General features: G+C 42.8%; 2 protein-coding genes across 3 annotated transcripts; both read left to right on the forward strand.

The window, feature by feature from the left end:
* The first annotated feature begins 2,491 nt into the window (after positions 1-2,491).
* Positions 2,492-30,492, forward strand: LOC135522145 (metalloreductase STEAP4-like). 2 transcript variants are annotated; one of them, XM_064948147.1, is made up of 11 exons: positions 2,493-2,785; positions 2,869-3,092; positions 4,693-4,800; positions 5,085-5,155; positions 5,297-5,384; positions 22,103-22,381; positions 22,474-22,568; positions 25,457-25,567; positions 25,743-25,785; positions 26,664-26,828; positions 29,832-30,492. In XM_064948147.1, the coding sequence occupies exons 2-11, from the start codon at positions 2,871-2,873 to the stop codon at positions 30,093-30,095; spliced, it is 1,446 nt and encodes a 481-aa protein (XP_064804219.1). In that variant the 5' UTR covers positions 2,493-2,785; positions 2,869-2,870; the 3' UTR covers positions 30,096-30,492. The 2 variants fall into 2 exon arrangements, with proteins under 2 accessions (XP_064804220.1, XP_064804219.1); XM_064948148.1 differs by lacking the exon at positions 22,103-22,381 and having other exon boundaries at positions 2,492-2,785.
* Positions 30,493-30,612: 120 nt separating this feature from the next.
* LOC135522146 (keratin, type I cytoskeletal 9-like) lies at positions 30,613-39,629 on the forward strand. The gene is made up of 2 exons (XM_064948149.1): positions 30,613-38,899; positions 39,036-39,629. Exon 1 carries the CDS (start codon positions 33,675-33,677, stop codon positions 34,560-34,562), a length of 888 nt encoding a protein of 295 aa, XP_064804221.1. The 5' UTR covers positions 30,613-33,674; the 3' UTR covers positions 34,563-38,899; positions 39,036-39,629.
* The last annotated feature ends 32,460 nt before the right edge of the window (positions 39,630-72,089 follow it).

Genomic DNA, 72,089 nt, shown 5'->3' on the forward strand with positions numbered 1-72,089 from the left:
TGAAATAACTAATAAATACAAAACAACAAAACGGAACGTGAAACCTATTACAGCCTGACTGGTGAACACTAACACAGAGACAGGAACAATCACCCACGAAATACAAAGCGAAACCCAGGCTACCTAAATACGGTTCCCAATCAGAGACAACGAGAATCACCTGACTGATTGAGAACCGCCTCAGGCAGCCAAACCTATTTAACACACACCCCTAATCAGCTACAATCCCAAATACTACAAACCCCAATACAAAAATACAATACATAAACCCATGTCACACCCTGGCCTAACCAAATATATAACGAAAACACAAAATACAATGACCAAGGCGTGACACATATGCACAAACCACTTCTTTTTTTATTTTTTTTTATTTATTGAAACAAGTTATTTTTTTCTATTTCACTATTTCACTATTTTGTGTATGTCCATTACATGAAATCCAAATTAAAATCCATTTAAATTACAGGTTGTAATGCAACAAAATAGGAAAAACACCAAGGGGGATGAATACTTTTGCAAGGCGCTGTAACCGCTGATGATATAAATGAATGAGGAAACTAGTAGAAGATAAGTATTCAGCTCTCTCCCTCACACACACCAACAAGGCACGAGGTAAGATCATGTGTTTTACAAATTTATTTTAAACCTGTTGCAATGCTAATAACAGCACCTTGAATCTAACTAAAATGGTCTGCTTTTTCATCATAGCTATGATAAATTGTATACTACCGTTCTGCTCAGTAGCATAAAGGGCAGATGTTTTTCATATGCATTAAAAAAGTTAATTAATTAAGACAAAATAACAGTTTTTTAATTCTTTCAAGAATGGAGAAATTCCTACTAGTACTTGTGGTGATTACAACATGCTGTGCTGTAACTCAAAGTAAGATAATCACTGTGATAACTCCAATGAAATATGACAGTAAATAGTAGAGAGTAAAACTTATTCTGTTTTGACATGTTTAGCGGTTTTGGTTTTGCTCACTACTATTTCAACTTTTGCTACAGTGCACAATTAGCACCTGTTTATTTTCCGAATTAAATGTAAGCTGAAAAATGCACATAGTCTTTTCTGCTTGTATATAAAGCATCCAACATTGAAAAGAACGCAAGAAAGCATTCCATTATAGAACACAACATGTTGTTAATTTCCTGTTTCAGGATCAGCATTCGTTCAGCGGACGTTTCAACCAGCATTAGTCATTTGTTGGTCTGCTGACAGACGTCCACATTTGGGACTACGTGTTGTTTCCCTGTGAGATCCAGAGGTGCACCAACCAGATGAACTTGACCACCGGCGACATGCTCAACTGGAAGGCCTTGGACAACCATTATCACTCAAACAAATAATAATCAAATGTCTATTATGCTATCTGGTAACTTTCCATAATTGTGTAAATTGAAAAGGCCATATCACGATAGTATACCATAGGAAACTGGCAATGTAAATAAACGGTGTCGGTTGCGTGAATTAGCTGTCAGTGGTTCTTTGTAAGAGCTGCTCTTAGTCGTGAAATTAAACATTAGTGCAAAAGCAGGATGTAAGCCAGTGTGTTTCACCATGTTACTGGTGTTGTTACAACTTAATAACTTAACTCAATATGCTTTGTGGACTTCACCGAACAGAGCTCGCTCTCCGGTTTTTGTGATGAAAAAAATGTGTGGTTGAATTTATTCTGCCACTGTGTCTACATATTGTCTCAGACTTAGGCCTCTATATCAAGGTCCCAAGGCATATGAACTAACAGGTTATAGAGCAAACAACGTAATTATCTCAACATAGGTTGTAATATGGCCATTTTTTACTGACTGCTTCCCCAGTCATTATACCGCTACTGGTTTACTGTAAACTAGGCCCAGTCTAAAGCTTGGGTTCACTAATTATTCTCTGCTCTGATCCACCTCAAGCATTTAGATTGCTCTTGCTGTGATGAAACCAGTGTTTAATGAAACATTGGAACTCAAGGTCACCAACTGCTGTATTTGGGAAACACTGTTCATGGTGATGTGACACAGTTCTTCTGGTATTTCACATTCTGTGATTTTTGGAGTTACAAGCTTATTGTTGCACACAATGGAATGTTGTCACATCTTTGAACAAAAGCCATCTGAGGTAAGGTAGTATTACAACAAACCAAAGTGCATCAGCTGTTGTGTTATTGTCCTGAACTGTGAAAGGACCTGTGCTTGTGTGAACCCAGAAAAACCACAGTGATCTGGCGTCTTTCCAGGTCTGGAATTCCACTATTATGTAACATCCCTGCTTCCCAGAAACCACTGGCCTGTCCTCAGAGACAACACAGAGTTAGTGCCATGGGCTTTCCTGACCACACATACACACACACACACACACACACACACACACACACACACACACACACACACACACACACACACACACACACACACACACACACAAACATGCAAAAACCCTCCTCTAACGGAATTTCCACCTTGGCAGAGAGACTACTCCCTTTCCTCCTCCCTCCAGGAGCACGTCCAGACACAAATAGAGACTCAGTCAGTCGTGTCTGGATAACTCAGAGGAGCTGCTCCAACTCTGAAGACTATTGTTTTGGAACATGTAATGCAGAAAACATTTCATTGCAGGATTTCAGCTACAGTAAGCTGTCCTAGCATTGATTGACAGTGCTCTGTCTGGACAGTACTGTAACTCCATCTAGAGGTGTCTGCTGAAGAACTTAGCGAAGTGAAAGTGACGTTCATCCTGCAAGCTCCATTTATGTGAATGTACTTTTTCTGTGATTGAAACTTCAGGAAGGTATGTTAAACTCTTTGGTCTTTTTGACACTTTCTGTTGATTCTGTCTACGACTCAAGGAGGTCTTTGCCTGTCTCTGTTCAGGCATGACGGGTCAGGAGAGGAGTGAGGAGAAGAGTGAGTGTATGTCCCTGTCTCCAATGATGGAGGCTGTCCCTGCCCCACCTGAGAGTGAGAGGGTGTGTGTGTTTGGGACGGGGGACCTGGGGCGCTCTCTGGGCCTGCGTCTGCTGCAGGTGGGGTACGGTGTGGTGTTCGGCAGCCGACGGCCCCACAGCAACAGCAGCCTCATACCCCACGGAGCACAGGTACAAAATAAAGTAGATCTGTGGTGATGGTTGAATGTGGATATGTGTTTTTACTTGGTTGAAAATGTATTTCAATATATTTCTTTATGTTTGAGGGAGTATATGTTAATATACTGTATTTGTGTTTAACCTGTTGCTTCGCGCAATCCCGGATCCGGGATTCTATTTATAGCCTCAAGCTCATTAGCATAACGCAATGTTAACTATTCATGAAAATCGCAAATGAAATGAAATAAATATATTTGCTCTCAAGCTTAGACTTTTGTTAACAACACTGTCATCTCAGATTTTCAAAATATGCTTTTCAACCATAGCTAAACAAGCATTTGTGTAAGAGCATTGATTGCTAACATAGCTATAAGCCTAGAATTCAGCCAGCAACATTTTCACAAAAACAAGAAAATCATTCAAATAAAATCATTTACCTTTGAAGAACTTCAGATGTTTTCAATGAGGAGACTCTCAGTTAGATAGCAAATGTTCAGTTTAAAAAAAAAATATTATTTGTGTAGGACAAATCGCTCCGTTTTGTTCACGTTTGGCTATGAAAAAAACCTGTATACAGTTATAGCCTCAAGCTCATTAGCATAATGTAACGTTAACGATTTCTGAAAATTGCAAATAAAATGAAAATAATGCGCCTGCTCTCAAGCTTAGCCTTTTCTTAACAACACTGTCATCTCAGATTTTCAAAATATGCTTTTGAACCATAGCTATTCACTAATTTGTGTAAGAGTATGCTAAGCTAGCTTAGCATTTTGAGTAGCATTTAGCACGCAACATTTTCACAAAAACCAGATAACCAAATAAATAAAATCATTTACCTTTGAAGAACTTCGGATGTTTTCAATGAGGAGACTCAGTTACATAGCAAATGTTCAGTTTTTCCTGAAAGAATCTTTGTGTAGGAGAAATTGCTCCGTTTTGTACATCACATTTGGCTACCGAAACAAACCGAAAATTCAGTCACCAACAACGTCAAACTTTTTCCGAATTAACTCCATAATATCGACCGACACATGGCAAACGTTGTTTGGAATCAATCCTCAAGGTGTTTTGTCACATATCTCTTCATTGATATATCGTTCGTGGAAGCCTGCTTTCTTCTCTGAATTCCATGGAAAAATACTTGCAGCTGAGGTTTGCGCACCAATTTCGGCGCAGGACACCGGGCGGACACCTGGTAAATGTGGTCTCTTATGGTCAATCTTCCAATGATATGCCTACAAATACGTCACAATGCTGCAGACACCTTGGGGAAACGACAGAAAGGACAGGCTCATTCCTCTCGCATTCACAGCCATATAAGGAGACAATGGAAAACGGAGCCTCAAAAATCCTGCTGATTTCCTGGATGCCGTTTCATCTTGGTTTTGCCTGTAGCTCACGTTCTAGGGCACGCACAGAGAATATCTTTGCAGTTCTGGAAACGTCAGAGTGTTTTCTTTCCAAAGCTATCAATTATATGCATAGTCGAGCATCTTTTTGTGACAAAATATTGCGCTTAAAACGGGCGCGTCTTTTTATCCAAAAATGATATAGCGCCCCTAGAGTTTCAAGAGGTTAAGTGTGTACCAATATGTTGATGATGTATATGCAGGTCCTGGGTCATGCTGCAGCTGCTCAGTCAGCCCATCTGATCTTCATCGCTGTCCAGAGAGAACACTACGACTTCCTGGTACCACTGGCCAATCAGCTGAAGGGAAAGGTAGCATATATGTTTTATTACTTCTGCTATATGTATGAATATCTGTTTTGTCAGAATGCAACTGTAAAGTTACAGAATATAATGTATGTCCCAGCGTATTTAGCCAATATATTCTATGTTGCAGTGTATTTCAAATCAAATTTTAATGGTCACATACACATGGTTAGCAGATGTTATTGCGAGTGTAGTGAAATGCTTGTGTATTTAGCAAATATATTGTACGTACCATTGCATTCAGCCAATAGAATGTATATTCCAGTGTTTTTGGCAAATATAAATTGCAGGTGTTGGTGGACCTCAGTAACAACCTGAGGAAGAATCAGTACCCAGAGGCTAACGCAGAGTACCTGCAAAGGTGAGAGCTATACAGTATAGGTTGTTATTATGTGTATGTTTTTTTGTTAATGAGGACTTTTTTGTGTATGTTTTGTATAATGTGTATGTATATAATGTGTATGTTGACATAATGTAAATGTGGTTATATGTACCTGAACAGTCTGGTCCCTGGAGCTGAGGTGGTTAAAGGCTTCAACACCTTGTCTGCCTGGAGTCTGCAGAATGGACCTTCAGATGCCAACAGACAGGTACACACCAAGGTTTAAGCCATGCCCATGAAACCAATTGGCTACTTGTTTCAAGTCTATATGCTGTACACTACATGACCAAAAGTATGTGGTAGTATGTTGTCATGTCTCTGACTGATTATATTATATGACATGCTATTTTATTACATTGATTACCTAATGTTTAATTGATTACGTGATTGAATTAAACCATGCAACAATTAAACCATTAATATCCTGGGGTACAACAGAAGCATTCATTATATAGAGCAGTTATCTCCCGAATCCACTCTCTTAAAAATCTGAAGATATTTTATATCAATTGCAGTCAATTATTAATCATCACTTCGATCGGTCTCATTCTGATTGTCGTAAGTACTTGGTTATCTGCACGAACCCTAGCTAATATATTCAGCAATACACAAACTGGCTTAATTTTTATTATTTATTTACTAATGTCGTGTCTTTACTATCACTAACTGAAGACTGATAGTTTTTATCAAAGATTCTTTGTAAATAGTTACTACGCGATCAACTGATTAATCACGGAACTAATTAACTAGGAAGTTGGGGCACCAAGGAAAAATATTCAGATTACAAAGTTATCATTTCCTAAAATAACTTTTCAGATATTTTATCTGATCAATTAGTCTTTGAATTAATGAATTATTTACTTTACCTCTTTAGTCTCTGAAAAGTTTGTCTTTCGTAGAATTGTCCGTCTCTCTCTCTCTCTGTCTTGGTTAGAGGGGATAGTTCAAAGTGACATTCGTTATAGAATGGATGTTTTGGCGGTTGTCGTTCTTCGCGTTCAAAGATACCGAATTCCTAGCTGCAGACTAGTAATTAGCATCAAAGACTTGCTCTTATTCTGTCGGTATCGATAGTCTAAGAGTTTAACAATGTGGTATGGTTAAAAGATTCAGCTATGGTCTACAACCTTTGTCCTCCTATTGGAGAAAAACATGGTCTGCAACATTTAACCATCTCGTAATTGAGGTAAGCTTGGTCTACTGATCAACAACACAAGTGAGTTTTTTATTGGGAATGGCAGAAAAGGCTGTCCCAGGATGTCTGACCCTAACTGGGCTCAGGGGTGGTCCCCTGATTTAGTTCAAATCAAAAGGGAATTGTATTTTTCTTAATTAAACAGTCCAAAATCATATTACACAATTATACAAACAGTATCATACTCACTCATTCATCTTATACAACAATTAGATGCAAACCTCATATGAGGCTATTATATAAACAGCGTTACGCACTTCAGCACTCAGCCGTCCCATTCTTTGAGCTTGTGTGGCCTACCACGTCGCGGCTGAGTTGTTGTAACGCCTAGACATTTCCACTTCACAATAACAGCACTTACTGTTGACCGGGGCAGCTCTAGCTGGGCAGAAATTTGATGAAGTGACTTGTTGGAAAGATGGCATCCTATGACAGTCCCACTTTGAAAGTCACTGAGCTCTTCTGTCTATGGAGATTGCATGGCTGTGTGCTGATTTTATACGCCTGTCAGCATTGATGTGGCTGAATTAGCCGAATCCACTAATTTGAATGAGTGTCCACATACTTTTGTATAAATAGTTTATATACAGTGCCTTCAGAAAGTATTCACACCCCTTTACTTATTCCACATTTTGTTGAGTTACAGCCTGAATTTAATAAAATGGATTACATTTAGATTTTCTCTAACTGGCCTACACACAATACCCCATAATGTCAAAGTTCTACACTGTATCGGCAGGATAGAACAGCAGCCTCGGATGCACGATATCTAAGGAAGTCTTGATGTTTTGCTTACCTGAGGTAAAGCAGGTAGCCTAGTGGTTAGAGCATTGGACTAGTAACCGAAAGTTTGCAAGATCAAATCCCTGAGCTGACAAGGTAAAATTTGTCGTTCTGCCCCTGAACAAGGCAGTTAACCCACTGTTCCTAGGCTGTCATTGAAAATAAGAATTTGATCTTAACTGACTTGCCTAGTAAAATAAAAAAATCTCATGATAAGCTGTAGACCACACTATCTACCTAGAGAGTTTCTGTAATTTTTGTAGCTGTCTATTTACCACCAAAGACTGATGCTGGCACTAAGACCGCACTCAATGAGCTTTAATAAACCGCCATAAGCAAACAGGAAAAAGCTCATCCAGAGGCAGCACTCCTAGTGGCTGGGGACTTTAATGTAGGGAAACTTAAATCAATTTTACATTATTTCTATCAGCATGTTAAATGTGCAACCAGATGAAAAAAAAACTGTAGACCACCTTTACTCCATACACACAGAGGCACATACAAAGCTCTCCCTCACCCTCCATTTGGCAAATCTGACCATAATTCTATCCTACTGATTCCTGCTTACAATCAAATATTAAAGCAGGAAGCACTAGCTAGTTGACTCGGTCAATAAAAAAATAGTCAGATGAAGCAGATGCTAAGCTAAAGGACTGTTTTGCTAGCACTACCTGGAATATGTTCTGGGATTCTTCCAATGGCATTGAGGAGTACACCACATCAGTCAATGGTGCTGTGATGACATCATCTCATAGTGACTGTACGTACACACCCCAACCAGAAGCCATGGATTACAGGCAACATCCACACTGAGCTTCCGCTTTCAAGGAGCGGAATATAAGAAATTATAAGAAATTCTGCTATGCTCTCTGACAAACCATTAAACAGGCAAAGTGACAATACAGGACTAAGATTGAATTGTACTACACCGGCTCTGACACTCGTCGGACATGGCAGGGCTTGTAAACTATTACAGACTACAAAGGGAATCACAGCCGAGAGCTGCCCAGTGACACAAGCCTACCAGACGAGCTAAATTACTTCTATACACGCTTCGAGGCAAGTAACATTGAAATATGCACGAGGGCATCAGCTTTTCCAGACAACTGGGACCACGATGTGAGTAAGACCTTTAAACACATCAACATTCACAAGGCCGCAGGGCCTGACGGAATACCAGGATGTATACTCCGAGCATGCGCTGACAAACTGGCAAGTGTCTTCACTGGCATTTTCAACCTCTCCCTGTCTGAGTCTGTAATACCAACATGTTTCAAGCAGACCACCATAGTCCCTGTGCCCAAGAACACTAAGGTAACCTGCCTAAATGACTACAAACCCGTAGCACTCACGTCTGTAGCCATGAAGTGCTTTTAAAGGCTCATCATGGCTCACATCAACTGCCTTCGACTGCAAGGCACTACAGAGGGTAGTGCGTACGGCCCATTACATCACCGGGGCCAAGCTTCCTGCCATCCAAGACCTCTATACCAGGCGGTGTCAGAAGAAGGCGCTAAAAATTGTCGAAGACTCCAGCCACCCTGTTCTCTCTGCTAAAGCACAGAAAGCAGTACCAGTGCGCCTTGTCTAGGTCCAAGAGGCTTCTAAACAGCTTCTACCACCAAGCCATAAGACTCCTGAACATCTAATCAAATGGCTACCCAGACTATTTGCATTGCCCCCCCCTTTTATGTTGCTGCTACTCTCTGTTATTATCGATACATAGTCAATTTAATAACTACCTACAAGTACATATTACCTCAATTACCTCTACTAACCGGTGCCCTCGCACATTCAAATCAAATCAAATTTATTGATATAGCCCTTCGTACATCAGTTGAAATCTCAAAGTGCTGTACAGAAACCCAGCCTAAATCCCCAAACAGCAAGCAATGCAGGTGTTGAAGCACATTGGCTAGGAAAAACTCCCTAGAAAGGCCAAAACTTAGGAAGAAACCTAGAGAGGAACTAGGCTATGAGGGGTGGCCAGTCCTCTTCTGGCTTTGCCGGGTGGAGATTATAACAGAACATGGCCAAGATGTTCAAATGTTCATAAATGACCAGCATGGTCAAATAATAATATTCACAGTAGTTGTCGAGGGTGCAGCAAGTCAGCACCTCAGGAGTAAATGTCAGTTGGCTTTTCAAAGCCGATCATTGAGAGTATCTCTACCGCTCCTGCTGTCTCTAGAGAGTTGAAAACAGCAGGTCTGGGACAGGTAGCACGTCCGGTGAACAGGTCAGGATTCCAGAGCCGCAGGCAGAACAGTTGAAACTGGAGCAGCAGCACCGCCAGGTGGACTGGGGACAACAAGGAGTCATCATGCCAGGTAGTCCTGAGGCATGGTCCTAGGGCTCAGGTCCTCCGAAAGACAGAGAGAAAGAAAGAGAGAAAGAGTGAATTAGAGAGAGCATATTTAAATTCACACAGGACACCGGATAAGACAGGAGAAGTACTCCAGACATAACAGACTGACCCTAGCTCCCCTACACAAACTACTGCAGCATACTGTAAATACTGGAGGCTGAGACAGGAGGGGTCAGGAGACACTATGGCCCCATCCGATGATACCTCCGGACAGGGCCAAACAGGAGGATATAACCCCACCCACTTTGCCAAAGCACAGCCCACACACCACTATAGGGATATCTTCAACCACCAACTTACCATCCTGAGACGAGGCCGAATAGCCCACAAAGGTCTCTGCCACGGCACAACCCAAGGGGGGGCGCCAACCCAGACAGGAAGATAACATCAGTGACTCAACCCACTCAATTGACGCACCCCTCCTAGGGACGGCATGAAGGAGCACCAGTAAGCCAGTGACTCAGCCACTGTAATAGGGTTAGAGGCAGAGAATCCTAGTGGAAAGAGGGGAACCGGCCAGGCAGAAACAGCAATGGTGGTTCGTTGCTCCAGAGCCTTTCCGTTCACCTTCACACTCCTGGGTTAGACGACACTCAATCATATGACCCACTGAAGAGATGAGTCTTCAGTAAAGACTTAAAGGTTGAGACCGAATTTGCGTCTCTCACATGGGTAGGCAGACCATTCCATAAAAATGGAGCTCTATAGGAGAAAGCCCTGCCTCCAGCTGTTTGCTTAGAAATTCTAGGGACAATTAGGAGGCCTGTGTCTTGTAGCATATGTGTAGGTATGTACGGCAGGACCAAATCAGAGAGATAGGTAGGAGCAAGCCCATGTAATGCTTTGTAGGTTAGCAGTAAAACCTTGAAATCAGCCCTTGCCTTGACAGGAAGCCAGTGTAGGGAGGCTAGCACTGGAGTAATATGATTAAAAAAATGGTTCTCGTCAGGATTCTAGTAGCGTATTTAGCACTAACTGAAGTTTATTTAGTGCTTTATCCGGGTAGCCGGAAAGTAGAGCATTGCAGTGGTCTAACCTAGAAGTAACAAAAGCATGGATAAATTTTTCTGCATCATTTTTGAACAGAACGTTTCTGATATTTGCAATGTCACGTAGATGGAAAAAAGATGTCCTTGAAACAGTCTTGATATGTTCATCAAAAGAGAGATCAGGGTCCAGAGTAACGCCGAGTTTTATTTGAGACGACCGTACAACCATTAAGATTAATTGTCAGATTCAACAGAAGATCTCTGTTTCTTGGGACCTAGAACAAGCATCTCTGTTTTGTCTGAGTTTAACTTCTTGCGTCGAGCAATCCCCGATCCGGGATCCTATTTATAGCCTCAAGCTCATTAGCATAACGCAACGTTAACTATTCATGAAAATCGCAAATGAAATGAAATAAATATATTTGCTCTCAAGCTTAGACTTTTGTTAACAACACTGTCATCTCAGATTTTCAAAATATGCTTTTCAACCATAGCTAAACAAGCATTTGTGTAAGAGTATTGATAGCTAGCATAGCTATAAGCCTAGAATTCAGCCAGCAACATTTTCACAAAAACAAGAAAATCATTCAAATAAAATCATTTACCTTTGAAGAACTTCAGATGTTTTCAATGAGGAGACTCTCAGTTAGATAGCAAATGTTCAGTTTTTCAAAAAATATTATTTGTGTAGGACAAATCGCTCCGTTTTGTTCACGTTTGGCTATGAAAAAAACCTGTATCCAGTTATAGCCTCAAGCTCATTAGCATCACGTAACGTTAACTATTTATGAAAATCGCAAATGAAATGAAATGAATGTGCTAGCTCTCAAGCTTAGCCTTTTCTTAACAACACTGTCATCTCAGATTTTCAAAATATGCCTTTGAACCATAGCAAAACAAGCATTTGTGTAAGAGTATTGATAGCTAGCGTAGCATTTAGCGTAGCATTTAGCGGGCAACATTTGCACAAAAACCAGAAAAGGATTTAAATAAAATCATTTAACTTTGAAGAACTTCGGATGTTTTCAATGAGGAGACTCTCAGTTACATAGCAAATGTTCAGTTTTTCCTGAAAGATTCTTTGTGTAGGAGAAATCGCTCCGTTTTGTACATCACGTTTGGGTACCAAAAAAAAACGAAATTTCAGTCATCAAAACGGTGAACTGTTTTCCAAATTAACTCCATAATATCGACTGAAACACTGCAAACGCTGTTTAGAATCAATCCTCAAGGTGTTTTTCACATATCTCTTCATTGATATATCGTTCGTGGATGTCTACTTTCTCCTCTGAATCGCTTGGAAAAAGACGTGCAGTTGAAGATGACGCACCAATTTCGACGGAGGACACCGGGCGGACACCTGGCAAATGTAGTCTCTTATGGTCAATCTTCCAATGATATGCCTACAAATATGTCACAATGCTGCAGACACCTTGGGTAAACGATAGATCGGGCAGGCTCATTCCTTGTGCATTCACAGCCATATAAGGAGACAATGAAAAACAGAGCCTCAAAAATCCTGCTCATTTCCTGTTTGAAGTTTCATCTTGGTTTCGCCTGTAGCATCAGTTCTGGGGCACTCACAGACAATATCTTTGCAGTTTTGGAAACGTCAGAGTGTTCTCTTTCCAAAGCTGTCAATTATATGCATAGTCGAGCACCTTTTTGTGACAAAATATTGCGCTTAAAACGGGCACGTTTTTTTTATCCAATAATGAAATAGCGCCCCATAGATGTAAGAGGTTAAAAGTAGAAAGTTTGCAGCCATCCACTTCCTTATGTCTGAAAGCAGGCTTCTAGCGAGGGCAATTTTGGGGCTTCACCATGTTTCATTGAAATGTACAGCTGTGTGTGTGATCCGCATAGCAGTGAAAGTTAACATTGATTCCGAATGACATCACCAAGAGGTAAAATATATAGTGAAAACAATAGTGGTCCTAAAATGGAACCTTGAGGAACACTGAAATTTACAGTTGATTTGTCAGAGGACAAACCATTCACAGAGACAAACTGATATCTTTCCAACAGATAAGATCTAAACCAGACCAGAACTTGTCCGTGTAGACCAATTTGGGTTTCCAATCTCCAAAGAATGTGGTGATATCAAAAGCGGCACGAGGACAGATGCAGAGCCTCGGTCTGATGCCATTAAAAGATCATTTACCACCTTCACAAGTGCAGTCTCAGTGCTATGATGGGGTCTAAAACCAGACTGAAGCATTTCGTATACATTGTTTGTCTTCAGGAAGGCAGTGAGTTGCTGCGCAACAGCCTTTTCTAAAATGTTTGAGAGGAATGGATGATTCGATATAGGCCGATAGTTTTTTATATTTTCTGGGTCAAGGTTTGGCTTTTTCAAGAGAGGCTTTATTACTGCCACTTTTAGTGAGTTTGGTACACATCCGGTGGATAGAGAGCAGTTTATTATGTTCAACATAGGAGGGCCAAGCACAGGAAGCAGTAATTTCAGTAGTTTAGGTGGAATAGGGTCCAGTATGCAGCTTGAAGGTTTAGAGGCCATGATTATTTTCATCATTGTGTCAAGAGATATAATACTAAAACACTTGAGTGTCTCCCTTGATCCTAGGTCCTGGCAGAGTTGTGCAGACTCAGGACAATGAGCTTTGAAGGAATACGCAGATTTAAAGAGGAGTCCGTAATTTGCTTTCTAATAATCATGATCTTTTCCTCAAAGAAGTTCATGAATGTATTATTGATGAAGTGAAAGCCATCCTCACTTGGGGAATGCTGCTTTTTAGTTAGCTTTGCGACAGTATCAAAAAGACATTTCGGACTGTTCTTATTTTCCTCAATTAAGTTGGAAAAATAGGATGATCGAGCAGCAGTAAGGGCTCATCGATACTGCATACTTTCCAAGGTAGTCGGAAGACTTCCAGTTTGGTGTGGCGCCATTTCCGTTCCAATTTTCTGGAAGCTTGCTTCAGAGCTCGGGTATATTCTGTATACCAGGGAGCTAGTTTCTTATGAGAAATGTGTTTAGTTTTTGGGGTGCAACTGCATCTAGGGTATTGCGCAAGCTTAAATTGAGTTCCTCAGTCAGGTGGTTAACTCATTTTTGTCCTCTGACATCCTTGGGTAGGCAGAGGGAGTCTGGAAAGGCATCAAGGAATCTTTGTTGTCTGTGAATTTATAGCACGACTTTTGATGCTCCTTGGTTGGGTTCTGAGCAGATTATTTGTTGCAATTAATTATTTTTTATTTGTTGCAAACATTAATATCCACAACATTTATTCCATGGGACAAAACTAGGTCCAGAGTATGACTGTGACAGTGAGTAGGTCCAGAGACATGTTGGACAAAATCCACTGAGTCGATGATGGCTCCGAAAGCCTTTTGGAGTGGGTCTGAGGACATTTCCATGTGAATATTAAAGTCAACAAAAATTGGAATATTATCTGCTATGACTACAAGGTCCGATAGGAATTCAGGGAACTCAATGAGGAACGCTGTATATGGCCCAGGAGGCAGGTAAACAGTAGCTATAAAAAGTGATTGAGTAGGCTGCATAGATTTCATGACGAGAAGCTCAAGACGAAAACATTATTTTTTGTAAATTGAAATTTGCTATCGTAAATGTTAGCAACACCTCCGTCTTTGCGGGATGCACGGGGATATGTCACTAGTGTAACCAGGAGATGAGGCCTCATTTAAAACAGTAAATTCATCATGTTTCAGTCAGGCCAATCACATCAAGATTATGATCAGTGATTAGTTTATGGACTATAATTGCCTTTGAAGTAAGGGATCTAACATTATGTAGACCTATTTTGAGATGTGAGGTATCACGATCTCTTTCAATAATGACAGGAATGGAGGTCTTTATCCTAGTGAGATTGCTAAGGCGAACACCGCCATGTTTAGTTTTGCCCAACCCAGGTCGAGCCACAGACACGGTCTCAATGGGGATAGCTGAGCTGACTACACTGACTGTGCTAGTGGCAGACTCCACTAAGCTGGCAGGCTAGGCTGGCTAACAGCCTGCTGCCTGGCCTGCACCCTATTTCATTGTGGAGCTAGAGGAGTTAGAGCCCTGTCTATGCTGGTAGATAAGATGAGAGCACACCTCCAGCTAGGATGGAGTCCGTCACTCCTCAGCATGCCAGGCTTGGTCCTGTTTGTGGGTGAGTCCCAGAAAGAGGGCCAATTATCTACAAATCTTTTGGGAGGGGCAGAAAACAGTTTTCAACCAGCGATTGAGTTGTGAGACTCTGCTGTAGAGCTCATCACTCCCCCTAACTGGGAGGGGGGCAGAGACAATTACTCGATGCAGACACATCTTTCTAGCTGATTTACACGCTGAAGTTATGTTGCGCTTGGGGACCTCTGACTGTTTCATCCTAACATCGTTGGTGCCAATGTAGATAACAATATCTCTATACTCTACACTCGCCGGTTTTAGCTTTAGCCAGCACCATCTTCAGATTAGCCTTAACGTCGGTAGCCCTGCCCCCTCGTAAACCGTGTATGATCGCTGAATGATTCGTTTTAAGTCTAATACTGCGGTTAATGGAGTTGCCGAGTACAGGGTTTTCAATTTATCAGAGCTAATGGTGGGAAGCTTCGGCGTCTCAGACCCCGTAATGGGAGGAGTAGAGACAAGAGAAGGCTCGGCCTCAGACTCCGACTCGCTGCTTAACCTGTTATGGCTGGAATCCCGATACCGGGATCGATATGACAACTACCAGTGAAAATAGAGGGCGACAAAATTCAAACCAAAGAAATCTCATAATTACAATTCCTAAAACATACATGTGTTTTATATAATTTTAAATCTATTTTCATGGTTAATCCCACCAAAGTGTCCGATTTCAAATAGGCTTTTCAGCGAAAGCACTACAAACGATTATGTTAGGTCTCCACCAAACCACAATAAGCACAGCCATTTTCCAGAGCCTTCACAAAAACCAGAAATAAATTAACCTGTTGATGCTCTGGGGCGCAATTTCATTTTTGGATGAAAACGTTCCCGTTTTAAACAAGATATTTTGTCACAAAAAGATGCTCGACTATGCATATAATTGCTACCGTTCGAAAGAAAACACTCTGACGTGTCCAGAAATACAAAGATCTTCTCTGTGCGTGCCCTAAAACGTGAGCTTCAGGCAAAACCAAGATGAGATGGCATCCAGGAAATGACAAGGATTTTGAGGCTCTGTTTTTCAAGATCTCCTTATATGGCTGTGAACGCAAGAGGAATTAGTCAGCCCTTTCTGTCGTTTCCCCAAGGTGTCTGCAGCATTGTGACGTATTTGTGGGCAGATCATTGGAAGATTGACCATAACAGACCACATCTACCACGTGTCCGCCCGGTGTCCTGCGCCGAAATTGGTGCGCAAAAGTCACCTGCCAGTATTTTCCATGGGACACAGAGGAAAGCAAGCTTCCACGAACTGCATGTCAATGAAGAGATATGTGAAAAAACACCTTGAGGATTGATTCCAAACAACGTTTGCCATGTTTCGGTCGATATTATGTAGTTAATCCGGAAAAAGTTTCACGTTGTAGGTGACTGCATTTTCGGTTCGTTTCGGTAGCCAGACGCAATGTAGAAAACGGAACGATTTCTCCTACACACAGACGCTTTCAGGAAACACTGCGCATTTGGTATGTGACTGAGACTCTCCTCATTGAAAACATCAGAAGCTCTTCAAAGGTAAATGATTTTATTTATTTGGTTATCTGGTTTTTGTGAAAATGTTGCGTGCTACATGCTACACAAAATGCTAAGCTAGCTTTGCATACTCTTACACAAATTAGTCAATTTCTATGGTTCAAAAGCATATTTTGAAAATCTGAGATGACAGTGTTGTTAAGAAAAGGCTAAGCTTGAGAGCAAACGCATTATTTTAATTTTATTTGCGATTTTCAGAAATCGTTAACGTTGCGTTATGCTAATGAGCCTGAGGCTTTAGTCACAAACCCGGATCCGGGATGGGGAGTTTCAAGAAGTTAACACTAACCTTGAATTATCTTCATCAGATGACACTCATAGGACTTCATGTTACACAATACATGCATGTTTTGTTTGATAAAGTTCGTATTTGTATAAAATAAATCGGAGTTTACATTGGCGCGTTAGATTCACTAGTTCCAAAAACATCAAGTGATTTTGCATAGCCACATCATTCAACAGAAATACTCATCATAAATGTAGATGATAATATACACATGGAATTATAGATATACCTCTCCTTAATGCAACCGCTGTGTCAGATTTTTTTTTTACTTTACGGAAAAAGAAATGCATACAATAATCTGAGTCGGCGCTCAATTTAAAAACACCACAGCCGCAAAGATGGCGTCAACATAAACAAGAAATTACATGATAAATATTCCCTTACTTTTGATGATCTACATCAGAAAGCACTCCAGGAATCCCAGGTCCACATTAAATGTTTGTTTTGTTCGAAAATGTCCGTTATTTATGTCCAAATACCTTCTTTTGTTAGAGCGTTTGGTATACATATCCAAAAGCTAATTCCGGTCAGCGTTATATCGGACAAAAACTTCGAAAAATGATATTACCGGTCAAAGAAACATTTCAAACTAAGTACAGAATCAATCATTAGGATGTTTTTTTAACATATAGCTTCAATAAAGTTCCAACCGGAGTATTCTTTCTTGTCTTCATGAGCAATGGAACGCAAGTGACTACCATGAGGAAAAAGTGGGATCACATAATGGCTGCTTGATGGACAGCTGATATATTCTGCTCTCATTCACTCCCACAACAACATAGGAGCCTCATTATAATTTCTATTGATGGTTGACATCTAGTGGATCTCCTAGGCAGTGCAACATCATTCATATCTCAAGGGGATTTCATTGGGGACTCTGGTGAATACATACAAGCTCAGATTTCTGACTTCCTGTTTTGATTTCAACTCAGGATTTTGCCTGCCAATATGAGTTCTGTTATACTCAAAGACATCATTCAAACAGTTTTAGAAACTTCAGAGTGTTTTATATCCAATACTACTAATAACATGCAAATATTAGCAACTATGACTGAGGAGCAGGCCGTTTGATACAGGCACCTTTTCATCCAAGCTACTCAATACTGCCCCTGCAGCCATAAAAAGTTCATGGGGAAAACCGGTTGAAAGTTTCTGTCGGCTGAATGAGCGACATTGGTTGAGCAGTCCTACAGCATTTCCCTCCAGAAACCATGAGAAAGTTGTCCGGCTGCGGGGACCGTGCGAGTGGATTTATACTAACGTTACTATCTGTACTTACTGGTGGCACAGACGCTGTTTCATCCTTTCCTACACTGAAATGACCCTTGCCTAAAGCTTGCGTTTGAAGCTGGGCTTGCAGCACAGCTATCGTTGCCGTAAAGCGATCGTTCTCCTGTATATTATGAGTACAGCGACTACAATTAGAAGGCATCATGTTTATGTTACTACTTAGCTTCGGCTGTTGGAGGTCCTGACGAACCACGTCCAGATAAAGCGTCCGAAGTGAAAAAGTTGAATGAAAAAAAGATGAGTGAGGGAAAAAACAAAAATATAAACGGTAATTAAAGAGTAAAAACCGTAAAGTTGTCAGGTAGCAAAGTAAGGTTGGCAACAAAATGCACAGCAATGTGTAAACAAGTCTGCAAGTTGACTCTGTACCGGTACCCCATGTGTACCGGTACCCCCTGCCTCGCTACTGTTATTTTACTGCTGCTCTTTCATTATTTGTTACTTTTATTTCATACTTTTTTTGTTGTATTTGTCTTAAAGCTGCATTGATGGTTAAGGTCTTGTAAGTAAGTATTTCACTGTAAGGCCTACACCTGTTGCATTCGGCGCATGTGACAAATAAAATGTCATTTGATTTCCAATAATATTTCCAATAAAAAAGCCAACATTGAATATCCCTTTGATCATGGTTAAGTTATTCATTACACTTTATATGGTGTGTCAATACACACAGTCAATACAAAGATACAGGCGTCTGTACAGCTTTTAATGGCTATGATATGAGAAAATTGAGGATGGATGAACACCACTGTAGTTGAGGGAAAAGAAGGAAGCCTGTACAGAATAAAAAATATTCCAAAACGTGCATCCTGTTTGCATCAAGACACTAAAGTAATTATGCAAGAATGTGGCAAAGCAATTAACTTTTTTATCCTGAATAGAAAGTGTTATATTTTGGGGGCAAATCCAATGCAACACATTACTGACTACCACTCTCCCTATTTTCAAGCATAGTAGTGGCTTCATCATGTTATGAATATGCATGTAATCGTTACGGACTGGGATGTTTTTCAGGATAAATAATTAATGGAATAGAGCTCAGCATAAGAAAAATCCTACAGGAAAACCTGGTTCAGTCTGCTTTCCACCAGCCACTGGTAGATGAATTCACCTTTCAGCAGGACAATAACCTAAAACAGAAGACCTAGTCTACACTAGTGCTTTTCACCATGAAGACAGTGAATGGTCCTGAGTGGCTGAATTATAGTTTTGACTTAATTCTTGAAACTCCCCATCCCGGATCCGGGTTTGTGACTAAAGCCTCAGGCTCATTAGCATAACGCAACGTTAACGATTTCTGAAAATCGCAAATAAAATTAAAATAATGCGTTTGCTCTCAAGCTTAGCCTTTTCGTAACAACACTGTCATCTCAGATTTTCAAAATATGCTTTTGAACCATAGAAATTGACTAATTTGTGTAAGAGTATGCAAAGCTAGCAATGCATTTTGAATAACATGTAGCACGCAACATTTTCACAAAAACCAGATAACCAAATAAATTAAATCATTTACCTTTGAAGAGCTTCTGATGTTTTCAATGAGGAGACTCTCAGTTACACACCAAATGCGCAGTGTTTCCTGAAAGCGTCTGTGTAGGGAGAAATCGTTCCGTTTTCTACATTGCGCCTGGCTACTGAAACGAACCGAAAATGCAGTCACCTACAACGTAAAACTTTTTCCGGATTAACTACATAATATCGGCCGAAACATGGCAAACGTTGTTTGGAATCAGTCCTCAAGGTGTTTTTTCACATATCTCTTCATTGACATGCAGTTCGTGGAAGCTTGCTTTACTCTCTGTATTGTTTGGAAAAATACTGGCAGGTGACTTTTGCGCACCAATTTCGGCGCAGGACACCGGGCAGACACGTGGTAAATGTGGTCTCTTATGGTCAATCTTCCAATGATCTGCCTACAAATACGTCACAATGCTGCAGACACCTTGGGGAAACGACAGAAAGGGCAGACTCATTCCTCTTGCGTTCACAGCCATATAAGGAGATCATGACAAACAGAGCCTCAAAAATCCTTGTCATTTCCTGGATGCCATCTCATCTTGGTTTTGCCTGAAGCTCACGTTAAAGGGCAAGCACAGAGAAGATCTTTGTATTTCTGGACACGTCAGAGTGTTTTCTTTCGAACAGTAGCAATTATATGCATAGTCAAGCATCTTTTTGTGACAAAATATCTTGTTTAAAACGGGAACGTTTTTCATCCAAAAATGAAATTGCGCCCCTAGAGTTCCAACAGGTTAAATCTGCTTGAAAATGTATGGCAAGACCTGAAAATGGGTGTCTAGCAATGATCAACAACCAATTTCACAGAGCATAATGTTCAAATGTTGCACTATCCAGGTGTGGAAAGCTCTTAGAGACTTACCCAGAAAGTTTTGAAAGTACTTACTCAAGGGCGTGAATATTTATGTAAATTAGATATTTAGATATGCCATGGTTGCCCTTAGTTTTAAGATGTAATCCAGAGACAGGTGTCTTATACAACAGCCTTCTGCGTGTTCTCTTGCATATTTGCATATTTGCATATTTGCAGTCAAACGGCAGAATTTTCTCCATCTCCTTAGCTATCATAATCTAATTCCACTGGTTTCAAAACTTGGTCCCCCAGAAAGTGGTGAACAACACTTTTGCAGTTCTACATGTACTACGTGATATCTTTTTTTTAACTTGTTAGAAAGGATTACCTACACAAACTGACCAGCTCATGTTATAGACAGTGCTACATGGCAATCAATCCAAATATTATATGGGCATGTCTAGCTCATCCATTATCTCAGCCAATCATGGCGAGCGGGAAGGTTCCTTTCTTTTTTCCGTAGATAAATCAACTAGGCAATTCTATTCATTTTTACAGATGGCATACAAGTTTGTTATTAACCAGTTGCGACGAGCAAACCCCTATCCGGGAGCGTAATCATAGCCTCAAATGCATTAGCATAACGCAACGGACATAAATGCCCCTAGAAACTTTTCCTATTCATGAAAATCGCAAATGAAATTAAATAAATATATTCAAACACAAGCTTAGCCTTTTGTTAACAACACTGTCATCTCAGATTTTCAAAATATGCGTTACAGCCAACGCTAGACAAGCATTTCTGTAAGTTTATCATGGCATAATGTTATGCTAGGCTCTGCTGGCAGCAGGCAACATTTTCACGAAAATAAGAAAACCAAATTAAATAATTTACCTTTGAAGAACTTCGGATGCTTTCACTCAGGAGACTCCCAGTTAGATAGCAAAATATTATTTTTGTTGGCGAAAAAGCTCCCGTTTCTTCACCATGCTTGGCTGAGAAATTGACCGAAAAATGCTGCAACTATAACGCCAAACGTTTTACAAAATTAGCTACATAATATCGACAGAAACACGGCAAACGTTGTTTAGGATCCATCCTCAAGGTGTTTTTAACAAATATATTCGATAATATATCCATCGAGGCAGTTGGTTTCTCATAAGAAGCGATTGAAAAATGGCTACCTCAGTATTTTCACAAGGTTTTCTGCGGGAGACACCATGTGACCACATGCCATATATGGTCCCTTACAGCCATTCTTCAAGGGAAATGCCTAAAAAGACGTCACAATGCTGTAGACACCTTGGGGAAAACGTGGAAAATGTAAGCTCATTTGTAGCTCATTCACAGCCATATAAGGAGTCATTGGCATGAGGCGGTTTCAAAAAATACGGCACTTCCTAGTTGGATTTTTCTCTGGGTTTCGCCTGTAACATCAGTTCTGTGGCACTCACAGACAATATCTTTGCAGTTTTGGAAACATCAGAGTGTTTTCTTTCCAAAGCTGTCAATTATATCCATAGTCAAGCATCTTTTCGTGACAAAATATCTTGTTTAAAACGGGAACGTTTTTCATCCAAAAATTAAAATAGCGCCCCCTATATCCAAGAAGTTAAGGCACATGTTCCAGGAGGCATTTCTGCCAAAAAAACGCATTTTGCTAAAAAAAAAGATGATGTTGAAATGGCTCTCGTGTGAAGTAGTAACCCGCGACATACACCTAGTTTCCTGAAACGGGTATATTTCAGAAAAAGGCTCAGTGTTGTTATCCTCACAAAGTGGGGTATTGAAAACAGTGGTGTCAATACCTTTCTAAGATTTGTTTTATTACTTGTTAAACATATATTTCACTGAGCACTTATTGGTAGAAAATAATATAATTTTCCGCATTTTTGGAGCACACAATGTAGCTGAGTATTTGAATGATTTATTTTATGCAGGCATTTTTGCTCATATTTATCAAGGGTGTCAATTTCAGGACCTCCACTGTATGTGTATAAATATATGTCAGGTGTATATCTGCGGGGAAAGTGTGGAAGCCAAGCAGGCAGTGATAGCGGTAGCCATCAAGCTGGGTTTCAGTGCCCTGGACCGGGGATTTCTCTCAGTGGCCCGGGAGCTGGAGGACTTCCCCCTACAGCTGTTCCCCCAGTGGAGGCTCCCCCTGCGCATCGCCATTGGCCTCAGTGCTGCCTTCTTCTTCTACCTGCTGATCAGAGACATCATCTATGCATACGTCACCCAGAGCAAAGACATCTCCTTCAGAATCATGGTCTCACTGGCCAACAAGGTACTGGCCACAGGCCCTCTGAGTGGTTGTGTTTGTGTTTCTCTGTGTGTTACCAGCTGTTCAAGGTGTGTACGTGTGTGTGTTCTCCCCAGGTGTGTCCCATCGTGTCTCTGATCATGCTGTCTCTCTGTTACCTGCCTGGTGTCCTGGCTTCCTTCCTGCAGCTCTACAGAGGCACCAAGTACAGGTCAGACCTTTGTGTGTATGTGAGTGTGGTTGCATACATGTATGTTTAATCAATGTTGTGTACTTACAGTTGAAGTCAGAAGTTTACATGCACTTTGGTTGGAGTCATGAAAACTCGTTTTTCAACCACTCGGGGCAGCTCGGGACTGAGGAAGCTCAGGACAGAGAAGAAGCTCAGGACTGAGAGGAAGCTCAGGCAGGTTGATAAATCGAGCAGATCCTGGCTGGCTGGCGGTTCCGGCAGATCCTGGCTGGCTGGCGGTACCGGAAGCTCCTGGCTGGCTGGCGGTTCCGGCAGATACTGGCTGGCTGGTGGTTCCGGCAGATCCTGTCTCGCTGGCGGTTCCGGCAGATCCTGGCTGGCTGGCGGTTCCGGCAGATCCTGGCTGAATGGCGGATCCTGGCTGACTGGCGGATCTGGAAGATCCTGGCTGACTGGTGGATCCTGGCTGACTGGCGGATCCTGGCTGACTGGCAGTTCTGGCAGATCCTGGCTGAATGGCGGATCCTGGCTGACTGGCAGTTCTGGCAGATCCTGGCTGAATGGCGGATCCTGGCTGACTGGCGGATCCTGGCTGACTGGCGGATCCTGGCTGACTGGCAGTTCTGGCGGATCCTGGCTGAATGGTGGATCCTGGCTGACTGGCAGATCCTGGCTGAATGGCAGATCCTGGCTGACGGGCGGTTCCGGCAGATCCTGGCTGAATGGCGGATCCTGGCTGAATGGCGGATCCTGGCTGACTGGCGGATCTGGAAGATCCTGGCTGACTGGTGGATCCTGGCTGACTGGCGGATCCTGGCTGACTGGCAGTTCTGGCAGATCCTGGCTGAATGGTGGATCCTGCCTGAATGGCGGATCCTGGCTGACTGGCGGATCCGGCAGATCCTGGCTGAATGGCGGATTCTGGCTGAATGGCGGATCCTGGCTCCCCCTCCTTAGCGTCCCTTGAGTGGCAACCCTCGCCGCTAACCTTGGCCTAGGAACCCTAACAACGGGCCACACTGGACTGAGGGGCAGCTCCGGACTGAGGGGCAACTCGGGACCGAGGAAGCTCAGGACTGAGAAGAAGCTCAGGACTGAGAAGAAGCTCAGGACTGAGAGGAAGCTCAGGCAGGTTGATAAATCGAGCAAATCCTGGCTGGCTGGTGGTTCCAGCAGACCCTGGCTGACTGGCGGTTCCGGCAGACCCTGGCTGACTGGCGGTTCCGGCAGACCCTGGCTGAATGGCAGATCCTGTCTGAATGGCGGATCTGGCGGCACTGGGCAGACTGGCGGCACTGGCGGCGCTGGGCAGACTGGCGGCACTGGCAGCGCTGGGCAGACTGGTGGCGCTGGGCAGACTGGCGGCACTGGACAGACTGGCGGCGCTAGGCAGACTGGTGGCAATGGGCAGACTGGCGGCACTGGGCAGACTGGCGGCACTGACGGCGCTGGACAGACTGGCGACGCTGCGCAGACGGGTAGCTCAGGCGGCGCTGGGCAGACGGGTAGCTCAGGCGGCGCTGGGCAGACAGGTGGCTCAGGCGGCACTGGGCAGACTGGCGGCACTGGCGGCGCTGGGCAGACTGGCGGCACTGGCGGCGCTGGGCAGACTGGCGGCACTGACGGCGCTGGACAGACTGGCGGCGCTAGGCAGACTGGTGGCAATGGGCAGACCGGCGGCGCTGGGGAGACTGGCGGCGCTGGGCAGACTGGCGGCGCTGGGCAGACTGGTGGCACTGGGTAGACTGGCCGCGCTGGGTAGACTGGCGGCACTGACGGCGCTGGGCAGACTGGTGGCGCTGGGCAGACTGGCGGCGCTGGGCAGACTGGCGGTGCTGGGCAGACTGGCGGCGCTGGGCAGAGACGGGTAGCTCAGGCGGCGCTGGGCAGATTGGTAGCTCAGGCGGCGCTGGGCAGACTGGTGGTTCAGGCGGCGCTGGGCAGACTGGCGGTGCTGGCAGTGCTGGGCCGACTGGCGGCGCTGGGCAGACGGGTGGCTCAGGCGGCGCTGGGCAGACGGGTGGCTCAGGCGGCGCTGGGCAGACTGGCAGCACTGCCGGCGCTGGGCAGATTGGCGGCACTGGCGGCGCTGGGCAGACTGGCGGCACTGGCGGCGCTGGGCAGACTGACGGCGCTGGGCAGACTGGCGGCACTGACGGCGCTGGGCAGACGGGTAGCTCAGGCGGCGCTGGGCAGACAGGTGGCTCAGGCGGTGCTGGGCAGACTGGCGGCACTGGCGGCGCTGGGCAGACTGGTGGCACTGGGTAGACTGACGGCACTGGGCAGACTGGCGGCGCTGGCGGCGCTGGGCAGACTGGCGGCGCTGGCGGCGCTGGGCAGACGGGTAGCTCAGGCGGAGCTGGACAGAGAAGCTCTGGCGCCTCTGGACTGAGGGGCTCATATTTTGAAAATCTGAGATGACAGTGTTGTTAAGAAAAGGCTAAGCTTGAGAGCAGGCGCATTATTTTCATTTTATTTGCGATTTTCAGAAATCGTTAACGTTGCGTTATGCTAATGAGCCTGAGGCTTTAGTCACGATCCCGGATCCGGGATGGGGAGATTCAAGAGGTTATTAAGAATGAAAGAAATTCCACAAATTAACTTTGAATAAGGCACAACTGTTAATTGAAATGCATTCCAGGTGACTACCTCATGAAGCTGGTTGAGAAATGTCAACTGTGCAAAGCTGTCATCAAGGCTAAGGGTGGTTATTTGAAAATGTATTGAACACTTTTTTGGTTATGACATGAATCCATATGTGTTATTTGATAGTTTTGATGTCTTCACTATTATTCTACAATGTAGAAAATAGTAATAATGAAAAACCCTTGAATGAGTGTACTTTTATATATATATATGCACTGTATTTATGTTGATTATTAGTGTTTATGTATGTTTAACATCAGGCGCTTCCCTGATTGGCTGGACCGCTGGATGCTGTGCAGGAAACAGCTGGGTCTTCTGGCACTGGGGTTCGCCTTTCTGCACGTGCTCTATACACTGATCATACCCATACGGTCAGTGGAACACACACACACACACACACACACACACACACACACACACACACACACACACACACACACACACACACACACACACACACACACACACACACACACACACACACACACACACACAACTGTGTCTTCCATTGGATTTTAGTAAAGAAAGCATTGATTTTCTTCCCAGGTACTATGTGAGGTTCAAGGCCACTGAACGCACTGTCTCTATGGTAAGAACACCTACCTAGCTTTAAGGCCAAATTAAACACTTTCAAAACAGTGAACATTGGATAGACAAAATTGTGTACAGATTTAAGACCTTAATTTAAACACTCTGTTGACGCTGAGAATTTTCCGGCGCTGCAGCATTTATATAACCATGTATTAGTGTGAGTTTATTTTAAAGAGATTCTCTGGAACTTTTGTATACTTTTTGGCCAGTAGTTCTGAAAGCAACACTCACGAGCCAAAAGTGGTGAAAACGAGTACTACGTGACACCAAGTCCTTGCTTTCTCTGTATCTGCTGTGGCCACTGAGCTGTTGGGCCAGCCCTGCAACCTCATTGGTTAATGCTGGGCGGGCCTCTTGCTAGCTGTCACTCAAATGTGAGGGGCTGAAGCTCTTTTGCTCAAACTCAAATTGCTAAGTGGATGGCCCATATGGGGGAAATGTAGGGATAATGGCGATGCAAAGCTTCAAGAAAACGGTCACTTTTCAAGTATTTCATGAATAATTGAGGTATGAAAGTAATTCTGCTCATAGAATATGAATGTATGAACTACATATTGAGACATCTAGCCTAAAGCAGGAGGTTTAAAAAATATTTTCTTAGTCGCCATGGAACTGGAGCATGTCTTAACAGTGTTGCACTTTTCAGGTAGCCTAATTTTGGCCAGCTAATAGCCTAACCACCAATCAAGTAACATTACATTGGCAGAAAAGTGGGAACGGAGTAAATGTTTGAATGCTGTTGCTGCAGGATTATTTTTCTGAGACAATACTGGTCGTATTAAGATCCTACATCTGTACATTGGACACACACCTACAGTATATAGCAATATTCAGGCACTAGTTTTGATTATAAACACGCCTCTCTCTCTCTCTCAGATCAGAGAGAACAGGACCACTGAGTTTGACACGACGACGGCCTGGCGTGGGGACTCCTACTTATCCCTGGGAATTCTGGGATTTGGCCTGTACGTCCTGTTAGGAATCACATCTCTTCCCTCCGTCAGTAACGCTCTCAGCTGGAGGGAGTTCAGCTTCATACAGGTGGGATCACCAGGACTGGTCACACTGAATGTTTAGGCCAGACACACTTGTGAGGCACTCATTTTCTGCCCATTTTTACTAGCAGTGGGGGAATAAAATCGATACAGTTATACAGTGGGGGAAAAAAGTATTTAGTCAGCCACCAATTGTGCAAGTTCTCCCACTTAAAAAGATGAGAGAGGCCTGTAATTTTCATCATAGGTACACTTCAACTATGACAGACAAAAAAAAATGTAGAAAATCACATTGTAGGATATTTAATGAATTTATTTGCAAATTATGGTAGAAAATAAGTATTTGGTCAACAACAAAAGTTTATCTAAATACTTTGTTATATACCCTTTGTTGGCAATGACAGAGGTCAAACGTTTTCTGTAAGTCTTCACAAGGTTTTCACACACTGTTGCTGGTATTTTGGCCCATTCCTCCATGCAGATCTCCTCTAGAGCAGTGATGTTTTGGGGCTGTTGCTGGGCAACATGGACTTTCAACTCCCTCCAACGATGTTCTATTGGGTTGAGGTCTGGAGACTGGCTAGGCTTCTTCAGGACCTTGAAATGCTTTTTATGAAGCCACTCCTTTGTTGCCCGGGTGGTGTGTTGGGATCATTGTCATGCGGAAAGACCCAGCCACGTTTCATCTTCAATGGCCTTGCTGATGGAAGGAGTATTTCACTCAAAATCTCACGATACATGGCCCCATTCATTCTTTCCTTCAGTCGTCCTGGTCCCTTTGCTGAAAAACAGCCCCAAAGCATGATGTTTCCACCCCCATGCTTCACAGTAGGTAGGGTGTTCTTTGGATGCAACTCAGCATTCTTTGTCCTCCAAACACAACGAGTTGAGTTTTGACCAAAAAGTTCTATTTTGGTTTCATCTGACCATATGACATTCTCCCAATCTTCTTCTGGATCATCCAAATGCTCTCTAGCAAACTTCAGACGGGCCTGGACATGTACTGGCTTAAGCAGGGGGACACGTCTGGCACTGCAGGATTTGAGTCCCTGGCGGCGTAGTGTGTTACTGATGGTAGGCTTTATTACTTTGGTCTCAGCTCTCTGCTGGTCATTCACTAGATCCCCCCGTGTGGTTCTGGGATTTTTGCTCACCGTTCTTGTGGTAATTTTGAGCCCACGGGGTGAGATCTTGCGTGGAGCCCCAGATCGAGGGAGATTATCAGTGGTCTTGTATGTCTTCCATTTCCTAATAATTGGTCCCACAGTTGATTTCTTCAAACCAAGCTGCTTACCTATTGCAGATACAGTTTTCCCAGCCTGGTGCAGGTCTACAATTTTGTTTCTGGTGTCCTTTGACAGCTCTTTGGTCTTGGCAATAGTGGAGTTTGGAGTGTGACTGTTTGAAGTTGTGGACAGGTGTCTTTTATACTGATAACAAGTTCAAACAGGTGCCATTAATACAGGTAAAGAGTGGAGGACAGAGGAGCCTCTTAAAGAAGAAGTTACAGGTCTGTGAGAGCCAGAAATCTTGCTTGTTTGTAGGTGAACAAATACTTATTTTCCACCATAATTTGCAAATACGTTCATAAAAAATCCTACAATGTGATTTTCTGGATTTTTTTTCTCATTTTGTCTGTCATAGTTGAAGTGTACCTATGATGAAAATTACAGGCCTCTCTCATCTTTTTAAGTGGGAGAACTTGCACAATTGGTGGCTGACTAAATACTTTTTCCCCCAATATTTTGGATAATATTATGTTGATACTTTGACTCCAAGTATCGATTTGCCTAGGTAGCGTTAGCTAGCGCTAGTCGGCTGTAACTCTATTATTTTTCATCCTATAGTTTGTTCTCCATCTTCTTTTGAAATAGTGAGACAATGTTTTCTTATTTCCATGACTGATAAAAAAACATTTTTCTCATGCTCGCTCTTGTCTTTCTGCAGCAGACATATAATGAACAACATGTTTGGAACATCAAATCGCAATAAAATCTAAGTACCGAATCACAATAGTTATAAAATTGTGAAAATTGTAATACATACCGTATCGCATCTAAGTATTGTGATAATGTTGTATCGTGAGGTCCCTGGCAATTCCCAGCCCTAATTTGTACACTTACCCCTTTCAGTATTTCCCTTATTAACGTATTCATGCGGGGTGCAGAGCCAACATCCAGGCCAGAATGCAATAAAACTCCAGGAAAGTAATCTAATTTTCAGCAGACAAGCCAGAGGTTATGTGCTGGGGATATGAAGCTGTATTCCCATCACTAGAGGGAACACACACACTCATTCATAATGTAACTGGGTCACGAGAAACTCCGGCTCATTCTCTAATTCATTAATTTCCCTCAAATTGAAGCAATGATTTAAATGTTAAGTTATTCATCAAATGTAATTTAGGAAGAATATATTAGAACAGGCCAGGAGAATTCACGTGTGTGTGCGCTCGCAGGGGCGGCATGCACCCCAAAACATTTGAAAGGGCAGACGATGCATGAGGATAGCTGGGTGACGGCTAGGCCCTGCATCCGGACGTTGGAGCATTTTGCGTTTGTCAAACACCTGAAGCAACTTTTTCCTGTAATCTAGAGCCATAATCATTATGCTTAATTTCAGGGGTCCTCCTGACTGGTGGTTCATTTTTTAAAGAAACAAAATATTATTCTCTGCATCTATGCTAAAATTTGGGTAAAAGCTTGAAAGGAATGTGAGACTTACTCAGTACATTTAGTAATGCTTCCTTTTTTGATGTCTACTAACCTTGCCAGCAGGCATGCCAGCTAAAATAGCTAGCTACTTTAACTTGATTGATAGCCGGAAATGGCTTCTTCGCAGCTAGGGAGGGGAAACTTTCCAAAATGAAAACAATTAGAAATTAGCTAGGTTGATTGGGAATAGACTAAAATGTAAACAAAGTTTAATTTATCATGGGAGGTCAAAAGGGCAGGTGCTCAAGCTCCCTTAGACCTCTATCTGTGCACGTACCTGGCGCATGTGTGTGTGTGTAGTTCACGTGTTTATGTGTTCTTTTCTCCCCCACCAGTCCAAGCTGGGTCACCTGACTCTGCTGTTGTGTACGGCGCACACCTACCTGTACGGCTGGAACAGATTCCTGAGTTCCTCCACCTACAAGTGGTACACCCCACCGGGCTACATGCTGTGTCTGGTGCTTCCCTCTGTGGTGCTGCTACTCAAGCTGCTGCTCATAACCCCCTGTGTGGACCGAACCATCACACGCATACGACAGGGCTGGGAGAGGGGGGCAGATCAGAGGAACCCTAAAGACAGCCAACCACTGATACCTTAAAGGACACACACACAGACACACACACAAAATAACACCCTCGGTGTGATGACAGCTTTGTCTTTGAGGCATGAACTCTAATTTCTTTGCTATTGTACCCTCAGAGGTTGGCTACCATTCAATCATCGTTTGCCATGATTCTGGGATCAAAAACAAACAATAACATTTAATTGATATGCAGTCAAATTTATTTTTATATTACACTGTAAACATTGCAGCATTTTAAAACATATATTTTCAACAGTACACAAACCAGACACTAGTTTTCACTGGTGTAAGCTCTCTCTATCACTCTCTCATATTCTCTCTTACTGTACATCCTCTCTCTTCTTTGACTGATTGTACAGTTATCCCCAGATGAAACACAGGTTTCCGAGACATATAAACGTTTTTAAATGTATATTTTGTGTCTGTCTCATACATCTCCAGGGGCAGGTCAGACACATAAAAACACATCTATCAGTGTGATTCTCTCTGGGGCAGAGTGTTATTATTTCCTCCAGAAAACAGACTCTCTGAAACCCAGCAACAGACTTCCCTTTCATCACTAGATAGACAGAGTGGCCCACAGTGTCTTCTGTTATGGGGAGCACTTCCATTTGTGGTGGATATAGCTGGCTCTTTGTGTACAGTGCCTTGCAAAAGTATTCATCCCCTTTGGCATTTTTCCTATTTGTTGAATTACTACCTGTAATTTCAATAGATTTTTATTTAGATTTCATGTAATTGACATACCCAAAATAGTCCAATTTGGTGAAGTGAAAAAAATTATTTGTTTAAAACTTAGTGCTGAAATCCCGTTAATGGGATCGGTATGACAACAGCCAGTGAAACTGCAGGGCGCCAAATTCAAAACAACAAAAATCTCAAGTATTTTACACCATTTTAAAGCTAAAATTCTTGTTAATCCAGCCACAGTGTATGATTTCAAAAAGGCTTTATAGTGAAAGCACCACAAACAATTATGTTAAGGTCACCACCAAGTCACAGAAAAACACAGCCATTTTTTCAGCCAAATCTAGGAGACACAAAAAGCACAAATAGAGATCAAATGAATCACTAACCTTTGATGATCTTCATCGGATGACACTAATAGGACTTCATGTTACACAATACATGTGTGTTTTGTTTGATAAAGTTAATATTTATATTTAAAAAAATCTGAGTTTCCATTGGCGCATTATGTTCAGTAGTTCCAAAAACATCCAGTGATTTTGCATAGCCACATCAATTTACAGAAATACTCATAAACATTGATAAGAGTTATAAGTGTTATGTGTGGAATTATAGATCCACTTCTCCTTAATGCAACCGCTGTGTCAGATTACAAAAAAGCTTTACGGAAAAAGCAAACCATGCAATAATCTGAGAATGGCGCTCAGAAAACATTTACATATATCCACCATGTTGGAGTCAACAGAAGTTAGAAATAACAATATAAATATTCACTTACCTTTGATGATCTTCATCAGAATGCACTCCCAGGAATCCTAGTTCCACAATAAATGTTTGATTTGTTCAATAATGTCCGTCATTTATGTCCAAATAGCTACTTTTGTTAGCGTGTTTGGTAAACAAATCAAAACTCACGAAGCGCATTCACTAGTTGCAGAGGAAATGTCAAAAAGTTATATTACAGTCCTTTAGAAACAGGTCAAACGATGTATGGAATCAATCTTTAGGATGTTTAACATAAATCATCAATAAGGTTCCAACCGGAGAATTCCTTTGTCTTCAGAAATGCAAAGAAACGCAGCTACTTCTCATGTGAAATGCGCGTGACCAGCCTGTGGCACTCTGCCAGAGACCTGACTCATTCAGCTCTCATTCGGCCCCACCTCACAGTAGAAGCATCAAACAAGTTTCTAAAGACAGTTGACATCTAGTGGAAGCCTTAGGAAGTGCAACTTGACCAACATCCCACTGTGTATTCGATAGGGGCAGAGTTGAAAATCGACCAACCTCAGATTTCCCACTTCCTGTTTGGATTTTTTCTCAGGTTTTTCCCTGCCATCTGAGTTCTGTTATACTCACAGACATCATTCAAACAGTTTGAGAAATGTCAGAGTGTTTTCTATCCAAATGTACTAACAATATGCATACATTAGCAACTGGGACTGAGTTTACTCTGGGCACCTCTGGGCACCTTAATCATCCAAGCTACTCAATACTGCCCCCGGCCATTAGAAGTTTTTTTTAAATGCAACAAAAAAACTAAAAAAACTTTAAAAAACGGAAAGGTGGTGCGTGCATATGTATTCACCCCCTTTGCTATGAAATCCCTAAATAGGATGTGGTGCAACCAATTAGCTTAGGAAGTCACATAATTAGTTAAATAAAGTCCACCTGTGTGCAATCTAAGTGTCACGTGATCTCAGCATATAGACACCTGTTCTGAAAAGCCTCAGAGTCTGCAACACCACTAAGCAAGGAGCACCACCAAGAAAGCAGCACCATGAAGACCAAAGAGCTCTCCAAACAGATCAGGGACAAAGTTGGGGAGAAGTACAGATCAGGGTTGGGTTATAAAAAAATATCTGAAACTTTGAACATCCCACGGAGCACCATTCAAACCATTATTTAAAAAATGGAAAGAATATCGCGCCACAACAAACCTGCCAAAAGAGGGCGGCCCACCAAACTCACAGACCAGGCAAGGAGGGCATTAATCAGAGAGGCAACAAAGAGACCAAAGATAACCGTAAAGGAGCTGCAAAGCTCCACAGCGGAGATTGGAGTATCGGTCCATAGGTGTAACGGTTTTCTTGAGGTGAATCAAATCAAATCAAATCACATGTATTTATATAGCCCTTCGTACATCAGCTGATATCTCAAAGTGCTGTACAGAAACCCAGCCTAAAACCCCAAACAGCAAGCAATGCAGGTGTAGAAGCACGGTGGTTAGGAAAAACTCCCTAGAAAGGCCAAAACCTAGGAAGAAACCTAGAGAGGAACCAGGCTATGTGGGGTGGCCAGTCCTCTTCTGGCTGTGCCGGGTAGAGATTATAACAGAACATGGCCAAGATGTTCAAATGTTCATAAATGGCCAGCATGGTCGAATAATAATAAGGCAGAACAGTTGAAACTGGAGCAGCAGCACAGCCAGGTGGACTGGGGACAGCAAGAAGGAGAGGCGGACCAAAACGCAGCGTGGTGGTTATTCATGGTACTTTAATAAAGACACTATACATGAATAAACTAACAAAACAATACATGTGAGAAAACCTAAACAGCCTATCTGGTGAAAACAAACACAGAGACAGGAACAATCACCCACCAACACACAGTGAAACCCAGGCTACCTAAGTATGATTCTCAATCAGAGACAACTAATGACACCTGCCTCTGATTGAGAACCATACTTGGCCGAAACATAGAAATACCCAAATCATATAAAAACAAACATAGACTGCCCAAACCCTCCCCCCCCCCAAAGGTGCAGACTCCGGCTGCAAAACCTTAACCTATAGGGGAGGGTCTGGGTGGGCGTCTGTCCGCGGTGGCGGCTCTGGCGCAGGACGCGGACCCCACTTCACCAACATCTTAGTCCGCCTTCTTGTCCACTTCCGTGGCCTCCTAACCATGGTGACCCTACTAAATGACCCCACTGGACTGAGAGGCAGCTCGGGACAGAGGGGCGGAAGCTCTGGACAGAGGGGCGGAAGCTCTGGACAGAGGGGCGGAAGCTCTGGACAGAGGGGCGGAAGCTCTGGACAGAGGGGGGGAAGCTCTGGACAGAAGGGCAGGGGCTCTGGGCTGAGGGGCTCTGGCGCCTCTGGGCTGACTGGCGGCACTGGTGGCCCCTGGCTGACTGGCGGCACTGGCGGCCCCTGGCTGACTGGCGGCACTGGCGGCCCCTGGCTGACTGGCGGCACTGGCGGCCCCTGGCTGACTGGCGGCACTGGCGGCCCCTGGCTGACTGGCGGCACTGGCGGCCCCTGGCTGACTGGCTGCACTGGCGGCCCCTGGCTGACTGGCGGCACTGGCGGCTCCTTGCAGACTTGCGGCACTGGCGGCGCTGGGCAGACTGGAGGCACTGGTGGCGCTGGGCAGACAGGTGGCTCAGGCGGCACTGGGCAGACGGGTGGCTCAGATGGCGCTGGGCAGACCGGTAGCTCAGATGGCGCTGGGCAGACTGGCGACTCTGATGGCGCTGGGCAGACGGGAAGCTCTGGCAACGCTGGAGAGGTAGGCTCTGGCAGCGCTGGACTGAGCATCTCTGGCGCCTCTGGAATGAGGGGCTCTAGCGCCTTTGGACTGAGGGGCAGGAGCTCTGGCAGCGCCAAACAGGCGGCAGACTCCGGCAGCGCTGGAGAGGAGGAAGGCTCTAGCAGCGCTGGACTGAGGAGCTCTGGCGCCTCTGGAATGAGGGGCGGGAGCTCTGGCTGCGCTGGAGAGGAGGAAGGCTCTGGCAGCGCTGGACAGGCGGGAGCACCTGTAGGGATGAGATGGAGAGACAGCCTGGTGTGAGGGGGTTGCCACCGGAGGGCTGGTGCGTGGAGGTGGTACCGGATAGACCGGACCGTGCAGGCGCACTGGAGCTCTTGAGCACCGAGCCTGCCCAACCTTACCCGGTTGAATGCTCCTGGTCACCCTGCCAATGCAGCGAGGTGGAATAGCTCGCACTGGGCTGTGCAGGCGAACCGGGGACACCGTGCGCAAGGCTGGTGCCATGTAAGCCGACCCAAGGGGACTCACTGGGGACCAGATGCGTAGAGCCGGCTTCATGGCACTTGGCTCGATGCTCACTCTAGCCCGGCCGATACGCGGAGCTTCAAGAATATGGTTTCAAGAATATTTCAAACCAATACATGTATGTATATTCGATATTCATCAATGACTGTTATAGGCCTATATTCAATTATAACGTTTCCTGTTCGTAATAAAAATCCCATCTTCATAAAAAAACAGTCTAAACATAAGAAATTGTCTCATCCAACATTGGCTCCTCGTAGTTAAAAAAAACGGAGCCATCTACTAGGCCTGAAGGCCTGTATTCGTCATCCCACTAACCAGAGCTCGGAATCGGTCCGTACCTCACCATCTGTTGCATCATTGACCTCTCCAGAGTCCTGGTGATCAAACCTCTCATACATGGAATCAAACAACATCCACAAAGAACCAAAACACTCATACAGGTGAAAGTTGCCCACAACACAGTGATTATGACATTTTTCCATTTCCAAAACACACTGTCAAACCAATTTGTTAGAGCGTTATCCACCCCAGAGTTCTTTGCTAATTCGTGAGCTAATGTGGTTAAACCAGCCAGGGCCTTGGTCACTGATCCGTCTGGAGCTGTGTTATCATAAAATAAACGTACAGCAATGAACCCCAATCATTCTACCTACCCCGCCCTTTTCTGCCAATTAACATATCGAGAGTCAGTCTATTTTACCAGGTCATGAGGGAGGTGGCAGATAATTGGTCAGAGAACCCCTTTACTGCATCCCCAGTATCATTCACAAATCTCTGTTGATTATAATATAGATGTCATTAATCCAATCCACATTTTTATATATTGTCAACCACCAAAATAATGTAGTGGTAAAGTCTTCACCTTTGATTCATAGCTTTGTATTAATCTGTAACTTCCCTGAGGATGCCAATAGCATCCATCTAGACAAAGTTACTCCCATCCTGGTCAAAACTCCTCCTGTGCCTACTTTAGCCTCCTATAACTGGCCTCTGATGACTAACTCGAACTGATTGGACCAATAACACCGGGGCGCAAGTTCCTAACCACCCTTTTTGGTAGTTTCTGTCGTATACGTCCTTTGCTGGTATGAGCCCACCCTACATCAGATATAGGTGCTGTGAGGTTAACCTCTCTAGGGTATGTGGGACGCTAGCGTCCCATCTGGCCAACATCCAGTGAGTTTGCAGAGCCAAATTCAATTACAGAAATGCTGATTATAAAAATTCTGAAAACAAAACATATTTTACATAGGTTTAAAGATTAACTTCTTGTTAAACCAACCACAGTGTCATATTTATAAAATGCTTTTCGGCAAAAGCATACCTAGCCCAGAACATACCTTGCCCAGAACATAGCCCAGTTGACAAATGAATCCTACAGACGAAGAACCATATATGTGACATAAAAAAAGAGATATACATGAAAAATCATTATTGGACACCATTTTTCTATAGTGAACCGGTTTCACAAGCTTTTCACGTGCTAATTAACAATAATTTTAAATTTAAAGATAGGCTCTCGTGGAATAACCGTTTATGTGCATCACTCATGGAAGGACAAGCGCACAACCTTTCTGTTGCTGATGAAAATCGCAGAAATGTGGGAAAGAAACGTAAAACAAAACTAAAAGAATGGAAAGACAGGCAAAGGAAGATCTTACGGGATGCGGGAAAACCCTATACAAATAGTAAGGGTCAAGACAAAACTGGGAAAAGCTGTCCAAAAGAGGTATGTGGAAAAACCGTATATCAAGCTAGCTAGCTATAGAGTACAGTAACTAAGATGTATGTTCTGGGTTGTCTAATTTGTAACTATAGAGAAAACATATTAGCTAAAGTTCGTTGGCTACTAACTCATACATTATCGTTACAAATGCTATTGCTAGATTATAGAAGAAACATAGCTAGCTACTTTTTGTCCATCCACCGGATGATTCGACATGGCTACAGTAGCTAGCTAGTTACACTGTATCCTGCAGGGAAGAGCATGTTCCACGACGTGCAGAAAGGATTGTGGAAAGTTGACTGATGAACGCAAGCTGCATCTGTTCAACAGTTTCTATACTGTCCCATACGAGAAACAACAAGCGTTGATTCTCTCCGGCTTAGAACAGGTTAGAAATAAGACAAAACGCCTATTATTATAATAGCTACATTGAACACTTGCATAGTTTAACTTTGACAGTAATGATACGTACATTAACGTTAACTCTAAAAGGGCTGTGTTACACAATGGTGCAATACAAACTCATTCTGTGTATAGATTGGGAGTGTGTGAAAGATGGAGGTCCTGATCAAGCAATATCCTGAATGTGCTACAGTATATTAAATTCTGAATTCATCATTGTCAAATTTTATTGCAGCATGAGGTGAAACGGAGACGTAAACCTGAGGATACAAAGGAGAACAAACGACGAACAAACCTTCAAATACCATGTACAGCAAGCAGGCCAGAAATTGAATGTGTGCAATGTTACTTTCATGTCTGTGTTCCAGCTAACCAACAGCCGTCTTCAGGCAAGTGAAAATATGAATTAATGTCTATATGAATATCAACTACAAACATATTGTATTCTCTATACTACTTTTGAATAACCTGCTAATTGAAATGTAATTGTTTTGGTCAGGTTATTCAGGAAAGGTTAGCTGAGGCAGGTGAGGTTGCAGGGTCTCCAGATCAGACTACTGAGGCTAGGTCTCCTTTAGAAGATGGAAGAGGGAAGCATAGCAATAGGTCATGCGCTATGGATTCCAGTCTGGATTATTTCACTATAGCAGTGCTCTAAACAATCTTCTAAACATTAACATAGAGTATCGAATGGATGAATAGCGAATTCTGAAACAAAAATATAAAAATGTTTATTATAAAATGATGGTAACTAAGCTGTCCAACTACCACCTGAGCATTGAGCGATTACCTTCCCCCTCCCACCGGACGGCACTGGCCTAATTCTCGCTGCCCTACAGGACCCCCGGCCACAAACGGCAATGGCGTGACCGGGATTTGTACCCCGGTTATAGCGACACAGTTGCACTCTAAGGCAAGTCCCTAGACCATTGAGAGAATACAAGTTTAACAACACCTTGTTGTCTCCTTACAGGCCACATCGGATACATGCTACAGTGAAAGAGGGCATCAAGGAGCACATTCTATCTTTCCCAAGAACCCAGAACCACTACTCTCGGATGAAGGGGGATGTACACAGAGAATACCTCAGCCCTGATCTGAATTTGTTGCGAATGTACCGACTCTACAAAGAGAAGAATACCACATCATCTGCAAAATTCTGGGTTTATAGGGACATTTTCAAACAGCAGAGTCTCAATTTCGGCCTACCCAGGAGTGACACCTGTGGCAAATGTGACGCATTCTTCACTAAGATGTCAGCAGCAACATCTGAAGAGGAGAAGAGGAAGATTGCAGTTGAAAGTGAGTTGCACCATCGAAAAGCCGAAAAGGCCTACACACAGCTTCAAAGTGACACTGAGTGGGCTAAAGCCAATGCTGACTGCCATGTCATTTCTGTGGATTTACAGAGGGTGATGTACACCCCTAATCTGACCCACTCCAATGTCTACTACCAGCGGCAGCTGTCAAATTTTAACTTTTGCATCCAGGAACTTGGAAAAAAGATCCTGCATACATGTGTGTTTGGCATGAGGGGATTGGACACAGAGGGTCCATTGAGGTGGCAAGCTGCATAATGAAGTGGGTGAAGACAAAATTCACGCCACTCACCAAACCAGAGGTGCGCAAGTTGATCATATTCAGTGACAGATGCTGTGGGCAGAATAACAACTGGCGGATGCTCAATCGGATGTCGATGCTCGTCTCTATGGGTTACTTTACCCAAGTTGAGCAGAAGTTCATGGTCTCTGGTCATTCTTTCTTCCTTGTGATCGATCTTTTGCCACCATCGAGAAGAGGCGCACGGTGTCAGTCCTTCATACACCTGATGATGTTTCAAAGATGATACTTGAAGCACAACCAGCAAAACCATTCAAGGTGATGAGGATGCAATGTGAAGACTTCAGGCACCTCCCAGATTCTGTTCTCAAGCGACCAGCTGGACTACAGATCACCTCAGTGAGGTGGTTAAAAGTCACAGGTATTGCACAGAGAATAGTTTACTAACATCCCATCAACATGCAACATGTTGTTCTAACAATAAAATATCCTAATGCTTGACTGTGAAAGTTGTTTATTGATGTCAGGAATTTAAAATGTTTCTGTTCTAATTTCAGTTGAGGATCCTTGGAATCTGTACGCCAGACAGAGCCACAGTCTATTTGAGGGATAGAAATCGTGGCTGATCTCCAAACCAAAACAAGGAGCTACACCTCAACCTCCCTATTTTGCAAGCCACTACCCTAGAGGATATGAGAGTCCTCTGCCCATCAAAAAAACAAGTACCAAGATCTGATGACCATGCTCAACTACTTGCCAGCTGCTGCACGCTCTTTTTATGAATCACTGCAGAGTGAATAATTTGTTGTTAAACCAAGCTACATAATTAACTGTTTTTTTCTGTGAGTTTATGATCCCCTGAACCTGTATAGTGTGTTGAATCTGAATACATTTCAGAAGACATGTCACCCCTATTGTAGGAAATTAAATGTATAGTAGGTGTTTTCTATGTGAATCAATTTGTGTATGATTTGAACCAGCACAATATATTGAATTAATTTAATTTTAAGATGTTGTTCCTAGTGTAGAAAATGTTATGCACAATGTGTTCTGTTGAGTATTATTTTGTGTGTGATCATTTGAACCTTTTTTAATCTGAATGAATTAAAAACAAATAAGTCGTCACATACAGTATGTGAGTATTCATTTGATCTTGATTCCCTTTTTTTATTCATTACAATATACAGTGTCTCTCTGTTACCACATTTAGCATGAACTCTAAGCAGTTAATACTTATTTACTGCTGTCACCTCAGTACAGAAGGACATTTCTTGCCTTTAGCATGGGTTTAACGCAATTCAAAACTTAATTGCTGATCATAGTGTTAAACACAAAGAGAATGGTTTTCTGAACGTTTTGTAATATTGACCTTAGGGACCTGCATATTGGCACATCACATTGATCCATATTTGATATTTACAAGTTGTGCTTGTTTTGATTGAATTAATTTAATTGTATTCTATTTTTGTAGTTCTATGGTATGTTCACATTGAGGGCTTCATTTTAAATGAGACTAAGATTTCATGACTCAACTTTTAAGAATAGTCATCAGTGCTAAAGTTGATAGACCACCTTTACCTCCATACAAATGAATTAACTGCATATTGCATTTAAGTTATTTAGATGAAGGGCATCTGTACTTGAAAGTACTTAAAACATCATATCAGGTGTTAAAAAAAGACATCTTACAAGAGTCATGCAAAATGTCACATATACTGTTCTTCCACAAACTGAAATCATCACTGGAGATATACTGTTCTTCCACATTCTAAAAATTAAAACGGCAATAAAAAAAGTATTATTTGAAATAACAAAAACATATAAATTGTTGTTGGAAGATATGGGTATGGTGAATTATTTGTCAACCATAAAACACCTAATGTGGTACACACAATTAATAATATAAAAATAACTGATTATCTTAAAATGGAAAAATTGTCACATATATGGTTCTTCGTCTGTAGGATTCAAATGATTACAAACAGTAACCAGCCAAGCAGAAGCGTTACAAAACTCAGAAGTAGAGATCAAATTAATCCCTTACCTTTGATGATCTTCATATGGTGACAATCAGAAGACATTAATTTACTCAATAAACGTTCCTTTTGTTCGATGAAGTCTCTTTATATGCTAAAATCTCCATTTTGTTAACGCGTTTTCTTCAGAAATCCACAGGCTCAAACTCAGTCAAAACAATCAGACAAAAAAATCCAAATTGTATCCGTAAATTTCATAGAAACATGTCAAACGATGTTTATATTCAATCCTCAGGTTGTTTTTTTTAGCCTAAATGATCTATAATATTTCAACCGGACAATAACGTCGTCAATATAAAAGGTAAACAAGAAATGCACATGCGCCTGAAAAAACTCTGCGTCACGTTAGGGTCCACTCGTTCAGATTGGTTTTACTCCTTCATTTCTAAGAATATAAGCCTGAAACGATTTCTAAAGACGGTTGACATCTAGTGGAAGGCATAGGAACTGCAAATGGAGTCCTAAGTCAATGGATACTGTAATGGCATTGAATAGAAAACTACAAAACCAACAACAAAAACTACTTCCTGAATGGATTTTTCTCAGGTTTTCGCCTGCTAAATCAGTTCTGTTATACTCACAGACACTATTTAAGTGTTATACTCACAGACACTATTTAACAGTTTTGGAAACTTTAGAGTGTTTTCTATCCAAATCTATCAGTTATATGCATATCATATCTTCTGGGCCCGAGTGGCAGGCCGTTTAATTTGGGCATGCTTTTCATCCAAAATTCCGAATGCTGCCCCCTACCCTAGAGAGGTTAAGAATTGTCTCCTGTACTTCCAAACCTAATATCTTGACCTAATATTTTAGTTACCATAATCGTGTCCGCCAAGTAAGTTGGGAACGCTTCTACCCATTTGCTATATGTATCAATTATAAAAAATAAAATAAAAAAAGTTGTTCATTATCACATAGGCCACAACTTCTTTCCTAACCTGCAGTGTTTCCTAACCTGCTCTACCATCCTTCCTCTAACCTGCTTTCTGTCTACCCTGGTGCTTATTCTGTGCACAAATATTTCCGTATGCTCCGTATGCTCCAAAGTGTTGTCTAATTACCTGTACCCTCCATCCGGTTGATACCTGGCTCTGCCCATGTATCAATATGCAGCATATCTAAACAATGACAGGTAAGATTAGTAAATTATCCTTATGTCTGACATTATCTAGTAGGATCACCCCTTTCATTTTCCACATGTCCAATTCTCCCTGGGGCGTTCGTTCATGGCTATCCTGTAACAATTCTCTGTCAAGTGTCTTATCTTCTTTGAGATTTATCTGTGCTGCTTTTTATGGTTTTAAATGCCTATGTGCTTGCCTGTGTAAATAGTAACCTTTCTCTTCTTTCTTATTTCGCAGGCACTAGTCAATGCTACAATTTCGGCCTGTTGTGCCGAATAATTTGTAGGCAATGGTTCAGTGTCTAACACCTTATTTCTTGAAACCAACTAAGCTTTCATTCCCCTTTTGTCTCCACTCAGTAACTGTTATCTACCCATTCTGTGTCACTTCTATCTTCTCTCCTCATGCTACTCCCCAACCATCAAGGTCGCAGCAGTGCAGGGAGGGCTTCTCCGTCTGCCCTTCCTTCTATCGGTCTGTCGCTCTTTCTAATAACAGTCAGTATCAAATATGGGTTGGTTCCAAATATTAACTAAATGTCTCACTGTCACCCTGTCTGAACTCATGGATTTTTAGAAAAAAACATCTGTCTATGGTGGCAATCTCTAATGTTATTACATAGTATGATTAAGGTTATCTCAATGCTCTCAATGATCCTGAATCACCACAGATGTCATATATCCCTGTCCTGTTGGCTTGGATTAGGTTATAAATACTTAACACAAGTCTACCATTAATCTAAGGCTATGCCATTTCTTTCTTGTCATCGGGCCAAATTACAAATATGTCAAAGAACTATAAACTCATTCATTCATTATAAATTACACAAATTACCTTAAAATCAGTATCACAAATGACCTTTCAGACCACAAAGGAAAGCCACGATAGATGTCAAAAGTCATACCACCCTTTCACAGTAGTGTTTCTTACTATATAATACAAATTAAAGAAAAACCATCAAACATTTTCTACATGTTGTATCCCAGATTCCCAGAACATTCCCTTTATCAAAATAATTCACGTGTTTAATTAAAACTCAGAAAATAAAACTTCTAATATTCCATATGTGTGTGTACCCCTTTAAGATATCGTGTCTCTAGGAAAAAATGGAAATCTCCTCAAACCAAAAGGCTAAAAACAAACAAAACATTTCCAGGCCTTTTCAATTTGGTAGGAACATGCCTCTATCTAAACTCGCTCCCAGAAAACATTTCCGAAGAGAGACAATGAAGCACTCCTTCTCCCAGAAAAAAACACTTGTTCAGCCTTCATTATACTACCCCGATTCAGAAACCCAAACGTTGACTACAAATAAAACATAATAATAATGATAATTCCATTGTACTCCCTCCAATCATTCGTTTTAAATTTCCTCAATGGTTATATGTACTTAATTGAACACGCGCTACCCTTGGTTACAATACTGTTCTTTAAATCTATGAAATTACACTACTACTTAACTAGTTTAGCCCAAGCTTGCTTTGCAACATTAAAACCCATTCAGTCTGTCTGCAAACAGTTTCTCAAAATGCTTGATAGGAATAACCTGCCATTAGACCCACACAACTGTGATTAATGTGCACTGTAAAATAAAATTAACTCAACCTGCAATCCCCTTTACTGACCTGACGTTTTTCCACGTAATGGAAACAGATTATAATGTTAGAATACCTTAACTTCCTGTTCCAATTCACTGGTGTTACCTAAACAATCAAACCAAAAAAACAATAACCAGAAACTATCACAAAACTTTTATTCGACATCAGTGTCACGTCCTGACCTTAGTTCCTATTTAATGTCTCTATTTTTGGTTTGGTCAGAGCGTGAGTTGGGGTGGGCATTCTATGTTTTTGTTCTATGTTTTGTATTTCTGTGTTTGGCCTGGTATCGTTCCCAATCAGAGGCAGCTGTCTATCGTTGTCTCTGATTGAGAACCATACTTAGGTTGCCTGTTCCCACCTGTGTTTGTGGGTAGTGGTTTTCTGCTTTGTGTGTCTTCACCTTACAGAACTGTTTCGTTTTGTTCACTCTCTCTTTGTTGTTTTTTGGCTATTGCAGTGTTCAGTTTATTTATTAAAATTAACATGGACACTTACCACGCTGGTTTTGGTCTGATCCTTCCTATTCCTCATCCGAGAAGGACGACGATCGTGACAATCGGTCAATCCATAAGAATAAAAAACACATTTCGATGGGCACAACTCTATAGCAATTATCTCTCTGCTATTATTTAGAATTCATTAGATTTAGGTAACTGTCTCTTCTCTGATTCAGTAATTTAAATACGACTCCATTCTCAATAGGTTATTCCAGCAGACCATTTAGGCAAAACACCGTCTTGCATCGAAATTAGCTTCGCTATTATTTTGAATGAATTAGTCTCTCAATTTAACCTAACCAAGCTATTAAAACCTTCAGTTTATATCTTAAATAAACACCAACTGTAACCTTCCAGGCAAAACATATCAATAGTTGTATTACAATCAGAATTAAATTTAGTCTATTGGTGCATAGGCTGGGATTCGAACCCGACCCACGTTGTAGTCAAGAATTCAACCGCTGGACCACCAACACTACTGAAATGGTGGAGACGCAGATAACCCTATTATTATAATTACAATTACAATTCCCAGAAAATAACCCTAATTTAAAGGTCCAAGCGTTTCCCCAGCGAGCATTCACATTAATCTCGCTCTCATGTCTCTACCTCTCTCTTTCTCCCCCGATTGTTGCGCCTGTCCTTTCCCTTATGTTTGCAATTTTGGTGGTTGTGTCCTACTCAGTCACAATGTTTACAGGGAGCCTTACACTCCCAGGCGAAATGTCCTGTCTCATTGCAATTGACAAATGTTCTATCGTCTGATCCTGTACATTTTTCCCTTCTCTCTTAGGTCCCTTCCCCTTAAGGCCTCCTTTATGTTTGTCTTCAATTACCCCGATAGTTACTGTTAGATGCTCTGACTCAACCTGTTCTATCTATTTACAATCTCTGTGATTATGGCCTACTTTATTGCAGTGTTTGAGTGGTGCCTCACAATCTCTAGAAAAATGACCCGGTTTGTGACAGTTAATGTATCATATAGTGTGTGTGGCAGGTTTACAATGATGGCAAAAAATAACATTTGAGAGTGCGCTGACCCTGGAGGTACGCAGCTGGAGGTTGAATGTTTGAAGGGGGTACGAGACTATAAAACATTTGGGATCCACTGTTCTACTATATCAAACTGCTATTGTTCACCTGTTTATATTGTTCTTATATGTTCTTCAAGACATATATACAGTATTAATGAAAACCCTGATGTGAAATTCCCAGTTTAGGAATAATTTCTTGATGAAATCAACAACAAAAAATTAAGATATGTTCTAATTGTCTATTATGCTGATGTTTCCTCTTGTGTGACTGAGTCGATATTTCTATGAGTAAGGGAACTGGTGAATAATAATACCTGTTTAGGTCAATAATGCCTGTCGTGTTTGCATAATAAACCTGTTTCCTTTTTGTGTCATAACTGCTTATGATAGAAATTAATGAGGAAACTAGTAGAAGACAAGTATTCAGCTCTCTCCCTCACACACAACAACAAGGCATTGCCCTGTGTAGCGTGCCGTCTTTTGGATTGAACGTCAAACGTGTGTCCAGACTCTCTGTGGTCACTAAAGATCCCATGGCACTTATCGTAAAAGTAAGGGTGTTAACCCTGGTGTCCTGGCTAAATTCCCAATCCAGCCCTCATACCATCATAGCCACCTAATCATCCCCAGCTTCCAATTGACTCATTCATCCCCTCTCTTTCCCCCTGTAACTATTCCCCAGGTCAGTGCTGTACATGAGAATGTGTTCTCAGTCAACTTCAAAAAACATATTTTTAGTTGTGCTGACAGTATACCATAAGAAACGGGCAATGTAAATAAACAGTGAGCATACAGTACGTACTGTTTCGGTTGCGTGAATTAGCTGTCAGTGGTTCTATCATGCTAGGATAAATATAACCTTGCTACGGATGCCAGGGCTGCTCTTCTACGTGAAATTAAACATTAGTGCAAAGGCAGGATGTAAGCCAGTGTGTTTCACAATGTTACTGATGTTGTTACAACTTAATACCGTCCTGAAGATATGCACTGTGATATCTAATTTTGTAGATCAGTGTTCACCCATGCCCTACACACACACACACAACCTGCTGCACCCTACAGCAAAAAATAACAATCTAAAATTAACACCAGCAATCTGATAACATGAGAATAACACACACACATGCGCGCGCAATATGGTAATATGAGAGTGAAAACTGTTGCCCAAAGCAGAACGTTTCACAGGAGGCATCCTATTACCCAGCATCTAACAGCATTATTTACACACTATCTGCAATCTCAGACAACGTGTGTGTGTGTGTGTGTGTGTGTGTGTGTGTGTGTGTGTGTGTGTGTGTGTGTGTGTGTGTGTGTGTGTGTGTGTGTGTGTGTGTGTGTGTGTGTGTGTGTGTGTGTGTGTGTGTGTGTGTGTGTGTGTGTGTGTGTGTGTGTGTGTGTGTGGATAGGATTGATTTGCAACATCTGAGACCATACTAAGATCATTTTCATTGCCAAACATTCTTGTCTGAGAAGAAGCCATGTAAAACCATAGCTATAACCATAGATATAACTGATCCTATGTAGACCTCTGGAAGGTTTAACAGTAGAAAAACAACAACCACAGGTCATATATCCCAATACTCACATTTTATTCCCAGATGTTGATACAGAAACACCACTGAGGATTTTAATACTACACACGAAGTTTAGAGAACATTCATCCCTCGTCATTTTCTTATTAAATCCTAAACTGTGTTTTCTGCCCATTAAATTGCAGTTATTCTTGTTCTGTCTGGCTGGAGTGAAGATGGTGGGTGTACTCATACCCTCACCTTAATCCACTCCCTGCTCAGGATTTTTGCTCCACCTCATCCCCATCTGCAAAGAAGGCCAGCCCTCATGGCCCATGTACGATCTTAGGAGCATAATCGAGAGCATACTGTCAGGCTGCATTACAGCCTGGCACGGCAACTCCATCGCCGCCGACCGCAAGGCTCTTCAGTGGGTGAAACGTGCAGCCGAACGCACCACTGGGTGCACACTGCCTGCCCCACAGGACAACTACAACAGCAGGTGTCGCAGGAATGCCAAGATGATCATCAGGGACCCCAGCCACCCAAGCCATGCCATGTTCTCCCTACTTCAAACACTCAGACGTGGGCAGTATAGGAGAATCATGGCAAAAACTGAAAGACTGGCCAATAGTGTCTACCCTCAGACCATCAGGCTGCTGAATAGCCACCACTAGTCAGCTATCTGCTCCGCCTCCCCCATGCTACTCTTCTTATGGGCTCCCCCCACACCCTCAAAATCTCTCTTACCTTACCTGCTGCTTCTGTCACACCCTGATCTGTTTCACCTGTCCTTGTGATGCACGTCTTCCGGTTCCATGGACTCCCAGTGGATTTGGTTTCCAACCGGAGTCCTCAATGCTCATCTCAGTTTTGGAAGGCGTTCTGCACCCTTATTGGGGCGTCGGCCAGCCTATCCTCCGGATTCCATCCCCAATCGAACTGTCAGTCGGAGAAAGCTAACTAGGACCTGGAGATCACCCTAAGATGCCTCATCTCTGGTACAAGGCTATTCTTGATGGTCATCAGAAGATGGGGCAGGGGAAAAGGAAGTGGGAGTTCTACTCCATCATGAAGGAGGTCCTCTCTGGTGATCCCCGCAGTCATTATATCATCTTTTCCCACACACGACACTCACACTGTTACCCACAACACTCACATCCCACAGCAACCCCAACATCACTACACACACAACATACAGCACACAATACTAATTACACTGTCACTCAACACAGCACGTCTGCAAACACCCCACACACAGCACACTACAGTAACACTTGATGCACTCTCACCCTCTCCCTCTGCTACAGTACCTTATAACTCTCATGCCAACACCACTCCCCACTCTCAACCCAAAAAGGAGACCAAGGGTGATGCTTGAGGCAAAACTGGACAATATCATCACACTTCAGAAATAGACAGTTCAAGCACAGAGTGAGAGGAACGATATTCTTGTCACGTTCTGACCTTAGTTATTTTGTTATGTTTTTGTTTTAGTATGATCAGGGCGTGAGTTGGGTGGGTTGTCTATGTTCCTTTTTCTATGTTTTGGGATTACTGTGTTTGGCCTGGTATGGTTCTCAATCAGAGGTAGCTGTCATCGTTGTCCCTGATTGAGAACCATACTTAGGTAGCCTGGTTTCACTTTTGAGTGGAGTTATTTTAAGTGTCAGTGTTTTGTTCCACACGGAACTGTTTCGGTTTTGTTTTTTCACGTTGTCGTTTATTGTTTTGTTCAGTGTTCATTATTCTTATTAAACACCAAGATGAACAATTACCACGCTGCGCTTTGGTCCGATCCTTGCTACTCCTCCTCAGAAGAGGAAGAGGAAAGCCGTTACAATTCTTTAACAGATTACCACTGCACTCCAGAATTTCAAATAATAGTAGCCTGAATCTATGTATTTATTTATTGTTTAATTGTACCCTTATAATGAATTATCCTGAGATTTTCCCTGATTGTATGTTTAACTGAAATCGTTAATAACAAATTGTTTTGGAACATGTTTTATTCATTGGAAACGTAAATAACACAAATAACACAAACACATAAATACACGTGTGGTTGGGTATTTGTGTGTGTGTGTGATTGTAGAACAGCTGCCCATTGGGGGTCTGGGGCAGGGGCAAGGTCAATGGGGGTCTCCACTGTATTTCCTCTTTTATCCCTTCATGGATCAGGACCATGTTGTGGAGGACACCTGCACTGGCAGTTCCATGGTACTTTGTTTAGAAGGTGCTTGTCAAAATGTAGGAGTCTCCTCCACTTGAGTATCCCAAACTCCCTCTCAATGTGTCCACGTGTTGAACTGTGGACCTGGTTGAAATGCTTTTGTTCGTCTTCAAGGTGGCCGTTGTTTCTGAATGGGACAATTAAGTCCACGCTCGGGGAGTATGCAGAATCCCAGAGCAGATGGAATTGGGTTGGGCTCCAGTTGGGCCTTGAGGTTGCTGGTCCTGTACACTCTGGCATCGTGCACAGAACCAGCATTCCCTGTGTAGATGTTTATAAAAATGAACTGGCGATCGCACACTGCCTGGAGTTGGAAGCTGGCATGGCTCTTTCTGCTTATGTAGGCATCCCTGTTGTTGGAGGGTCCCCTGATGGCACCCACATTGCCATCTATACACCCAATCACCCTAGGGAATCCCGTCTTTCTCTCAAATGCAGCCACTGGCAGCTGCTCTACAGAAGGCCACTTTACTTCACAGAAGGCCACTTCACTTCACACTTCCACTTCACTTCACTCTACAGGCCTGTTACCTCTTGAAGGAAGTGGTGATGCAATGTTCCTTTACTGAGGTTGAACTGGTCCACCACTCTCCTGAAAGTTTCCTGGTTGGCCATCATCCACAGAGAGGCCAACACCCTATTTTCAATGGGTCCACCTCTATGAGACATTAGAAGAGCCAGGACCTCACACAGTATCTGGAACAAAGAAAAATAGGAATCTGTTAGCTCTGTCTTTCAGCTGAGAACACTACCAATCTTGAGTATGTTATTCATTGGGGTTGATGATTTACTGCACAATTGCAATGCAACATTTGCCAGTAGATGGCATCAGTAGCCTATTGACAGGCAGTTTACCAAGGTTTACAGTGCAGAGGATCTTTAACTTCTTGATGCTACCCATCCTGTTAGCGGGATCATTTTCGTCAGCAACCGCTGAATAGCATAGCGCCACAGTCAAATAATATTACAAAAAAATATTCAGATTCATGAAATCACAATATTACAAAACACAGCTTAGCCTTTTGTTAATCCACCTGTCGTCTCAGATTTTGAAATTGTGCTTTACAGCGAAAGCAATCCAAGTGTTTGTGTAAGTTTATCGATAGCATAACAAAACATTATGTACACTAAGCATTAAGTAGCTAGGTCACAAAAATCAGAAAAGCAATCAAATTAATTAATGGAGTTGATGATCTTCGGATGTTTTCACTCACGTGTTCCTTTTGTTCCATAAAGATCATTTTTATACCAAAATACCTCAGTTTGTTTGTCGCTTTATGTTCAGAAATCCATAGGAAAGAGCGGTCACGACAACGCAGACGTATATTCCAAATAATATCCATAATGTCCACAGAAACATGTCAAACATTTTTTATAATCAATCCTCAGGTTGTTTTTAAAATATATATTCGATAATATATCAACCGGGTGCGTAGGTTTTTTAATTACACCGGGAGAAACAATGGCTGCTTTACTCTGTAGCGCAAAACTCACTCTGAGAGCCCCCACCTATCCACTTACGCAATGTAATCTTTCACGCTCATTTTTCTAAATAAAAGCCTGAAACTATGTCTAAAGACTGTTGACACCTTAGGGAAGCCATAGAAAAGGAATCTGGTTGATATCCCTTTAAGGGGAGGTTAAGCATGCATAGGAACAGAGAGGTTTCAAAATAAGAGGCACTTCCTGATTGGATTTTCCTCAGGTTTTCGCCTGCAATATCAGTTCTGTTATACTCACAGACAATATTTTTACAGTTTTGGAAACTTTAGAGTGTTTTCTATCCTAATCTGACAATTATATGCATTATCTAGTTTCTAGGGCTGAGAAATAGGCAGTTTCAAATGGGTACGTTTTTTAGCCAAAAATTAAAATATTGCCCCCTTCACGCAAAAGGTTAATAGGAGGCTGTCATTTATGAGGAGGGTGTTAATTAATTAATGATTGGTAAATCATTACTTTACTGAAACATCATGTATTTGCCTATGTTTTGATATATTGAAATATATATTTTTCTTCTTCTAATTCAGTTGCATAAGAGGAAATTCTACTGACCAAACACAACGCAAATGGAGACTGCAAAGCTGTGGTTGGCTAGCTAGGTCATTGAGGCTGGGCTTGTTTGTACTATGATTGATGATTTTATTCAGGAAATCAGACAGCGTTCAGACATTAAAGAGGAGTAGGCACATATCATATATAATACATCGGATACAAAATATAATATGCAAATGTACTGCAAATTACCTGGAAGGTCTCCTGACCCATCCGAAAGTGATCCCGAAAGGGGTGGTCTGTATGTCGGGATCGCCTCCTCCACATAATTCACTATTCTAACGGACTCATCTTCAATCCCATATATAGCAACTGCTAGGGTACAAGGTGAGACCCAAATGCAGACACAGGCAGGTCGGGACAGGCGAGAGTTCATAAACCGTAACCCTCCCAATCAACCGGGTACTGGAACCCCTGCCCCATGGTCGAACACCCAGGAGGCTTTTTACCATGTATGCCAGATGACCGTCAATGACACGGGGGGGGGGGGATAGGTCTGGGATCAGAAGGCAAAGAACAGTGAGACACAGGCTAAAATTCTAGACACATGGAAAGTCGGGTTAATACGGAGTAACACAAGGCGGAACTAAGGACCAATGAAACGGGGAGGGGGAGGGCAGTTTGCAGGACCCCACCCAAAGGTGCAGGTCCCGAGTGGAAAGCCATACCCTCCACCCAATGCGGTAGCGGGGACCTGGAGTCCGGCGGCAGTCCGCTTGTCGATAATACCTGGCGCTCTTCTCCAGGTATGTCAACAAGCGACCGACAAACATCTGGGCCGAGAGTACATTGACCTCCTTCTCTTGTTCTGGGAAGAGTGGAGGTTGATACCCCATAGTTCACTCAAAAGGAGAGAGACCCGTGGCTGAACAGGGAAGGGTGTTCTGGGCATACTCCATCCAGACCAGTTGTTGGCTCCAGGTAGTGGGGTTGTTTGAGACCAGGCATCTTAGGGTGGTTTCTAGGTCCTGATAAGCTCGCACCAACTGGCCGTTGGATTGGGGATGGAATCCGGAGGACAGGTGGGCCGACGACCCAATAAGGGTGCAGAATGCCTTCCAGAACTGAGACGAGAACTGAGGATCTCGGTCGGAGACCATGTCCACGGATCTCGAATACGTGCTGAACCATAAGCTGGGCCGTCTCCTTGGCAGAGGGAAGTTTGGGGAGAGGGCTGAAATGGGCAGTCTTGGAGAACCGGTCCACTACCATCAGAATGACGGTGTTGACATCAGACGGAGGGAGCCCAGTGACAAAGTCCAGAGAGCTATGGGAAAGGTTGTGGCTGAAGCAGGCAAGAAGGAGTTTGCCATGGAGTCTTGTTCTGAGCACACACTGTGCACTTGGTGATGAAGGCAGAGACATCAGGAACCATTGTGGGCTACCAAAAATGTGTCGGAGGAAGGCTAGGGTACGGCGGGAACCTGGATGATATGTCAGGAGGAATGGAGGAATGAGCCCATTTCAGGACCCGGGACCGGAGTGAGTTAGGGACAAACAACCGGTTAGCCGGGCCCCCTTCATGTTCAGGCTGGGAAAGTTGTGCCTTGCGGACCAAGGTTTCGATAGCCTAATCCACTGAAGCCGCAAGGCATGAGGTAGGGAGAATCGTTTCGGAGACTGAGGGTGTGGCAGAGGAACTGTATAGGCGGGAGAGGGCGTCAGGCTTCACATTTTTGGACCCTGGTCGGTAGGAAATGGTGAAGTTGAATCCTGTAAACAATAAAGCCAACCGGCCCTGAAGTTAAGGCGCTGGGCTGTACGGAGATATTACAAATTCTTATGGTCGGTCCAGACCAAGAATGGCTGTTTTGATCCTTCCAGCCAGTGCCCCCACTCTTCCAACGCCATCTTGACCGCGAGGAGTTCTCGGTTGCCTACGGCGTAGTTCCTCTCCGCAGGATTGAAAAGATGGGACAGAAAGGCACAGGGTTGGAGCTTCTGGTCCTGGGCAGATCGATGGGACAGGGCCCCCACTCAAACATCAGAAGACTCTGTCGACCGCTGGAGACCATGTGAACAGTACTTTGGGAGATGTGAGTGCCGAGAGGGGGGCCGCCAGGTGCCGTAGCCCCAAATGAAATGGAGGTAGAAGTTAGTGAACCCAGGAAACGTTGTAACTGCACCCTGGATGTAGATTCAGGCCACTACCACTGCTTTCACTTTTTCAGGATCCATTTGGACATTGCCATCAGCGATGACATATCCTAGAAATGAGATTATAGAGCGGTGGAACTCACACTTCTCAGTTTTCACAAACAATTAGTTCTCCAGGAGGCGCTGAAGGACTTGTCTGACATGAAGAATGTGGTCTTGGGCAGACCTGGAAAAAACAGGATGTCGTCAAGGTAGACAAACACAAAACAGTTTAGCATGTCCTGGAGCACATCGTTTACCACAGCCTGGAAGACAGCGGGGGCGTTGGTCCAAATGGCATGACCTGATACTCATAATGTCCACTGGATGAAAAACGTACCCAAATGAAACTGTATATTTCTCAGGCCCAGAATCTAGAATATGCATATAATTGTCAGATTAGGATAGAAAACACTCTAAAGTTTCCAAAACTGTCAAGATATTGCAGGCGAAAGCTAAGGAAACTCCAACCAGGAAGTTCTGTTTTTCCTGAAACCTCTCTGTTCCATTGCATGTCTTCCCTCCATTTAAAGGGATATCAACCAGATTCCTTTTCCTATGGCTTCCACATCGTGGGAACAGTCTTTAGACATAGTTTCAGGCCTTTATTCTGAAAAATGAGCGAGAAACATGGTCATGTAGGCGCCCATTAATCCTAAATTGCCAGGGCGATGAAGGAATCGAGGTCCCGTCGTATTTCCCAAGCTGCAAGCTCATCCTTTGTGCCCTCCGACAGTCTGTGGAAAAAGGTGTCAAACAGAGCCTCCAGATTCGAGGAATTCTCGGCGGCCAATGTGAGAAAATCTACTGCGTAATCTGCCACACTATGGGAGTTCTGATGAACCTGCAGTAGTTTGAGCCGCCTCCCTCCCGGGAACCAGAGAATCAAAATCCTTCTTAACTTCTGTCATGAATTCCTCCAGACTATGGCACACAGGGGATTGCTGCTCCCACACAGCCGTTGCCCAGAAGAGCGCCCTTCCATACATTAGCATGATTAAATACGCCATCGTCGATTGGTCCGACAGGAACGAAGAGTGCTGGATTTCGAAAATGAGGGAGCACTGGGAAAGGAACACCCGGCAGATACCAGGATTGCCTGCATAACGGTCCGGAGGAGGTAAGCGGGGTTTTCGAGGAGCCGGGGTAGGTTGAACAAGTCCACTAGTAGTAGAATAGGTACTGGGTAGTTGGGAGGTCTCAGAGGTGGTGGGCTGCCTATGAGCTAACTCACTGATTTGCTCCATTATAGCCTTGAATCCTTGGCCGTGGCGTTCCGTCAGGGAACGAAGTCCTTCCAAAAGGTCCAGCAGTAGCTCCTTATGCCTCCCAATGGTGGCTCCCTGCAAGGAGACAGCGTGACATAGCTGGTCCCAGTCTGCTGGGTCTGTCAGGGCCGGTTCGTACTATAAGGGCACAAGGCAAGACCCAAATGCAGACACAGGAGGCAGATGGTTGAGCTCCGATATTTATTATACCCAAAGGGGGTAGGCAAATGGCAGATTGGGGACAGGCAAGAGTTCATAAACCAGGTCAGAGTCCAAACAGTACCAGGGGATTGGCAGGCTCGAGGTCAGAACAGGCAGAGTGGTCAGGCAGGTGGATTCGGCGTCAGGACAGGCAAGGGTCAAAACCAGAAGGGCTTGGGGAAAAACAGAAGCTAGGAGAAACGCTGGTTGACTTGGTAAAACAAGACAAACTGGCACAGAGAGACTGGAAACACAGGGAAAAATACACCGGGGACTAATGGGGAAAACAGGACACCTGGAGGTGGGTGGAGAAAATCACAAAAACAGGTGAAACAGGTCAGGCCGTGACAGCTTCAATAGGATCGGGAACAAAATCTAAAAAAATCTTCCACAATTGCTCCAGCAAGCACAGCTGCTCCTCTTGCTACATCCACTTCAGTTTTGCCAACAGAAACTAACAGAAATGTAACATTAAAAACGTTCAACAAACTCTGTTGATAACAAACATAGTTTGCAATGAACGTTCACAAACCAAATCCTTGTTGAACACACCTCTGCTCTCCTCCTTCTACCTCTCTGTTGGCCTCCAAGTCAATACCCAGAACAGAAGACAGAAATAATTGCATCCCCCACTCAAAATGGTATCCCATTTCATCAACCACGGTGGTGCCCTGTCCCCTACATGCTCCCACACTATTTAGGTTAAATGACACATAATGACACCTTCACTGGCTCGGCCACGTGATGTGCATGCCTGGTCACTGGCTCCCCCGCTGTTCTCTAGCGCCAACTCGATGCAGCCAAACGCTCTTCTAGAGGTCAGAAAAAATACTTCAAAGACCACAGCAAGGACCTGCTGAAGCGCTGTGACTTAGATCGCTCCAACCTGGAAACCCTAGCACTGGTCAGGTGCACCTGGCAGTATACCTGTGCCAGAGGGGTTCAGCACCTGGAAGACGCTATCTTACAAAGGAGATGCAACAGACGCACCCAGAGACGCACCTCAATATGCAGCTGGGATAATGCAATCCGACTCCCAACACAGCTAGCATCGGTCTCCACAGCCAGATGAAGTGACATGAGCACCAAAAGGTCAAGCCCAACCCTCCCCCCGTCCCCGTCCCCAAGGGGAGCACCGTCATCATTGTCTTCGATGGACAACCAAGATGGTGTGTGCAGGCATGTGATTGTGTGCGTGTGTTTGTTTATGTGCGCGTGTGTCATACTAATTAAAACATCTATGAATAGTGGGAAGCTACGCAATCGTGCATGGCATATTCTCAGTATGCAAAAATGTTTCACAGTGTGTGGATTTTTTGAAATCAAGTATAGTTTAAATGCCAGGATGTTATACTCATTTCGGGTCTTCATCTAGTAGAATTCGATGCACACTTTTCCGAGGTGGGCTGCGAATGATTGGCCCTAGTTCTCTTCAAGAAACCAAACGATCTAGGCTACATAATTGGGAAGATGACGAAAAGCAAAGCTTCTGCGGTGTTGTTCAAATGTAGGCTAACTAACAAAATATCCTTAAAATGATAACGAGTAGCCTTTTGCGTACATCTTTGAAAACAAAAGTATTTTTTAACCTAAAGTGGATTTCTGTTTTCTCATTGAAAAGTGTGTTTTGTTCTCTTGGTTTTCATCAGAGTTGTTAAACTGAACACTAAACCCTCTTTTGATTTCTGAATGTGTCTGCACCAGGGACTCGGGATGTGGCTGCATTACTGATGTCATGTTAATCAGGCCTTTTGATTTGAACATATGGATTGTTTTAGTTTTGTAGGCTAGGCCAGGGTTTCCCAAACTTGTGGATTTAGCCCCAGCAGTCATTCTGATCTCGTTCCCAGTGTTTTAGTTTATTATGTTGCTCTCCAGCGGTTCTGAATTGACCATGCACCCAAAAGTCCACGATTGTCTGCGCACTAGCCTTTTGATTTTAACATTTGAAAAGTTTTGGTGTGTGTACTAGGATATTATTTAATTTGTATATACACTTTGGTTTCATTAATGAATATGTTGAAATGGGACATAATTATCTGTTTCTCTCTTCAGTCCTTTTTAAATAGGATAAAGGGCTACATGTATATAGACTACAGTATATATTGAATGTGATAGTCTGCCTAAACCAGCCTGAATAGGCCTATAACTCCATTCCTATTCTATTCAGAGGTTAGATGAATGAATCAAATTGTGAACTAGTTATTATCAGGGATAGATGTCTGTTGAACTGCTTTGTTGCGGATATGGCAAACTGCATGCTTTTTACTGAAGGGTGCTTGTTAAATAGTATACGAAGATGAGTACATTGTTAGCAGTTTAAGCATGTAGTATGCTAGTATGGCTATCCGGACACGGAAACTCTCAGGAAACTCTGTCCATGTTTGTCAAAACTATCTATCACACCCGAGTATAGCTGTTAATTTCCTCTGCCTTCAGTGAAACAGGATGAGAGACTGATATAGTGTATGTACCAAATGACACCCTATTCCCTATATAGTGCACTACTTTCACAGCATCAAGTACCCTAGTTTTGCTCCTAATAATTATTATTTGATTATCCGTACACCTCTGAAGACTAGACACTTCCATGGCAGTCAGAAGAACTACCGTCTTTTACAGTCTCTGAACACTCGATTTGAACACCATTCACTTCATCCAGGGAGCACCTGTGTCTGTTATCCACCTACAGAGAAACAATATATCCCCATGTGCAGGATGAAGTGTATCCTAGGCACTGAAGTCAGTTTAGCATTTTTCGCCGTAGTGTTTAAAAAGTTAGGATTTGGGAAGGGTAAACTCATTACAGATATGCACCGGTTCTACGGCAAATAGAAGATTGATAGCGTACAGGGCAGGATATGCAACAGACAAAGGTAATTGATGGAGTTAATAATGAACTTATAGGACTCATCATGGATATAAACCATTTTTGTATGGACATTGTCATCGGAGGCTTCCACCACCAATATTAGCTTGATGCTTTTTTCAAATACAAAAGAAGAAGAACATGTATAACTTTAAAAATGAGATGGCATCAATGGCACTGCCCTTGTTCTCACAGACACCATACTGAAACATACAAAGATGGGTCCTCTAACTAACTCTTATGGACCAGACTTGAACATAACTCTCAACTATCTGCTTTGAACGCATATCCTCTATTACCTCAACGTGCACCAGCTGCTACTCATTGCCAACCAGCCTCCACACCTGTCCTCACTCTCCTTAATCACCACTGTCATTACTACTTATACCTGACCAAACTAATATTCCTCCTCTCTGTTCTGCAGTGCATGACACTGTAATAGAAACAGTTCATTGACATTAATTACAATTATCCTTACCCAATGGAGAAATTCCTACTAGTGCTTGTGGTAAGATAATCACTGATAACAGTAATGAAATGTGACAGTAAATAATACAAACTTATTTTGTAATGTTGGGGCTTTTGTTTGTTATTTGAACTCTTGCTAGAGTAAAACTTTGTCGCAGTTTTTCTTTTGTGTGTGTATGTACATAGACTAAAAGGTGATTAAAAAAATGAAAAATGTTTTGATCAGGAGAAACTTGTTCAGAATCTTTCTTCATAACTCTCAGGTAAAATGTTGACCTTTCCACAAGAGACCAACACAGCTCATGTGAGATGAATGACCTCTAGAGAACTCACACTGAAACCAAACCTAATTTTTTGACTAATGTTCAATGTATTAAAACAAATGGATGGTATGACTTTCTTTTTTTTTACTCAATTGTATGACGCATGAACCATAACCATTTATCACCATGTTTCTCCCTGTCCCTCTACATGTGTCTCCAGGTTTTTCATGGATCTCAGAAGGAACCACATCCTGTTCTCCCTCGTCACACCTACTAAAGATGACGCTTTTGTCATCTTCAAGAGGACAGCGGTAGGCGAGATCAAACAACTTTCCAAGAACAGCGCCGCTATCTTTGATGGCCAGGACTACACCCTCAACACCTGGCACTCTATCTGGGCCTCTGAGACAGGCCTTGGACAGCTGTGGCTGGACGGCAAAACCAGCACCAGGAAATTCCTCCAATCTGAAGCCAATAAAGGGAAAAACCATGGCTGGTTTAAATGAAACACTATTCCCCATACAGTGTTACTTTTGGCCACAAGGTAATGCTCTAATAAAATAAAGCATTAAACACTGAAAATAACACTTATTTTAATGTAACCTTTATTTCACTAGGCAAGTCAGTTAAGAACAAATTCTTATTTACAATGATAGCCAAACCCATGCCCCACCCAATGACAACCAGATGTGATACAGCCTGGATTTGAACCAGGGACACCTCTTAGTGCTGAGATGCAGTGCCTTAGAGTGCTATGCCATTTGGGAGCCCACAAACAAGAAGGCATTCTATTACTGAACACGTTTCAGGAGCAAGCTGAGTTTACTAGGCTTTGCGCCTGGCAGCAGTCGTTCGTTGGCCTGCTGACGGATGACAACATGCTGTCTCCCTGTGAGATCCAGAGGTAGACTAACCAGACAAACTTCCCCTCTGGAAACGTGATCAACTGGGGGGGCCATGGACTTCCCGACTACAGACGAGTACTGCTGGAGAACAAGCAGTCAGGCTGTAACCTTTTAAACATTTAATCAACCAAATAAATCTAATTCCAAACAAGTTAAGCTGTTGGGTAATGTTCTGTAATTGGCCATACCAGTCTTTCAGTTGTGTGGCCAATATACCATACACTGTCATGCACCCTATAGCAGACAAAATTAACACCAGGAAATCTGAGAATAACACATCCACCAGCAATATGTCAATGAGTAATATACAAACTCTTGCCCAACGGAGAACATTAAACCGGAGGCATCCTATTATCCAGCATCTATGGCAATATTTATCTGCAATTTTAGTCAGGTAGAACTGATATTCAACATCTGACCATACTAAGCAAATGGCTGTGTTCGAGCAGCTGCATTTTGTCCCCATAACGCAACATGCTTTGAAAGGTGGTGACCAAAGATGAATGATGAGTTCATGCAAGATGTTTACCATTAGGGGGGAAAATTGTCAGTTCCTGTGTACCTAAAGGGATGGCTCTAAACCCATAAACCCTAATGTGATAGCAGCTGGGTCTGGTCTACTTAGTTAATTTACTTCAATTTAACCAGCAAGTGGGGTGTTTCGCTTCCTCATAATGTAACACTTTTAAAGTGTTTCATTATCGAGACTCTTTAGCCCTATTTTGTAAAAGACCAAGTCCATCTTATGGCCAGAACAGCTCTAATAAGCAAAGACAAACAGTCCATTACTTTAAGACATGAAGGTCAGTCAATCCAGAAAACATCAAGAACTTTGAAAGTTTCTACAAGTGCAGTCGCAAAAACCATCAAGCGCTATGATGAAACTTGCTCTCACGATGACCGCCACAGGAATGGAAGATTCAGATTTACCTCTGCTGCAGAGGATAGGTTCATTAGAGTTAACTGCACATCAGAAATTGCAGGCCAAATAAATTCTTCACAAAGTTCAAAGTTCAAGTAACATCAACTGTTCAGAGGAGCGTGAATCAAGCCAATATTTTTTTAAATTTTATTTAACCTTTATTTAACTGGGCAAGTCAGTTAAGTACAAATTCTTATTTACAATGATGGCCTACCAATTGGCAAAAGGCCTCCTGCGGGGACGGGGCCTGGGATTAAAAAATATAAATATAGGACAAAACACATATCACAACAAGAAAGACAACACAACACTACATAAACATAGACCTAAGACAACAACATAGCAAGGCAACATTATTGGGCACAGACAACAGCACAAAGGGCAGGAAGGTAGAGACAACAATACATCACACAAAACAGCCACAACTGTCAGTAAGAGTGTCCATGATTGAGTCTTTGAATGAAGAGATCGAGATAAAACTGCCCAGTTTGAGTATTTTGTTGCAGTTCGTTCCAGTCGCTAGCTGCAGCGAACTGAACAGATGAGTGGCCTAGGAATGTGTGTGCTTTGGGGACCTTTAACAGAATGTGACTGTCAGAACGGGTGTTGTATGTGGAGGATGAGGGCTACAGTAGATATCTCAGATAGGGGGGAGGGAGGCCTAAGAGGGTTTTATAAATAAGCATCAACCAGTGGGTCTTGCGATGGGTATACAGATATGATCAGTTTACAGAGGAGTAGAGTGTGCAGTGATGTGTCCTATAAGGAGCGTTGGTGGCAAATCTGATGGCCGAATGGTAAAGAACATCTAGCCACTCGAGAGCACCCTTACCTGCCGATCTATAAATGATGTCGCCGTAATCTAGCATGGGTTGGATGGTCATCTGAATCAGGGTTAGTTTGGCAGCTGGGGTGAAAGAGGAGTGATTATGATAGAGGAAACCAAGTCTTGAGTTAACTTAAGCCTGCAGCGTTGATATGTGCTGAGAGAAGGACAGTGTACAGTCTAGCCATACTCCCAAGTATTTGTATGAGATGGCGACCTCAAGCTTGAAACCCTCAGAGGTAGTAATCACACCAGGTGGAGAGAGGGGCATTCTTCTTACCAAACTACATGACCTTTGTTTTGGAGGTGTTCAGAACAAGGTTAATGGCAGAGAAAGCTTGTTGGACACTAAGAAAACTTTGTTGTTAGAGTATTTAACACAACATTTGAGGGAGGGGCCAGCTGAGTATAAGACTGTATCATCTGCATATAAATGGATGAGAGAGCTTCCTACTGCCTGAGCTATGTTGATGATTTAAATTGAGAAGAGCGTGGGGCCTAAGATTGAGCCTTGGGGTACTCGCTTGGTGACAGGCAGTGGCTGAGACAGATGATTTTCTGACTTTATACACTGCACTCTTTGAGAGAGGTAGTTATCATTCCAGAACAAAGACCCCTCAGCAACACCAATACTCCTTAGCCAGCCCACAAGAATATAATGGTCTACCATATCAAATAGCAGCACAACATTGCTTAGAATCAAGGGCAATGGTGACCTCATTGAGGACCTTTAACCTCTTACATCTATGGGGGCGCTATTTCATTATTGGATAAAAACGTGCCCGTTTTAAGTGCAACATTTTGTCACAAAAAGATGCTCGACTATGCATATAATTGACAGCTTTGGAAAGAGAACACTCTGACGTTTCCAAAACTGCAAAGATATTGTCTGTGAGTGCCCCAGAACTGATGCTACAGGCGAAACCAAGATGAAACTTCAAACAGGAAATGAGCAGGATTTTTGAGGCTCTGTTTTTCATTGTCTCCTTATATGGCTGTGAATGCGCAAGGAATGAGCCTGCCCGATCTATCGTTTCCCCAAGGTGTCTGCAGCATTGTGACGTATTTGTAGGCATATCATTGGAAGATTGACCATAAGAGACTACATTTGCCAGGTGTCCGACCGATGTCCTCCGTCAAAATTGGTGCGTCATCTTCAACTGCACGTCTTTTTCCAAGCGATTCAGAGGAGAAATTAGACATCCACGAACAATATATCAATGAAGAGATATGTGAAAAACACCTTGAGGATTGATTCTAAACAGCGTTTGCCGTGTTTCAGTCGATATTATGGAGTTAATTTGGAAAACAGTTTGTTGTTTTGATGACTGAATTTTTTTTTTTTTGGTACCCAAACGTGATGTACAAAACGGAGCGATTTCTCCTACACAAAGAATCTTTCAGGGAAACTGAACATTTGCTATGTAACTGAGAGTCTGCTCATTGAAAACATCTGAAGTTCTTCAAAGGTAAATGATTTTATTTGAATCCTTTTCTGTTTTTTGTGCAAATGTTGCCCGCTAAATGCTTTGCTAAATGGTACGCTAGCTATCAATACTCTTACACAAATGCTTGTTTTGCTATGGTTGAAAAGCATATTTTGAAAATCTTAGATGACAGTGTTGTTAACAAAAGTCTTAAGCTTGAGAGCAAATATATTTATTTAATTTCATTTGCGATTTTCATGAATAGTTAACGTTGCGTTATGCTAATTAGCTTGAGGCTATAAATAGGATCCCGGATCCGGGATTGCTCGACGGAAGAAGTTAAGGTTGCAGTGACACATCCATAACCTGAGAGGAAGATTGCATACCAGAGAGAATACTATAGACATCAAGAAAGCCAGTCAGTTTTTCCAACACTTTTGATAAACAGGGAAAAATGGTCAAATTGCTGCAAAGAAACCACTACTAAAGGACACCAATAAGAAGAAGTGACTAGCTTGGGCCAAGAAACACAAGCAATGGACATTAGACCGGTGGAAATCTGTCCTTTGGTCTGATGAGTCCAAATTTGTGTTGGACTGCAGAGTGAAGGAAAAGCATCCATCATGTGCTCAGCATATGTGGGAACTCCTTCAAGACTGTTGGAAAAGCATTCCAGGTGAAGTTGGTTGAAGGAATGCCAAGAGTGTGCAAAGCTGTCATCAAGGGTGGCTACTTTGAAGAATCTAAAATCTAAAATATATTTTGATTTGTTTTACATTTTTTTGGTTACTACATGATTCCATGTGTTATTTCATAGTTTTGATGTCTTCGCTATTATTCTACAATGGAGAAAATAGTCAAAATAAAGAAAAATCGTTGAATGACTAGGTGTGTCCAAACGTTTGATTGGTACTGTATATCAGCAATATATACACAAATGCAGATACACCTGAAATATTTATACACATACTGTTAATCAACAATATGGAAACACATGGATCGGAGGGTACAAGACTGAAAGGGATGGAGGAGATTCATTGATGGCCTATGTTCCGCAAGGAATACAAAGGCCTAAGTAAGTAGGTAACATATGAACTATATTTATATACCTGCAGATATACATTGAGTGTACAAGACATTAGGAACACCTTCCTAAAAATGAGTTGTACCCTCTTTTGCCCTCATAACACCCTCAATTTATCAAGGCATGGACTCTACAAGGTGTCAAAAGCTTTCCACAGAGATGCTGGCCCATGTTGACTGCAATGCTTCCCACAGTTGTGTCAAGTTGGCTGCATGTCCTTTAGGTGGTGGACCATTCTTGATACACACTTTGCAGTTCTTGACACACTCAAACCGGTGTGCCTGGTACCTACTACCATACCCCATTCAAAGGAATTTAAATATTTAGTCTTGCCCATTCACTCTCTGAATGGCACGCATACACAATTCATGTCTCAATTGTCAAAAGGCTTAAAGATCCTTCTATAACCTGTCTCCTGGTTGACACTGATTGAATGGGATTTAACAGATGGCATACATCAATAAGGGATCATAGCTTCCACCTTGATCCATCTGGTCTGTCTATGCCATGTGTCACGTGTGCTCCTTCTCTGGCCTCTAGGTCACCAGGCTGCTCGTTATGGCGCACACCTGTCACCATCGTTACGTGCACCTGCACGTCGTCAGACTCACCTGAACTCCATCACTACAATGATTACCTTCCCTAAATATATCACTCCCTTTGGTTTGTTCCATTTATTTGATAAAAACACTCACTCTCTGAACTTGGTTCCCGACTCTCAACGCACATTGTTACATCATGGAAAGAGTGTTGTTATGGGATTTTTTTTAATCAATAATGACTAAATGAGGTATACTGCACTATAACTGGCAATAATTCTACCCTGTCTTTCTTGTAATATTAAATAATGTTTGTTCATTAGGAAGGGGTTATCTGGCATGTACCTAGGAAGGAAGGAATGTATGTGGGGGTAGAAAGAGAACAGAGGAGAGCATTAACCTATGTTGGAACCGACCGGGGTGTAAATCTGTGGAGATAAGAGAGGACAGGGAGACCTCCTCCAGAGTTCTAGTGTCTGGGGGAGCCTGGAACTGTCAGCTGAGGGGTTATAAACTGTGGTGAGACTCATGAGAAAATCCCTATGTTGGTGTGTATGTATGTATGTAGTTTAGGAGGGTATAAAAAGGAATGTATTTGTAAAAACTTGAAAGGTCTCGCAAAAAGATTTGGATCTGATCAATTGTGAGCTGGGAATTCTGTCTGTTTTATTTAAGATCAGAACTTTACAACCTCTGGATATCAGACCGATAAAGATAATTGGAATTTATGAACGTTGATTACAAAATTACTTGACACATATACATGTATACGGTACACAGATAGTATATTAGTTATATGTACATACATATTGCACTCATAACACTGTCCCCATGTAGACCTGACATACTGTATTTAAACACATATCAGAGTGTGAAAGCGGTTTGAGAGACAGATGCACTACATGATCAAAAGTATGTGGAAAACTGCTTGTCGAAATCATGGGCATTAATATGGAGTTGGTCCCATCTTTGCAGCTATAACAGCCTCCACTCTTCTGGGAAGGCTTCCCACTAGATGTTGGAACATTGCTTCCATTTAGCCATGAGCATTAGTGAGGTCGGGAACTGATGTTGGGCGATTAGGCCTTTTTCAGTCTGCATTCCAATTCATTCCAAGGTGATCGATGGGGTTGAGGTCAGGGATCTGTGTAGGCCAGTCAAGTTTTTCCACTGCAATCTCGACAAACCATTTCTGTATGGACCTCGCTTTGTGCACGGGTGCAGGTAGCATTCTCTTGGCATCCGTCAAACCCAGATTTGACCATTGGACTGCCAGATTCATCATTACGGAGAACACTTTTCCACTGCTCCAGAGTCCAATGGCGGCGAGCTTTCCACCACTCCAGCCGACACTTGGCATTGTGTATGGTGATCCTAGTCTTGTGTGAGGCTGCTCGGCCATGGAAACCCATTTCATGAAGCTCCCGACAAACAGTTATTGTGCTGATAATGCTTCCAGAGGGAGTTTGTAAGTCGGCAGTGAGTGTTGCAACTGAGGACTGTTTATATGCTACACGCTTCAACACTCGGCGATCCCATTCTGTGTGCTTGTGTGGCCTACCACCTCATGGCTGAGCCGTTGCTGCTCCTGGAGCTTTTTACTTCACAATAGCAGAACTTACAGTTGACTGGGGCAGCTCCAGCAGGGAATTTATTTTACAAACTGACTTGTTGGAAAGGTGGCATTCTATGAAGATGCCACATTGGCCAATCTACTGCCAATGTTTGTCTATGGAGATGGCATGGCTGTGTGCTTGACTTTAAAGACGTCAGAAACGGGTGTGGCTGAAATTTGCCGAATCGACTTATTTGAAGGGGTGTCCAAATACTTTTGTATATATAGTGTATTAGGGGGGAGGATTAAGAGTAGTTTCACTCAATATTGTGTGTAAGTGGACCGGGTAGTGAGCCGTGTCTCTGTACATTACTAGTAAAGTAATAGTATGGGGACGAGGGACCAGGATCTCTATCTGAATGTAATTGTGACACAAGCAGAGCACCCCTGCGGATTTAATCAAACTGCAAGGCAAGAATGCACATACGCATGCACACACACACGCGCACACACACACACACACACACACACACACACACACACACACACACACACACACACACACACACACACACACACACACATACTCTCTCTGTTTCTCTTTCCCTGTCGCACACATACACACACAAACACTACTGCAGTGCTCTATTTTGTTGAAAAACAGGTAGTTATGAGGGAAGAGCAGTGTATGTGTTCAAAGAGCATGTGAGGCAGATTCAGGTTTGCTCTCCAGAGGGTTGAGGTGTTTGTTTTTCTCTCTGAAGCTGAGGCATGAAGTGCCTCATCTCCACAACATAACTAAGTGTGTGTGTGTTTGTATACTATAACAATGATGTTGTTGTTTCACCAATAAAAAATATAAGTAAAACAAACAAAAGGCCTCCACACTGGCCCCACAACCCATTTACAGTTTTTTACAACTGCTTACACACAAAATCTTTTCATGTCACACGATTTTTGAAACCTCTCACTCAAAGTGCTAAACTACACACCAAATATCCAAAACCATAAGCTATTTCTCAGCCTTTGACTCAGTTGTCAATTGCATAAAACTCTTTTTTCAAAACACGACACACAATTCTCCTAAAACACAAAAATCTAACAGGAAGTGACTTGCTTTCCTTTTTCAAACACAACCAATCAAAATGCTACACTTATTCACCAGGTCACACACACTCCTCACATGTGCAAACACTAATAGCTTAACTGATCACTAACCAATCACTGCTTTACTGTAGTATAGGCCTATAAATAGGTCAAAGGTCAGATTACCTGTTTTGAACAACTGGATGCCAACAATGGACAGAGAGCAAGAGAAGTATGAGGGAGAGGAAGAGGAAGAAGAGGACGAGGGCAAAGAAGAGAAGGAAGGAGAGCCATCTCTGATGAGATTAGGGCAACACTTGTTGATCATGTGATCAACCACGGTTTGACCATGAGAGAGGCTGGACTGAGAGTCCAGCCCAACTTGAGTCGATTTTCAGTGGCGTCCATAATTCGAACTTTCAGAAATGTGAACAGGTATGCAACTATCTAATGACTATTTTAGCATTACAGTAATGTACTGTAAAATAAGTATGACTGCATAGTATTGCATAAACATTTGTAACTCTAAGCCATCCATTTACTGCATTGAATGAATGAGGTTGGTTATCATGCTGATCTACATGTTGTTTTTGTACATTGTTTACAGTTCCTATGCTGAACACATACTGTGCTTGAATTCTTTACAGAGTGGAAAGGCAAAGACATCATGGAGGACGAGGACACTTGTTTACAGATGTACAAGAGACTGCAATTATAAATATGGTTTTGGCCAATAATGAAATTAGGATTCGAGAGATAAGAGAGCATATCTTGAATAATGACACCATTTTGTTAAAAATCAATGCTGTAAGACTGTCGACCATACAACGCATCCTCCAACGGCACCGAGTGACGATGAAACAACTTTACAAGGTGCCATTTGAGAGAAACTGACAGAGTCAAGAATATGCGACGACTTTGTAGAGGTATGTATGCAACACTACTTCCAGTACTTCAGACATACCATATTTACGCATCTGTATATCCTTTTGTCTGTTGCAGAGAGTATTGGAGCTGGATGCCCATGTAATTCGCCATTAATTTATTTATGTGGATGAGGTTGGCTTCAACCTCACCAAAACCAAAGCCGCGGAAGAAATGTAATAGGACAGAGGGCCATTACCAATGTCCCTGGACAGTGTGGGGGTAATATAACCATGTGTGCTGCCATCACTCAAAACGGGGTCCTCCATCACAATGCCACACTGGGTCCGTACAACACCGGCCATATGCTCACTTTTCTGGATGCAATTTACACAATGCTTGTCCCTGATCCAGATCAGGAGCCTGCTAGATTTGTGGTTTTATGAGACAATGATAGTTTTCACCAGGCTGTTCTGGTCCAAAACTGGTTTGCCATCCATCCACATTTTGTAGTTTTGTACCTACCCCCATATTCATTTTCTAAATCCCAAAGAGGAATTATTCTCTGCCTGGCGCTGGAAAGTGTATGATCGCCAACCCTATGCCCGCATGCCGCTTCTCCAGGCAATCCATGTGGGGACATAATGGAGGTTGGATACGCCATGCTAGGAGATACTTCCCTCCATGTGGGGACATAGAGGTTGCCTCTGTCCAAGGTTGGATACGCCATGCTAGGAGATACTTCCCTCCATGTGGGGACATAGAGGTTGCCTCTGTCCAAGGTTGGATACGCCATGCTAGGAGATACTTCCCTCCATGTTTGGCAAGAGAAAATGTATCTTGTGATGTGGACGAAGTATTGTGGCCAGACCCAGGCCGGAGAAGAGATGAAGCGTAGCTTAGCACTGGTGACTGCCCCCCCCCCCTACCAATTCCTGGACTGCCCCCCTCCCCGCGACCCCACACACACAATTGTGTTCTTTACTGTATTCTAAAGAATGTACATTTGGTTTACATATGTGTATGGTTTTGTTGTATGCTACTGTATACAGCAGTAATGTTTGGCCTAATAAATATGTTCTGTTTCTACATTGCATTGGTGTTAACAGTGTACTTGTTACCCCTCTCAGCAGATTACTTTCACTGTAGAACATTGTATTGAAATGTAGATATAAGCCTATGAAAGACCAAAGAGCTTTAGATTTAGAACAACAGTGTTCACATGGTATATCCAAAAATGTACTATTATGAAAGCGGTGTTTGCCATTTGATGCAAATGCTTCACTCTGACGTGTTTATGGCATTTTGAATGCAGTGTTACATTTTGAATGAGATGTGGGGCATTTTGTGTGTGCAGTTTTGGGAATTGTGTGTAGAGTTTTGAAAAAAAAGGAGACCGTTTTGAAAACTTGTGTAAGCAGTTGGAAAAAACTGTAATACTCCCTGATATTTTCTCAATTATTTGTTTTCTTTATTGTGTTGTGTTTATGTGCATGTACCTGTTTCCTGGCCAGTGGTCCATTCTGCAGAGCCCAGGCAGACAGGGTGTTGAATCCTCTAACCACCTCAACTCCAGGAACCAGACTGCTCAGGTACATAACATTATAACCACATTTACAGTACATCAACATACACATACTGTAGATACAGATCGATACATAAAAACATTCCTCCATCAAAGGCACCGCATCTTAGTGTTGCGGCATCACTACAGTCTGGGGTTTGATCCCAGACTGTGTCATAACAGTCTTTACCGGGAGTCCCATAGGTCGGTGCACAATTGTGACACAATTCAGGAAAGGAGGCATTCTGGATAACATGAAAAAAGCCTAACCAGCTCTGTGAGAGCAAGTAAAGTGGTCAGACATGGGTGTTCTCTAATTGTATGTCTAAGTAGCTAGCCAATGTTAGCCAGTTAGCTTGGGTGCTTGACTGTAGTTGTGAGGTCAGAGCTTTTGGAACCACCCTACTTATTGTACAGAGCATCCAATGTGCGCTCTGAACGCGAAACGCTCTGAATTTACTCACGGACAATCTGACTAGGGCGAGCAATGTTCAGTGAGCTGTTCTCTCTCTTAGATGTCTGGAAGTAGCTGGCAACTTAGTACAGAAGGGTTGGATCAACACTGAAAGTGATGGGTGGGGCTAAGGCTTAAGAGGGTGTGAACATTGCTGAATGGGTGTAGACAAAGAAGGGCTCTCCAATAATAGTATCAAAACATTGACAGTTTTCTCAAAAGTGAGTTTACAAGTTGATCAGCTTTCATAGCGGAATTACTTTCCCATTGTTTCCTGAAATGCTGTGTATGATATATCACTTTGTAGGGCAGAGTCTCTACTTTTATCCAATGTGAAAAGCAGACATTCAAATGTTGCTACATAAGACCTAATCCAGGTGGTGAGTCACAATGGGCCCAGCGTCATCCGGCATGTGGCCGGAGGGTTTGGCCGGAGGGCTTTACTTGGCTCATGGAGCTTCAGCGACTCCTTCTAGTGGGCCGGGTGCCTGCAGCCTGACTTCGGTTGTCAGATGAACGGTGTTCCCTCCTACACATTGGGGCTGCTGGCATCCAGGTTAAACAAGCGGGTGTTAAACAAGCGGCTTGGCAGGTCATGTTTCGGAGGACGCATGACTTGACCTTTGCCTCTCCCGAGCCCGTTGGGTATTTGCTGCATAAGACAAACACACTGGTTCATACAATATATTGGCCAAATACACTGGAATATACATGCTGTTGGCTAAATACACTGGGACATAGAATATATTGGCTAAATACACTGGGACATACATTACATTGGCTAAATACGCAAGTGCATATTATATTGGCCAAATATACTAATAAAAACATTCATACATATAGCAGAAGTAATAAAACATATTTGTTTACCTTTTCGCTGATTGGCCAGTGGTACCAGGAAGTCGTAGTGTTCTCTCTGGACAGCGATGAAGATCAGAAGGGCTGACTGCTGCAGCTGCAGCATGGCCCAAGACCTGCATATACATTATCAACATTGATACACACATAAACACACATACATTATATTCACATGTACTCCGTCTAACATAAACAAATATTTGTACATACATATTATGCACCATATTCACCACATGTACCATATCATCACATTACACCAGATCTAGTATAAAGGTTGTTGTACCTGTGCTCCGTGGGGCAGGAGACTGCCGAACACCACCCCGTACCCTGCCGGCAGCAAACGCAAGCCCAGAGAGCACCCCAGGTCACCCGTCCCAGACACACACATCCTCTCACACTCTGGAGGGGAAGGGACACAGTCCCCCATCGGAGACAGGGACACACGCTCACTTTTCTCCTCCTTCTTCATGTTAGTCTTCTAATCCTTGCTTGATTGTCAACTAAACACAGGTCTCCTGAATTCCAGATAGAGTTGATAGAGACCCTAAATAGAGACCCTAGAGGCAAACACGTTCTTCTCTACAGCAAGGTGTTGTTTCCAAAGTCTATTCCAGAGGTGAAGCTGCTATCTCTGGTGAGTTCTTTTCTGCTTCAGACCTGAGCTGCTGTAGCAACGTGTGAACCTACCGACTTTCATGACTTTACTGGTCCTGTCCTTTAATGCACGAAACAGCCATGGGTTTTGGTGCTATCCTTATTGTCATGTTCAGTTGAAGGCTGAAGGGCATCAGATTAGGGATATAAAGTGACTTATTGTATCATATTCCAATTATTATCACACGAACCATACGCACACCTTTCAAATAAAACACGTAATCTATGAAACTGGCTGCCAATTGGAGAACTACCGTCAAAGAATGTCTCATCTGTGTATCTGGTCATTATTGCTTATCTGTTATCATGTGTGTTTAGTTTAAGAACTCTGGAATCCATTAAAATATAATTCTAGCTATCAGCAAAGACATGAATACAGCATGTTTGGTAAGCAAGTGTATCATGTGAAGAGAGCACTTGAGGGACTTTTATTTTGAAACCCTTATTTAACCTGGTAAGTTGATTGAGAACACATTCTCATTTACAGCAACAACCTGGGGAATAGTTACAATGGAGAGGAATGAGCCAATTGGAAGCTGGGGTTCACGGTATGAGGGCCAGATTGGGAATTTAGCTAGGACACCAAGGTTAACAATCCTAATCTTATGATGAGTGCCAATCAGATCTTTAGTGAACACAGAGTCAGGATACAAATTTAACAACCCATCATACACAGGGCAATGCCCACAATCACTACCCTGGGGCATTGGGATATTTTTGGGTGGGACCAGAGGAAAGAGCACCTCCTACTGGCCCTCCAACACCACTTCCAGCAGATTCTGGTCTTCCATCCAGGACCAACCCTGCTTAGCTTCTGAGGAAAGCCAGCAGTGAGATGCAGGCTGGTATGCTGCTGACAGTAAGTGACCATAAGAGAGAAGGATGGTGAGAGAGTGAGACAGAGGGAGAGAGAGAGAAAAGAGAAAAAGAGAGAGGCTATCACAGTTTACTGCAGAACATCTCTCTCTCACTCTGTGTGTCTCTCTCTCTCTGTGTCTCTCTCTCTCTGTGTCTCCCTGTCTCTGCCTTATGTCTTGGGGATAGAAGCTGCTCAGGTGCCTTTTGGTCCCAGACTTGGTGCTCCAATACCGCTTGCTGTTTGGTAGCAGAGTGAACAGTCTATGGCTTAGGTGGCTGGTTTCTTTGACAATTTCCAGGGCCTTCCTCTGACACCACCTGGTATAGAGGTCCTGGATGGCCATCCGCACCACCTTCTGTAGCACCTTGCGATCGAGGGCGGGGCAGTTGTCATACCAAGCGGTGATGCCAAGCAGAAAGTCCGGGGTCCAAAAGCATTCCATGGTTACAGATGTGAGTGCTACGGGATGATAGTCATTTAGGCAGGTTACTTTTGAGTTCTGAGAACAGGTACAACGTTGGTCTGATTGAAACATGTTGGGATTACAGACTGGGACAAGGAGATGTTGAACATGTCCGGGGAGACGCTTGCCAGGTTTAGCACTGGGTTCAGATTAAGGTCTCGGTTTTGGGGAAGAAGCTGAGGATTTTATGGAAGAATAAAGATGTGAGATAAGTATACGTCCCATAAGTAAACTCCATAAATATTCCATCAC

Source organism: Oncorhynchus masou, chromosome 30 (genome assembly GCF_036934945.1).
Source record: "Oncorhynchus masou masou isolate Uvic2021 chromosome 30, UVic_Omas_1.1, whole genome shotgun sequence".
Classification (NCBI taxonomy): Eukaryota; Metazoa; Chordata; class Actinopteri; order Salmoniformes; family Salmonidae; genus Oncorhynchus; species Oncorhynchus masou.

Bases quoted from the DNA above. Each gene is read 5' to 3' on its own strand.
- LOC135522145 (XM_064948147.1), top strand. From the start codon at position 2,871: ATGACGGGTCAGGAGAGGAGTGAGGAGAAGAGTGAGTGTATGTCCCTG. The intron at 5,385-22,102 runs GTACACACCAAG...AATATATGTCAG, and splicing joins CTTCAGATGCCAACAGACAG to GTGTATATCTGCGGGGAAAG. The intron at 25,568-25,742 runs GTCAGTGGAACA...TTTTCTTCCCAG, and splicing joins ACACTGATCATACCCATACG to GTACTATGTGAGGTTCAAGG.
- LOC135522146 (XM_064948149.1), top strand. From the start codon at position 33,675: ATGGTGACCCTACTAAATGACCCCACTGGACTGAGAGGCAGCTCGGGA.